Source organism: Bufo gargarizans, chromosome 9 (genome assembly GCF_014858855.1).
Source record: "Bufo gargarizans isolate SCDJY-AF-19 chromosome 9, ASM1485885v1, whole genome shotgun sequence".
Classification (NCBI taxonomy): domain Eukaryota; kingdom Metazoa; phylum Chordata; class Amphibia; order Anura; family Bufonidae; genus Bufo; species Bufo gargarizans.
Window position 1 is genome coordinate 118,613,707 of NC_058088.1, and position 72,089 is coordinate 118,685,795.

The following is a 72,089-nucleotide window of genomic DNA, read 5'->3' on the forward strand; positions in this document are numbered from 1 at the left end:
GTCCCTGAAAACTCCTCTGCCTGTACAGACAGCTGTCAGTCACTGATAACACCTCTGCCTGTACAGACAGCTGTCAGTCACTGATAACACCTCCGCCTGTAGAGATAGCTGTCAGTCACTGATAACACCTCCGCCTGTACAGATAGCTGTCAGTCCCTGATAACACCTTCACCTGTACAGATAGCTGTCAGTCACTGATAACACCTCCGCCTGTACAGATAGCTGTCAGTCACTGATAACACCTCCGCCTGTACAGATAGCTGTCAGTCACTGATAACTCCTCTGTACAGATAGCTGTCAGTCACTGATAACACCTCCGCCTGTACAGATAGCTGTCAGTCCCTGATAACACCTCGGCCTGTACAGACAGCTGTCAGTCACTGATAACACCTCCGCCTGTACAGATAGCTGTCAGTCTCTGATAACACCTCTGCCTGTACAGATAGCTGTCAGTCACTGATAACACCTCCGCCTGTAGAGATAGCTGTCAGTCACTGATAACACCTCCGCCTGTACAGATAGCTGTCAGTCCCTGATAACACCTTCGCCTGTACAGACAGCTGTCAGTCACTGATAACACCTCCGCCTGTACAGATAGCTGTCAGTCACTGATAACACCTCCGCCTGTACAGATAGCTGTCAGTCACTGATAACACCTCCGCCTGTACAGACAGCTGTCAGTCACTGATAACACCTCCGCCTGTACAGATAGCTGTCAGTCACTAATAACACCTCCGCCTGTACAGATAGCTGTCAGTCACTGATAACACCTCCGCCTGTACAGATAGCTGTCAGTCACTGATAACACCTCCGCCTGTACAGATAGCTGTCAGTCACTGATAACACCTCCGCCTGTACAGATAGCTGTCAGTCCCTGATAACACCTTCGCCTGTACAGATAGCTGTCAGTCACTGATAACTCCTCTGTACAGATAGCTGTCAGTCACTGATAACACCTCCGCCTGTACAGATAGCTGTCAGTCCCTGATAACACCTCCGCCTGTACAGACAGCTGTCAGTCACTGATAACTCCTCTGTACAGATAGCTGTCAGTCACTGATAACACCTCCGCCTGTACAGATAGCTGTCAGTCACTGATAACACATCCGCCTGTACAGACAGCTGTCAGTCACTGATAACTTCTCTGCCTGTACAGATAGCTGTCAGTCACTGATGACACCTCCGCCTGTACAGATAGCTGTCAGTCCCTGATAACACCTTCGCCTGTACAGATAGCTGTCAGTCACTGATAACACCTCCGCCTGTACAGATAGCTGTCAGTCCCTGATAACACCTTCGCCTGTACAGATAGCTGTCAGTCACTGATAACACCTCCGCCTGTACAGATAGCTGTCAGTCACTGATAACACCTCCGCCTGTACAGATAGCTGTCAGTCACTGATAACTCCTCTGTACAGATAGCTGTCAGTCCCTGATAACACCTCCGCCTGTACAGACAGCTGTCAGTCACTGATAACTTCTCTGCCTGTACAGATAGCTGTCAGTCACTGATGACACCTCCGCCTGTACAGACAGCTGTCAGTCACTGATGACACCTCCGTCTGTACAGATAGCTGTCAGTCACTGATGACACCTCTGCCTGTACAGACAGCTGTTCACAGGGCTGCAGATATAAAGGTATAAATTACAGGTATTACTATATATTATCTGCTCAGCTCCTCCTGCTCTATACATGCTGCTGTCAGATTGCACTGCATTTTTTGGTGACAAGTCCTCTTTAAATTATTTTAGATTGCTTCAAAAATTCTGACTGAAAAATAAATGTAAGCCCCAGATGACATTTGTCCACAATCCAGTCAGAGGGTTGGTAAGAGATGGCGGCCGTTATCATCACTGCCCACCTAGTAACAGCACTGAGGATGATAGATCTGCAGCATGTCACTTTATCTTGTGTGTATCTGCAGAGGGTGAATCTGAGGCAGATCTGCTACATTTTCACAAAGAAATCCAGTTTAAGGGCTCATGCACATGAACGTATTTTGTTTCCATTTCCGCTCCATTAACTTCAATGGGTCTGCAAAAAAAAAAAAAGAAATGACTCTGCATGCATTCTGTTTCCGTATGTCCGCATGTCCATTCCACAAAAAAATATAACATGTCCTATTCTTGTCCGTTTTGTACAGGCATTGTTTCAACGGATTTGTAAAAAAAACAAACAAAAAAAAACAAAACGGATGCAATATGGATGTCATCCGTTTTTTGTTTCTTTTGCGGATCTGTGTTTTGCGTACCGCAAAATACATACGGTCGTGTGCATGATTCCTAACCCACATGATTTTACTGCTGAGGATTCGGCCTGGTACACTGCGGATTTGCTGCTGTGTGTGTGGCTGTATCCTAATTGTGTGGAGGCTGACCACTGAGTCTCTGACGTCTGCTGACACTGGATATATTCCTATCGCTAACGATCTGCTGTCGTGCTATAGCGCCATCAAGTGGTCATGTCGATAACTGAGCATGGACAGGTCCATCAGCCCGTTAGCGCGCCCTCTAGCGGCACTGGTGACGCCTCGTTGAGGCCTCGGAATCCTGGAGGCGGAACTTTCAGCAGGTGATTCCGGAAACCGGACAGATGCCGGAGCGCCCGAGGATGAGCCAGTGACAACCGGAAGTAGGAAGAGAGCTGAGCGGCCTGGATTACGGGTGTTATTGCTTTGCCCCAGAACGGGTGAGTACGCCGTCATGTATGTGGTGAAGGGTTCGTGCCGTCATGTGTGTGGTGAAGGGTTCGTGCCGTCATGTGTGTGGTGAAGGGTTCGTGCCGTCATGTGTGTGTCATTGCCGTTCTATTCGTCATTGTGAGAGCTGTCCTTTCCCTTTCAGGGATGGAGGGGCGCACAGCATACGAGGAGTACCCCTACCCTGTAGTCTTCTTGCCCCCCTACGAGAACCCCCCGGCATGGATCCCCCTCCAGGAGGTAATGATCTGCCAGGGCCTGCACTTGGGGTAATGGTCTACCAGGGCCTGCACTTGGGGTAATGGTCTACCAGGGCCAGGAGGTAATGGTCTGCCAGGGCCTGCACTTGGGGTAATGATCTGCCAGGGCCAGGAGGTAATGATCTGCCAGGGCCAGGAGGTAATGATCTGCCAGGGCCAGGAGGTAATGATCTGCCAGGGCCAGGAGGTAATGATCTGCCAGGGCCAGGAGGTAATGGTCTGCCAGGGCCAGGAGGTAATGGTCTGCCAGGGCCAGGAGGTAATGGTCTGCCAGGGCCAGGAGGTAATGGTCTGCCAGGGCCAGGAGGTAATGGTCTGCCAGGGCCAGGAGGTAATGGTCTGCCAGGGCCAGGAGGTAATGGTCTGCCAGGGCCAGGAGGTAATGGTCTGCCAGGGCCAGGAGGTAATGGTCTGCCAGGGCCAGGAGGTAATGGTCTGCCAGGGCCAGGAGGTAATGGTCTGCCAGGGCCAGGAGGTAATGGTCTGCCAGGGCCAGGAGGTAATGGTCTGCCAGGGCCAGGAGGTAATGGTCTGCCAGGGCCAGGAGGTAATGGTCTGCCAGGGCCAGGAGGTAATGGTCTGCCAGGGCCAGGAGGTAATGGTCTGCCAGGGCCTGCACTTGGGGTAATGGTCTGCCAGGGCCTGCACTTGGGGTAATGGTCTGCCAGGGCCTGCACTTGGGGTAATGGTCTGCCAGGGCCTGCACTTGGGGTAATGGTCTGCCAGGGCCTGCACTTGGGGTAATGGTCTGCCAGGGCCTGCACTTGGGGTAATGGTCTGCCAGGGCCTGCACTTGGGGTAATGGTCTGCCAGGGCCTGCACTTGGGGTAATGGTCTGCCAGGGCCTGCACTTGGGGTAATGGTCTGCCAGGGCCTGCACTTGGGGTAATGGTCTGCCAGGGCCTGCACTTGGGGTAATGGTCTGCCAGGGCCTGCACTTGGGGTAATGGTCTGCCAGGGCCTGCACTTGGGGTAATGGTCTGCCAGGGCCTGCACTTGGGGTAATGGTCTGCCAGGGCCTGCACTTGGGGTAATGGTCTGCCAGGGCCTGCACTTGGGGTAATGGTCTGCCAGGGCCTGCACTTGGGGTAATGGTCTGCCAGGGCCTGCACTTGGGGTAATGGTCTGCCAGGGCCTGCACTTGGGGTAATGGTCTGCCAGGGCCTGCACTTGGGGTAATGGTCTGCCAGGGCCTGCACTTGGGGTAATGGTCTGCCAGGGCCTGCACTTGGGGTAATGGTCTGCCAGGGCCTGCACTTGGGGTAATGGTCTGCCAGGGCCTGCACTTGGGGTAATGGTCTGCCAGGGCCTGCACTTGGGGTAATGGTCTGCCAGGGCCTGCACTTGGGGTAATGGTCTGCCAGGGCCTGCACTTGGGGTAATGGTCTGCCAGGGCCTGCACTTGGGGTAATGGTCTGCCAGGGCCTGCACTTGGGGTAATGGTCTGCCAGGGCCTGCACTTGGGGTAATGGGTCTGCCAGGGCCTGCACTTGGGGTAATGGTCTGCCATGGGCCTGCACTTGGGGTAATGGTCTGCCAGGGCCTGCACTTGGGGTAATGGTCTGCCAGGGCCTGCACTTGGGGTAATGGTCTGCCAGGGCCTGCACTTGAGGTAATGGTCTGCCAGGGCTGCTGGTAATGTGGTAATGGGGTAATGGTCTGCCAGGTAATGGTCTGCCAGGGCCTGCACTTGAGGGTAATGGTCTGCCAGGGCCTGCACTTGAGGTAATGGTCTGCCAGGGCCTGCACTTGAGGTAATGGTCTGCCAGGGCCTGCACTTGAGGTAATGGTCTGCCAGGGCCAGGAGGTAATGGTCTGCCAGGGCCTGCACTTGGGGTAATGATCTGCCAGGGCCAGGAGGTAATGATCTGCCAGGGCCTGCACTTGGGGTGTTCTTAGGGGTCCCTGATGACCCCCCAGCACTGCTCCCTGCAGACTTTTCCCCATAGATCTTTGGATCTTGAGTTGTGTCAATAAGTGTCCCCTTGGAAAACAATGAGAAGTGATAGGTCCGGTAGGGGCAGGTGCACCCCCTGGGATCCACTCCTATGCAGAGAACAGGACCTGTGGAGAGGTGACGGCACATGCCCAGCTTTCTCCATTCATTCCATTTAAGCTCAGCCATTTTCACAGCTCCCATAGAAGTGAATGTAGAAAGCCACTCATGCTTGGCACCTCTCCGATGACGGTGAGTCACAGAGGTGGGACCCACAAAAATCGGACCCGTGGATCAGCGTCACATAAACAATGCCGTAGTTGAGTATCAGCTGTATGAAGCAGAAGAAATAGAGAGCTATGGGGCACTGCACATGGTAAGGCTTTAATTATATGTCATTTTATTTAGCCCCAAAATTCCTTGGTCCAGAAGCCAGTGGCTCCTAGGTAGGTCTTCCAGTCCTGGTTCTGTCATTTGATGGAAACGCTGCTTCCACTATTTTCATTGTTCTGCTCTTATAATGAGGCAGAACAACAGAAATAAAAATGCCAATGTGAACCCGACCTTTCACGGATTTCTGAGCTTGCATCAGCGCTAATGGTTTTTGCTGTTCTGTTCCATTAAAGGGGTTGTCTGGGTTCAGAGTAGGGCTGCAACGATTAATCGATAACTGGATTCGTTGACGACGAATCCAGTTATCGAATAATCGTCTGATTCGTTGCTATGCGGGCGGTTTACTTTAAATCACTGCATCTTTATTTTACCTTACAATGACGCTCCAGTAACAGGCAGAGCGGACGGCGGCGTAACGTCACTTACTCATGTGACGCGCCTGCTCTGCCTCCTTCATTCATAAAGTAGGAGGAGCTGGTGCGTCACGTGAGTGAGTGACGTTACGCCGCCGCCCGCTCTGCCTGTTACCCTGAGCTTCATTGTAAGGTAATAAAGATGCGCTGACGCTGAGTAAAAGTTACTGCCGGATTAGTCTGCTGTGAGCAGCGGGGCCGGGGCTGTTATGGGGAGGGGGATCTGTGTATGGCACTGCTATGGGGAGGGGGGATCTGTGTATGGCACTGCTATGGGGAGGGGGGATCTGTGTATGGCACTGCAAAGGGGAGGGGGGAGCTGTGTATGGCACTGCTATGGGGAGGGGGGATCTGTGTATGGCACTGCTATGGGGGGATTGCCTGCTATGGGGGGATCTGTGTATGGCACTGCTATGGGGAGGGGGGATCTGTGTATGGCACTGCTATGGGGAGGGGGGATCTGTGTATGGCACTGCTATGGGGAGGGGGGATCTGTGTATGGCACTGCTATGGGGAGGGGGGATCTGTGTATGGCACTGCTATGGGGAGGGGGGATCTGTGTATGGCACTGCTATGGGGAGGGGGGATCTGTGTATGGCACTGCTATGGGGAGGGGGGATCTGTGTATGGCACTGCTATGGGGAGGGGGGATCTGTGTATGGCACTGCTATGGGGAGGGGGGATCTGTGTATGGCACTGCTATGGGGAGGGGGGATCTGTGTATGGCACTGCTATGGGGAGGGGGGATCTGTGTATGGCACTGCTATGGGGAGGGGGGATCTGTGTATGGCACTGCTATGGGGAGGGGGGATCTGTGTATGGCACTGCTATGGGGAGGGGGGATCTGTGTATGGCACTGCTATGGGGAGGGGGGATCTGTGTATGGCACTGCTATGGGGAGGGGGGATCTGTGTATGGCACTGCTATGGGGAGGGGGGATCTGTGCACTGTTATGCCCATAACAGTGCACATATCCCCCTTCCCCATAACAGTGCACAGATCCCCCCCTCTCCATAACAGTGCACAGATCCCCCCCCCTCCATAACAGTGCCACCCACGGGACCCCTCCATAACAGTGCCACCCACGGGACCCCTCCATAACAGTGCCATCCACAATTTGTTTGAATATGGCCTTTGAACATAATTTTTCAAGTAAAATCATATAAACCTCTTTGTTTTGTAATTTTGGTGTTTTTTCCCGATTAATCGATTAAATTATCAACAACTAATCGATTATTCAAATAATCGTTAGCTGCAGCCGTAGTTCAGAGCTGAACCTGGACATACCCATAATTTCACCCAGGCAGCCCCCCTGAGGCTAGCATCAGAGCAGTTCATGCTCCGATGCTCTCCTTTGCCCTGCACAGGATTTCATAGGGCAAGAGTTCTTTTGTTTACAACTAGCAGAAGGACCCGGCTTCACACGGGTATGTTTACAACTAGCAGAAGGACCCGGCTTCACACGGGTATGTTTACAACTAGCAGAAGGACCCGGCTTCACACAGGTATGTTTACAACTAGCAGAAGGACCCGGCTTCACACGGGTATGTTTACAACTAGCAGAAGGACCCGGCTTCACACGGGTATGTTTACAACTAGCAGAAGGACCCGGCTTCACACGGGTATGTTTCATCTATTTAATGTGTCTGTGTGTCGTCAAAAGTTATACACAGTATCCCCCCCATAACAGTGACCTCTACAGCACCCCGCCCCTTTAACAGTGAACTCCACAGTTCCCCATCACTTAACACTGACCCCCCCACAGTGCCCCGCCACTTTAAAATGGGACCTCCACAGCAGTCCATCCCCTTAACTTTGACCTTCACATCACCCCACTCCATTGTCAGTAACCTCACAGTACCCCGCTGCCTTAACAGTGACCTCCACAGCAGTTTTCCCTTTAGTAGTGGCCTCTAGCCCCTTAACAGTGACCTCCACAGCGCCCTTTATTGGTAGGGCTACACGGCGACATGTGTCGCACGACATTTTGTCTAAACAGTTTTTATAATGATAGCCTTTGGTGTCGCACTGCGACATGTGACATACTGCAACACGACAGTTGCAAAAAAAATCCATCCAAGATGGATTTTTCTGTGACTGTCGTGTTGCAGTATGTCACATGTCGTAGTGCGACACCATAGGCTATCATTACAAAAATTGTTGTGTGACACATGTAGCAGTGTAGTTGTACCCTATGTGTCGTGAGACGCATGTCGTGGTGTAGCCCTAGCCTAAAGCTGACCTACAGCAGTGAAGAAAAATGGCTGGGTTGTTATGGAAACCTGGAGTAAAACTGTGTGTATGTGGAGACTAAGGGCCTGCGAGCTTCTATTGGCTGATAAGGGGCATGTGACTGGCAATTGGGGGCTTGTATTTTTTGGGAATATTTCAGGGATGGTACGTCCTTTCCAGGTAGCAAGGGATGTGTATACCAAGTTTCGTTGAAATTGATGGTTGCGTATTTGAGTGATCACGGAACATACACACATACGTCCTTCTTTATTGGACAGCTCACTGCTGGGCGGAAGCCTCCACTTGGCAGCCCGAAGGAGAGCCCGGTACGTCACCAGAACGCCATAAAATGCCTTTGCCCTGCGCGATTCAGCACAGCTCAAAGGAGAGCATTGGAGCATGAACTGTTCCGATGCTCTTGTCAGGGGGGCTGACGGGTGTGTCCGGGTTTAGCTCTGACCTGGACAACCCCTTTAAAGAGCAGAGAACCAGAAAAGAAGGCTTCCGCCTTTATTGCCATTGATTTCCCTGGTGTAATATTAGTAACGGTGATGCGCAGTTTCCGCCTTCATGTTCCCGTTATTTCTCATAGGAGACGAGCACTGTCTGCACGGCCTTTTTTCCGTACAAAATGACGGAAAGGAGCTTTCTGTTTTATTTATAACACTGAAGTAAATGAGTGAGAGAAATGATGTTCCATTTGTACCCGGGATCCAGTCTGTTCAGGTTTTCTGAAATCGGCCCAGTCCTCGCTCTGTTAGATATTGGGGGTTGAGAAGCGTTCGCCCATTTAATACTTTCTGCACATATTTAGGCCATTTTATTGAAGCCACGACATTTACCAGAGTCCGGGTCACAGGCCGAACACACAAAGATGGGGACCGTTCCCACCTGACACTGGCTCCTTACAGGTGGCGGGGATGGATTTGTCCTGGCCTTGTGGCTATCTGCTTCTCCACAAGAGCTCATTTCCTTACACCTGTTCACACATGAAGCGTTTGCATTATTTTGTCTGCATTTTGAATTAAAACTAGTTGTGTTTTATTTTTTTTATGCCGCAAGAGACTCAAAATATGATCAAATCATTGGCGTGAAGTAGCACTGTTAAGCCACGCCCCTAACCACGCCCCCTTTTATCGGTGTAGACTTGACCAGCGTCATTTTGTTGGGAAAGGTAGCAACCCTGGATATGCCGTAAATGTCCAGCTGGAAATATCCCTTTAACTTCCCATGGGAAAACTCATTGACACAACGCAACGATCTGTCATCTAGTGGGGTGGGGACACGGGACAGAGGTGACATTGACCTTGGGTCTATATAGTTTTCTATGAGTATCTTTATGTTGAAAGAGAATGCCTAAGGATCCTGCTTCCTTCGCAGTGATGGGAAGCAGCACATTGAAAACAATGTATATCTGAGGGCAATGTCTCCCCTGCCATCCTATTCTACCCTCTTTAACCATCTGGTATCTACTAGTTCCTGAGAAGAAGACGATGGCAGTTACCTTCACAGTACTTAATGAGCGCTGTATAGTGATAAGCGGCAGCAGCAATGCCACTGCCTCTATTGGATTGGCGATGAGATGATCCCAGTGCCCCCTCTGCATGGCAGCACCTCTGGCTTCTTAGCAGATATCACCACAAGGGGCTGTTTTCCTGGTTACAGCAGAAAAACATCAAAATAAAAACTAAATTTGACTGTCCCCTAGAGGTCAAATTACTGACCACTTTGGACAAAATCACTCTAGCCATTCAGGGGTTAAATGCCTGCTCATTGTTAATTAGTGTTTTTGTCTGTTGCTGTCACAGCGCATCTACAACTCGGATTACAACAATGAGCTGACGCATTTTCTACCTCGCTCCATCCTGCTGAAGAAGCCACCAGGAGCACAGGTTGGTCTTGTCAGGGGTTCTCCGGGAATTAAGAAAATGACAATACTTAACATGTTATAAATAAACTCTTAAATGGCTTTAGATCTTTATAATGGCTCATTTTGTCTAGGGGACAATCAGTGAATGAGTTAAAATGGCCGCTGTCAGATATATTCGCATGAAATTCGTCCTCCTGGCACTGCAGGACGGTATGTGTGAGATGGCAGAGCCCTATGTAAACTCTGTCCATATTATGTGCAGACGACAGCTGAGAACTGCTCTGCTGTGTCCCTGAACTTCGGAGTTCGCCTCTCTCCTATTCACAAGCGGAGGTGTAGGACTGAGGACCAGAGGCGCTGCTGTCAGCTTGTGAGTAGGAGGTGAGGGGGACGCCTTTCAGTTCTCAGCGGTACCGAGGTACCAGCCGGTACCAAACCCCACTTCGGATTCCAAATTTTAAATGTTTTGCTGAATTAACTACCTCAGCCCCCCTAGCTGAAACGCCCTTAATGACCAGAGCACTTTTTACACTTCGGCACTACACTACTTTCACTGTTTATTGCTCGGTCATGCAACTTACCACCCAAATGAATTTTACCTCCTTTTCTTCTCACTAATAGAGCTTTCATTTGGTGGTATTTCATTGCTGCTGACATTTTTACTTTTTTTTGTTGTTAATCGAAATTTAACAAAATATTTGCATTTTTCACTAAATTTTTCGCTAAATTTATTATTCTACATGTCTTTGATAAAAAAAAAATGTTTGGGTAAAAGTTATAGCGTTTACAAACTATGGTACAAAAATGTGAATTTACGCTTTTTGAAGCAGCTCTGACTTTCTGAGCACCTGTCATGTTTCCTGAGGTTCTACAATGCCCAGACAGTAGAAAAACCCCACAAATAACCCAATTTCGGAAAGTAGACACCCTAAGGTATTCGCTGATGGGCATAGTGAGTTCATAGAACTTTTTATTTTTTGTCACAAGTTAGCGGAAAATTATGATTTTCTTTTTTTTCTTTTTCCTTACAAAGTCTCGTATTTCACTAACTTGTGACAAAAAATTAAAACTTCCATGAACTCACTATGGCCATCACGAAATACCTTGGGGTGTTTTCTTTCCAAAATGGGGTCACTTGTGGGGTAGTTATACTGCCCTGGCATTTTAGGGGCCCTAATGTGTGCGAAGTAGTTTGAAATCAAAATGTGAAAATAATCCCCTGTGAAATCCTAAAGGTGCTCTTTGCCCACCTAGGCTGCAAAAAAGTGTCACACATGTGGTATCGCCATACTCAGGAGAAGTTGGGCAATGTGTTTTGGGGTGTCTTTTTCCATATACCCATGCTGGGTGAGAGAAATATCTCGGTAAAAGACAACTTTTCCCTTTTTTTTTTTTTTTTATACAAAGTTTGCATTTGACCAAGATATTTATCTCACCCAGCATGGGTATATGTAAAATGACACCCCAAAACACATTGCCCAACTTCTCCTGAGTACGGCGATACAACATGTGTGACACTTTTTTGCAGCCTAGATGCGCAAAGGGGCCCACATTCCTTTTAGGAGGGCATTTTTAGATGTATTGTTTGAAGCCAAGGCGCCCGGTAAAATGTATAAGGGACTCATCTACGCAGATGTTTTGCTCAAATTTGTTGTTGAAGTGGTCTATGAGGGGCCGAATTTTGTGGCGCCGTTCAAAAGCTGGGTGGCCTCTGGGACGGGAGGTGGTGTTGTCGCTAAAGTGCAGGAAACGCAGGATGGCCTCAAATCGTGCCCTGGACATGGCAGCAGAGAACATGGGCATGTGATGAATTGGGTTTGTGGACCAAATGACCGCAATTCATGCTTTTTTGGTTAGAGCCATGTTGAGGAGAAGGCCCAGAATTTTTTTTAATTCGGAAACTTGGACGGGTTTCCACCAGAAAGGCTGGGCATAATAGCTTCCCGGGTTGGCGGCTATAAATTGAGTGGCATACCGATTTGTTTCTGCAACGACTAAGTCCAAGAGCTCCGCAGTCAAGAACAGCTCAAAAAATCCCAGGGCCGAACCGATCTGAGCTGTCTCAACCCAAACTCCAGACTGGGCGGTGAAAGGGGGAACTAATGGTGCGGCTGAAGTTGGGGACTGCCAATCAGGGTTTTCCAGCACCTCAGGGACTCTAGGGGGTCTACGGGCCTGTCTGTGCGGTGGCTGCGACGGGGCAACTATTGCATGTGCCACCGTACCAGCTTCAACTGCCCTTCTGGTGCTCGCCACTTCACCATGTTGTAGGGCAGTGCTGGTACTAGGTCCAGGGTGGGCTGCGCTGCTGGTGTATGCCTCACCACGTAATCCGACAGCGCCAGCCCCACTCTGCTGCCCTTGAAGCGGATCCTGCACAACTTGTGTATACGAGGGGCGAGATTCCCGGATTCAACCCCCAGAATGTCCCCCCACTCTGGGTGTTACCGGGAAACTTGTGTGGGACCTTATGTACCCACTGCTGGATAAGGGTTACCACCTGTACGTGGATAACTTTTATACCAGTATCCCCTTGTTCCAGTCCCTTGCCGCCAGATCCATGTCCGCTTGTGGGACCGTGCGGAAAAATCAACGTGGCCTCCCTACCCACCCCCTCCAGGTACCTATCCCCAGGGGTGAGACCCATGCCCTTACCACTGGAAACCTGTTGCCGGTCAGGTATAAGGACAAGAGGGATGTCCTTATGCTGTACACAATTCATGGTAACGGCATCACCCATGTCCCCGTGCGAGGTACCGCGGCTACAGTCCTCAAACCCGATTGTATCGTCTACTACAATCGGTATATGGGAGGAGTTGATATGTCTGATCAAGTCCTCAAGCCATATAACGCCATGCGCGAAACCCGGGCATGATACAAAAAAGTTGCGGTCTACTTGGTACAGGTTGCCTTGTACAACTCTTTTGTGCTGTCCCGGAGCGCTGGCAACACAGGGACATTCCTCCAGTTCTATGAGGCAGTCCTCAAGGACCTGATCTTTTCGGACCGGGAAAGAGCAGGCCGGAGTACCTCGGGAACTGTAGGCGCCCGGATCGTCCCTGGCCAACACTTTCCAGGTGTGGTCCCCCATACTGGAAAGAAGGGACGAACCCCAAAACACCACTACTCAGTGCGACACGTGCCCCGATCATCCGGGCCTCTGCATTGACGGTTGCTTCAAGGAGTATCACACTTCCATGAAGTACAAAATTTATATCCCAATTTAGCACTGACATCGGATAAAAAAAGCTGGTTCTCAGACTTGAGACACCCAAAAAAACTAAAATAATTTATTAAAAGTAGACATATTAGGTATCGCCGTGTCCGTAAGAATGTCCTCTATAAAAAAATTCCATGACCTAACCCCCCAGATTAACACGGTCAAAAATAAAACGGTGCCAAAACCGCAATTTTTGGCACTCCAAAATCAGCCCTCCAAAAACCAAACGGCGCACATTTCCCTCTACGCCCCGCTGTGTGGCTGTACAGTAGTTTACGGCCACATATTGGGTGTTTCTGTAAACGGCAGAGTCAGGACAATAAAGATACAGTCTTGTTTGGCTGTTAACCCTTGCTTTGTTAGTGGAAAAAATGGGTTAAAATGGAAAATTAGGCAAAAAAATTTAATTTTCAAATTTCATCCCCATTTGCCAATAACTCTTGTGCAACACCTAAAGGGTTAACGATGTATCTAAAATCAGTTTTGAATACCTTGAGGGGTGTAGTTTCTTAGATATGGTCATTTTTGGGCAGTTTCTATTATGTAAGCCTCACAAAGTGACTTCAGACCTGAACTGGTCCCTAAAAATTGGGTTTTTGTTTTGCTTCTAAACTTCTAAGCCTTGTAACTTCCCCAAAAAATAAAATATCATTCCCAAAATAATTCAAACATGAAGTAGACATAGAGGGAATGTAAAGTCATCACAATTTTTGGGGCTATTGCTATGTATTACAGAAGAAGAGAAATTGAAACTTGGAAATTTGCAAATTATTCAAAATTTTTGGTAAATTAGGTATTTTTTTTTTTTACTCCATTTTACCAGTGTCATTAAGTACAATATGTGACGAAAATACAATCTCAGAACGGCCTGGATAAGTCAAAGCGTTTTAAAGTTATCACCACATAAAGTGACACTTTTAAGATTTGCAAAAAATGGCCTGGTCCTTAAGGTGAAATAAGGCTATGTCCCTAAGGGGTTAAAAGGTCATTTGTACTGCATAGGAAAGCTGTAAAAATGAAACCCATAAAACAAAGGTGGAATTGTTGTTATTTTTTTTTTCTTTTCCTAAAGCTACTTTCACACTAGTGTTTTCAATTCCGCTGTTGAGATCAGTCATGACAATAAATGGGGACAAAACTGAACTGAACGAAATGGAATGCACTAAAATGCATTCTGTTCCGTTTGGTTGCGCTCTCATCGCGAACAGAATAATGCTGCAAGCAGCGTTTTTCGGACCACGATGTGGTGCGGAGCAAGGTGTTTTCTCTGACACAATAGAAAACGGATCCGTCTCCCATTGACTTTCCGTGGAGTTCATAACGGATCCACCGTGGCTATATAAGACATAATGCAACTGGATCCGTTCATAACGGATGCATGCTATTGTATTATTTTAACAGAAGCGTTTTTGCAGATCCATGACGGATCTGCAAAAAACACTAGTCTAAAAGTAGCCTAATTCAACCCACTTGTACTACATCGTAAGGAATATTTTAATGGTGCCAAAGTACAACTTGTCCCGCAAAAAAAAGTCCTCATAGATTTATGTAAACAGAAAATTATGGCTCCTGGAAGGCAGGTTATGAGAAATCTGTCAGGAAGGGGTTAATGTTTTTTGTGTTGACTCCTGTATTTATGAAATCCACAATAACATTTAGTATACTTTTTTGAATCCATGCCTGAGGGTGCAGTTTTTTGTGCATTGCTTTTCTTTCTTGTTTCGAAAACTAGTTTTCCAACCACATCTTGAATGTTTGTCATATCTATAAATCTAATATGCTCGGCCATCTTAAAGGGGTTGTGCAGCTTTAAATGTCACTCCGAAGCCTTCTGTACTCCCTGGCACACGTCATTGGTCTCCGTCCTGTAACCTCCAGATGGACGGGGTCACATGTGCCAATGCAGCGAATGGCTGGCCTCAGCGCTGATGTGTCCCCAAGTGGCATGTCACTGTTGGTTCGAGTGCTGCTTGTGGATGTGTCATTGAGTCCAGGTGCGCACGTGATCCCATCTGTCCGAACATTTACCGAACAGGGATCGGAATATCAGTGAAGGGAGCCAGAGAACAGGGACAGAGCGGGGAGAGCAGATGAGTGTTCTTTCCTCAAGTACAGCAGGCCGCAGCTGAAAGTCCAGGGAGAGGATGGTAAATAGTTGTAGAGAAGCCAACTATGAAGACTAAGTCTACTTTCACACTCGCGTTTTTCCTTTCCGTTTGTGAGATCCGTTCAGCGCTCTCGCAAGTTGTGAATCAGTTTGCATTCTAATGCCTTCTTAACCACTTGCCGCACACGTAAAGCCGAAAGGCGTCCGGCCGGCGGCAGTCTCAGGCTCAGCAACGCCTATTGGCGTCATCTCATGTGAGCCGAGATTTCGCGTGAACGCATGCGCGCGCGTTCACAGCGACGCGCAGCTGAGAAGTTGAACTACAGGCTGTAGATGCGATTTTTCTTTTTAACATCAGAAAGGTATATCAGACGCTGTTTTGATAACAGCGTCTAATATACCTGCTACCTGGTCCTCTGGTGGTCCCTTTTGCTTGGATCGACCACCAGAGGACACAGGCAGCTCTATAAGTAGCACCAAACACCACTACACTACACCCCTCCCCCCCGTCACTTATTAACCCCTGATCACCACATATAGGCTCCCTGATCACCCCCCTGTAAGGCTCAATTCAGACGTCCGTATGTATTTTGCGGATCCGCAAAACACTGACACCGGCAATGTGCTTTTCGCATTTTGCGGATCCGCACATTGCCTGAACTATATAGAAAATGTATTTTCCTGTCCGCAATTGCGGACAAGAATAGGACATGTTCTATATTTTTGCGCAACGGAAGTGCGGACCCGGAAGTGCGGATCCGCAATTCCAGATCCGAGCGGGACAAAGTCTGTCCCCATAGAAATTAATGGGTCCGCAATTCCGTTCCGCAAAATGCGGAACAGAATTGCGGACGTGTGAATGGGGCCTAAGGGTCCCTTATCACCGCCAGTTAGTTAGCGCCCAGCCCACCGCAGTCACTGATTAGTCGCTGATTAGCGTAATCGCTGTCGCTAATCAGCACTAGTACTATATAGTATCTGTAAGTGATCAAGACTGATTGCAATCAGATCTATATCAGTACATTTGGGTCACCTTAGGCTCTACAAAAAACGCAGTGTTCGCCCGATCAGGCCTGATCTTGTGCGCACACTTGCGTTCAGTCCGCCCCACCGCAGTGACAGAATTTTTTTTTTTCTGATCACTGCAAAAACACAGTAAAATCGCTGCAGCGCTATAAAGATCACTTTTGAGGGGCATGGTGAGTTCATAGATTTATTTTTTTTGTCACAAGTTAGCGGAAATTGATTTTTGTTTTTTCTTACAAAGTCTCATATTCCACTAACCTGTGACAAAAAATAAAATCTTACATCAACTCACCATACCCCTCACGGAATCCAAATGCGTAAAAATGCCCTGTGAAATCCTAAAGGTACTCATTGGAATTTGGGCCCCTTTACGGATCTTGGCTGCAAAAAAGTGTCTCACATGTGGTATCGCTGTACTCAGAAGAAGTAGGGCAATCTGTTTTGGGGTGTATTTTTACATATACCCATACTGGGTAAGAGAAATATCTCTGTAAATTGACAACTTTGTATAAAAAAATGGAAAAAGTTGTCATTTACAGAGATATTTCTCTCACACAGGATGGGTGTGTGTGAAAATACACCCCAAAACACATTGCCCTACTTCTCCTGAGTACGGCGATACCACATGTGACACTTTTTTGCAGCCTAGGTGCGCAAAGGGGCCCAAATTCCAATGAGGACATTTTTAGACATTTGGATTCCAGACTTCTTCTCACGCTTTAGGACCCCTAAAATGCTAGGGCAGTATAAATACCCCACAAGTGACCCCATTTTGGAAAGAACACACCCCAAGGTATTCCATGAGGGGTATAGTGAGTTCATGTAAGATTTTATTTTTTGCCACAAGTTAGTGGAATATGAGACCTTGTAAGAAGAAAAAACAAAAAAATGAAAAGAAAAATCAATTTCCGCTAACTTGTGAAAAAAAATTAAAAAATTCTATGAACTCGCCATACCCCTCACGGAATACCTTGCGGTGTCTTCTTTCCAAAATGGGGTCACGTGTGGGGTATTTATACTGCCCTGGCACTTTAGGGGCCCTAAAGCGTGAAGTAGTTTGGAATCCAAATGCGTAAAGATGCCCTGTGAAATCCTAAAGGTACTCATTGGAATTTGGGCCCCTTTGTGCACCTAGGCTGCAAAAAAGTGTCACATTTGGTATCGCCGTACTCAGGAGAAGTAGGGCAATGTGTTTTGGGGTGTATTTTTACATATACCCATGCTGGGTGAGAGAAATATCTCTGTAAATTGACAACTTTTTATTTTTTTTGCCAGAAGTTAGCAGAAATGGAAACTTTATTATTATTATTTTTTTCTCAGAAAGTGTCATTTTCCGCTAACTTGTGAAAAAAATTTAAATCATACATGAACTCACCATGCCCCTCCGCTAATACTTTGGGGTGTCTTCTTTCTAAAATGGGGTCACTTTTATGGAGTTTCTACTCTAGGGTTGCATCAGGGGGGCTTCAAATGGGACATGGTGTCAAAAAAAAAGAACTGTCTAGCAAAATCTGCCTTTCAAAACCGTATGGCATTCCTTTCCTTCTGCGCCCTGCCGTGTGCCCGTACAGTGGTTTATGACCACATATGGGGTGTTTCTGTAAACTACAGAATCAGAGCCATAAATATTGAGTCTTGTTTGGCTGTTAACCCTTGCTTTGTAACTGGAAAAAAATTATTAAAATGGAAAATATGCCCAAAAATTTAAATTCTGAAATGTCATCTCTATTTGCCAATAACTCTTGTGGAACACCTAAAGGGTTAATGACGTTTGTATACCTTGAGGGGTGTAGTTTCTAGAATGGTGTCATTTTTGGGTGGTTTCTATTATATAAGCCTCGCAAAGTGACTTCAGACCTGAACTGGTCCCTAAAAATTGGGTTTTTGAAAAGTTCAGAACAATTTCAAGATTTGCTTCCAAACTTCTAAGCCTTGTAACATCCCCAAAATATAAAATATTATTCCCCAAATGATGCAAACATGAAGTAGACATATGGGGAATGTAAAGTAATAAATACAGGTCCTTCTAAAAAAATTAGCATATTGTGATAAAGTTCATTATTTTCTGTAATGTACTGATAAACATTAGACTTTCATATATTTTAGATTCATTACAAACCAACTGAAGTAGTTCAAGCCTTTTATTGTTTTAATATTGATGATTTTGGCATACAGCTCATGAAAACCCCAAATTCCTATCTAAAAAAATTAGCATATTTCATCCGACCAATAAAAGAAAAGTGTTTTTAATACAAAAAAAGTCAACCTTCAAATAATTATGTTCAGTTATGCACTCAATACTTGGTCGGGAATCCTTTTGCAGAAATGACTGCTTCAATGCGGCGTGGCATGGAGGCAATCAGCCTGTGGCACTGCTGAGGTGTTATGGAGGCCCAGGATGCTTCGATAGCGGCCTTAAACTCATCCAGAGTGTTGGGTCTTGTGTCTCTCAACTTTCTCTTCCCAATGTCCCACAGATTCTCTATGGGGTTCAGGTCAGGAGAGTTGGCAGGCCAATTGAGCCCAGTAATACCATGGTCAGTAAACCATTTACCAGTGGTTTTGGCACTGTGAGCAGGTGCCAGGTCGTGCTGAAAAATGAAATCTTCATCTCCATAAAGCTTTTCAGCAGATGGAAGCATGAAGTGCTCCAAAATCTCCTGATAGCTAGCTGCATTGACCCTGCCCTTGATAAAACACAGTGGACCAACACCAGCAGCTGACATGGCACCCCAGACCATCACTGACTGTGGGTACTTGACACTGGACTTCAGGCATTTTGGCATTTCCCTCTCCCCAGTCTTCCTCCAGACTCTGGCACCTTGATTTCCGAATGACATGCAACAGTCCAGTGCTGCTTCTCTGTAGCCCAGGTCAGGCGCTTCTGCCGCTGTTTCTGGTTCAAAAGTGGCTTGACCTGGGGAATGCGGCACCTGTAGCCCATTTCCTGCACACACCTGTACACGGTGGCTCTAGATGTTTCTACTCCAGACTCAGTCCACTGCTTCCGCAGGTCCCCCAAGGTCTGGAATCTGTCCTTCTCCACAATCGTCCTCAGGGTCCGGTCACCTCTTCTAGTTGTGCAGCGTTTTCTGCCACACTTTTTCCTTCCCACAGACTTCCCACTGAGGTGCCTTGATACAGCACTCTGGGAACAGCCGATTCGTTCAGAAATTTCTTTCTGTGTCTTACCCTCTTGCTTGAGGGTGTCAATGATGGCCTTCTGGACAGCAGTCAGGTCGGCAGTCTTACCCATGATTGCGGTTTTGAGTAATGAACCAGGCTGGGAGTTTTTAAAAGCCTCAGGAATCTTTTGCAGGTGTTTAGAGTTAATTAGTTGATTCTGATGATTACGTTAATAGCTCGTTTAGAGAACCTTTTTATGATATGCAATTTTTTTTAGATAGGAATTTTAGGTTTTCATGAGCTGTATGCCAAAATCATCAATATTAAAACAATAAAAGGCTTGAACTACTTCAGTTGTGTGTAATGAATCTAAAATATATGAAAGTCTAATGTTTATCAGTACATTACAGAAAATAATGAACTTTATCACAATATGCTAATTTTTTGAGAAGGACCTGTATGTTTGGAGGTATTACTATGTATTATAGAAGTAGAGAAATTGAAACTTGGAAATTTGCAATTTTTTTAACATTTTGGGGAAATTTGCAATTTTTGTTTATAAATAAAAAATTATTTATTTTACTTCATTTTACCAGTGTCATGAAGTACAATATGTGCCGAAAAAACAATCTCAGAATGGCCTGGATAAGCGTTTTAAAGTTATCACCACATAAAGTGACACTGGTCAGATTTGCAAAAAATGGCCTGGTCCTTAAGGTGTTAATATCAGAAAAACGAAAACTCTCAGCAGCAATCAAATACCGCCAAAAGAAAGTTGTATTTGTGAGAAGAAAAGGAGGTAAAATTAATTTGGGTGCCAACTTGCATGACCGAGCAATAAACCGTTAAAGTTGTGAAGTGCCAATTTGTAAAAAAGGGCCTGTTAAAATACAGTGTAAGTGGTTAGAGGCTGGTTTGTCTCATACAGGGCTCTGAATCCTCTGTCCGGGACCAATCGCCCTTTGCTAGAGAGCACACAAGCCAGTAATGCCGACTCCATTTTGTCTCTACAGCTTGGGTTTAACATCAGAGGTGGAAAAGCATCCCAGCTTGGTATCTTCATTTCAAAGGTATAGCTCTATTACATCATGATAGACATCATATTGTGCTCCCAAAATCCTGTAAAAAGCATTTTCAAGTAATTTTGAATCCCATAAAAATGAATAGGAAATGCATACTTAAAGGGACACTAAAGCCTGAAAAAAAAAAAATAACCTGCAAATTTTTTTGGGGGGGATAATTGATTAAAACTGGTGTTTTAGACGCCAGTCTTAATACCCATGTGCTGGCTCTTCATGTGCCTAGGTTATATAGAGGCGCCGGCCTCTACATAACGTAGGCGCATCCACTGCCAGTGCCTTAACTATAGCTCCCTTGCTGGCATAGATTTAGATAATTTTCTATGCCAAAAACTGGCCTGGCCTATTTTTTGGGGAGATGTCCTCCTGCAGTCAGACAGGTCCCTCATTCCTCTCTGCCTCTCCATCTTCGGCTGGAGACAGGCTGTTATCAGTGTATGTGCACTAACATGACCTCACAGTCACACAGGAAGTTCAGGAAAGGGGTGGGGCTTAACTTCAATGGGTAGTCAGCGTGAAAGCTTCTTACAAAATCTCCTATGCGGGTGCAGGTACTAGACGCTACCAGTGCACTGACACTAAAGTGCTGCCCAGGTGCCTGAATGTCAAGTTTGTCTTTATAGGCAGGAAGGATTTCTCTGTTTAGGCAAATCGACATTCATCAGTGTGGGAAAGCTGGATTACAAGTTTTGTGGATCTCTATCTCTACACACTCTACAGATGATGTTACCCTTACATTATGCAAGTAGCCCAGTTTTCCCAGGACCCTATAGCACTATTTAGGAGTAAGGCAGGGGATTTGTATTGGTAGATTTAGTAATCTGCAGTCTGTTAGTTCCATATTGTGGTAACTCAGCATTTACAGGATCCTGAAAAGCAAATCTGCCAAGCTATGGCACTATTTAGGAGTGAGGTGGATTTGTCTTCGTAGATTTAGTATTTTGTGGTCTATTACGGTTCCATATAGTGGTAACCCAACATTCCCAGGATCCTGAAAGGCAAATCTACCAAGCTATGGCACTGTTTGAGTAAAGGATGATTTGTCTTGGTAGATTTAGTATTCTGTATTCTCTCTTACAGTTCCAGATAGTGGTAAACTTGCTTTCCCAGGACCCTGAAAAAGCAATCGTGCCTATTGTATGGCACTATTTAGGAATGGGAGGTGGATTTATCTTGGTAGATTTGTAGTCTATAGTTCCAAAATTATGCAGTGAAAGGCAGAATTATCACCTCAAAACCAGACAGTTTAGCTAATCAGCTGTATGTTTTATGGCTGGTACTATGTATACTATAGCTGGGGCTGTTACCAAATCTATTTTGCACTATTAGTAACTAGTAGATTTCTTAAAACAAAATGGCCACGCTCACTGTGTAGACAAATATTATCTGGCCTAAACCCAGCTCTCCCCTCCTAAACTTCCTGGCTCATGTGCACTAGCATGACATTCCCAGGAAGCCCTTGCTGTGTGTGGGCGAGCATTATCCTGTTGTAAAATGCCAGTTGGAAGCCTTGCCATGAGATGCTACACGTGGTCGCAGGATCCTCCTGCACATACTTCTGAGGTGTTAGTGTCCTTCATATCACTAAGAGTGATTGACTGTAGTATGCGATGGCTCCCCACATCATCACACCAGAAGATGGAGCAGCGTGTCTCTTCATACCAAAGGCAGGATTGAAGCGCTCACCACCAGGCCTCTATAGTCAAACCTGTCTGTCGTCAGATCCCAAACAGAACCTGCATTTGTCACTAAAGATAATACGGTTCCAGTCCGTAGAACACGAGGTTTCTTGTTCACAATGCCACTGCAAATTAATGCAACGGTTGCAGGCTGTGAATGGCAGGACACATAATCGCATTGTGAGACCAAATCTTATTCTGCTAAGTGCCTGGAAATGGTCCAGGCAGTGACAGTGGTGTGTAATAAGGGTGTAGTACAGATAAGAGGAAAAACTGGAGTGTGTCAATCAGACAGATTACCCCTTCTGGAAATTCTCCTATAAGGGGATCACGAGTGAAGGGCACAGAAGGGCGCCAGAGGTCGGACTGAGACTGGAGAAAAAATATTTTGTTTTCATACTATGAGAGGTGAAACGGAAGGATTTAGGAAAGAGGAATATAGCAGGCTGCCGGTGTTGGTTGGTGTGAAGTATAGACACTATCACAATAAATGGTAGGATTAAAAGCAAGAAAAAAAATACGTACAACTATAACCACCGAAAAAGGTGTCCGGCGCCACGCGCCCCTATATATATAGCAGTAGCTGAAAAGGCTATTGTATTCTATATGGAACTCACTGATAGTGGATATAATAGGAAACGACCATGCAGATGTAGATAGAGAAGTGCATAGACAAAGGTACAGGATACGCACGAACACCCTAAGTGGAGGGCCTTATAATGATTCCTCCGTGGAATTGCTTCAGGTGGCAATAAAATCAGCAATATAGTAATTTTAAGTGGCGGAACTTACTTCACCAGGGAGGAATCCAATAGGATAAAGCTCAAGACACCCATTGGATTTATCCCCCTCGCCTGGATCACACGTAGAATGAAGCAGCAGGTCCACACTGGGGTCTTCTTGAAACTTTCTTTATTCAAAATACAGGCAATAGGTGAGCTCAACGCGTTTCGGGGTCTTTTAAACACCCTTTCCTCAGGAGCAGTAATATATACAGTGTTACAGTTGCTATCCATATATAGCAGGCATGTCCAAACTGCGGCCCTCCAGCTGTTGCAAAACTACAACTCTCAGCATGCCCTAATAGCTGTAAGCTATCCAGGCATGCTGGGAATTGTAGTTTTGCAACAGCTGGAGGGCCGCAGTTTGGACATGCCTGATATATAGGGAAAGACACAGCAAGCAAACAAATCCACGCTTACAGACAAACATCACTTCCGGTTCCTGTATGGACTGGAAGTGACGATGCGTTCCACAGTGGAACGCACTCGGCAAATGGCTGTATAATGACCAAAATGGGGACCGAACTATACCTAATACAGTTTGCGATTAGGAAGGAATAAGACAGCATCTTTATAGATCGGGAGTTTGGTTTATCTGTAGCAGCTCTCCGTCGCCACTTCCAGTTTCGGACTAAACCAGAAGTGCCCATGCGTTCCACAGTGGAACGCAACCGATAGTAGTATTCAGTACATTATTAAGTTGGGGGCCGGTCAACAGAATCCAAAGGGTCTTTTGGCCATATTATATAAAGAAAAAAACGAGGGGGAGAAGGGGGAGGAGCCTAAAATCTGGTAAGGGGCTAGACATAATTAAGTATTGGGATAATTAAATAATTAGATAAAATAATTAGAAATAATTTGATTTTTAGAATGTTCTAAAGTGACGATGCGTTCCACAGTGGAATGCACTCGGCAAATGGCTGTATAATGACCAAAATCATATACGGGGCTATACATAATTAAGAATTAGGATAATTAAATAATTAGATAAAATGAATAGAAATAATTCGATTTATAGAGTATTCTTGATTTCTAAACAAAAAAAATAAAAATTAATATATATGGATGTAATAAGACTGCTTCCCAACAAAATGGTGGGCCACATAATAAGTTCACCTAAAAGACATATAATATATAAGGTTAGGGAGATGGGCAAAATAATTTACATATGGGGCTTCTCCAGTGGGGACAGAATAATTTGAAATCCATAAAAGGATAAATTCTATATAAAATGTCACTAAAATTAGATGAAAACCACATATACAAAAATGCACACATCTATATAAATACACACACGTGTAAAAATATATATTCATACAGAATTATATAAAACATTATATATATATATATATATATAGTTACTGGCAGCACCACCTTATGAGCAATTGCAGGTGGGTGCAAAGTCCAAGTACGGTAACTGGATCTTACCCACTTCAAAATAGTAAAGAAAATTGGACTGCACTCCAGATGGTTCCTTTAGTAAAACAAGTTTTATTCACACATGTGATAGCAGCAAAAAAGCGACGTTTCGGCTCAGCATGAGCCTTTTTCAAGCTTGAGAAAGACTCATATGTGAGCCGAAACGTCCCTTGTGCCACCTCATGGGTGAATAAATCCTTTTTTCACTGAAGATCTTTTTGGAGTGCAGTCCGATTTTCTTTATTCCGTATCAGTGGGTAAGCACCAGTTACCATACTCGGGCAGTGCACCCTTTTACTTTGTTTTTTGGCTTGGTGGTGCTGCTGGTTATTTTATTTATATATATATATATATATATATATATATATATATAAGTTTCTACAACAAAGGTCTTGCTAATAACTGAGGGTAACCTAGTATATTGGGGGTCTAATCGTGCTTGGGCCTTATCTATGAATAGATTAATAGTTTGTATATTCAAGGGCTTCGTGATCCAGGCGAGGGGGGTAAATCCAATGGGTGTCTTGAGCTTTATCCTATTGGATTCCTCCCTGGTGAAGTAAGTTCTGCCACTTAAAATTACTATATTGCTGATTTTACCCATTTACTGGTGATCTGTCTGGGCTGGCCGGAGCCTGTGCCCTTCTGTAACCACTGCTCCTAACAAGCTAGGTCAGAATAGCCTACATGGCGGCCAGTTTGTTGAAACCATCCTGCTTCTCCCAGTCTAATGATTCGCCCCCTCCCCTCTCAAAGTTTGTCAGTTGGACAAAATGTCTTTCAGTGCATCATAGAGGCATGTCTGGCAGTCATCGATTTCTCTCCAAGAGGTGCACTACCCAAAAGTAGCCTCTGAGAGATATCATGTTCATTATGAATTTGGGCTGCTGGTCTAAGGTATTTGTGGCACTTTATAGCTTTTGTACTCCTTGTTTGTGTAGGTCATCCCGGACTCAGACGCTCATCGCGCTGGCCTACAGGAAGGAGACCAGGTGCTTACTGTCAACAATGTGGACTTCCAGGATATTGAACACAGCAAGGTACTAGAAAAGGCACTGGCGCACACCAGTCACTGTTAGTATTGGGTTTACCTGTATACGGAACAGTTTTTGCTGTGGAAACAATGAATGCCTATTATTAATCTGTATGAGCATGTGGTGTGGCAGGAAGGAGCAGTTTTCACTATTGAGGTCAATAGGGAAGGTCCTCTTACAATGCAATAGCAGTTTTGTGATATTACCTAAAGGGTTATTCCCTTCTGGACAGTTATGGTATTTCCATGCATGGCTGTTTTCTAAACTCCCATAGAAATGAAAGAACAGACCTGTACATACCCCCATTCTTGAGATACTGTTGGTGTGGGACCCGCACCTACTGATATTTATGGCTTATCATCTGGAAAGGTCAAAAATGTCCACATGGGAGTAACCCTTTAAATAGCTGCTTGGAAAGATCAGGCATTCAGTGACAGATCCTTTCATCCATCGATTTGGTGGAAAATTATAAAGGTATAGATATTGGTCCCGGTCTGCTCTATCAACCCATGCAGATTTTTTGTACAGCACAAGAGGTGAGATGCTGCTGCTACAGCGGCCTTTGTACGGTTCTGGTGCTGATCTGAAACGGCCATACTTGCTGTAGGTTCCAGTACGGGTACCATAGGCATAGCTCTACGTTTGACTATCATCTACTACACAAACACTTTAATTATAATGTAACTGACGATTAGTACAAGATCTGCCATACACACACAGGGCTGCATTCAGGAATCTGCTTGGGGGTATCTGGTTCGGAGCCCCCCAAAGTGGTGGCTGGAGGACTCCGGTCTGGCCACCACCAATCGCTCTCCCCATAGAAGTGAATGGAAGCACACCGTGCATGACCGGCTGCTGCTCCCATTTGTGTCTATGGGTCCGATGGAAATAGCAGCCAGTGCTCGGCTAATTCCAATGGCCCCATAGAAAATGAATGGAGGGCGGCTGCGCATGCACAGTGCTCCATTCTCGATATAGGTGCACATCCTAGCGACATATCCCCATTGTCTGAGATGAGACAGCCCCTTTAATAGACTATGGTATCATTCATCTTTGTTTCTTCTTTAGGCAGTGGAAATCTTGAAAAGTGCCAGGGAAATCTATATGCAAGTCCGGTACTTTCCATACAGTGAGTATCCTCCTTGTACGTACAGTGTGAAGCTCTATATAAATGGATCCTATATCAAATACATTGCGTTAGTTACCTGGGGTACAGTCTGTATTACAGTCCAGAGCCTCATTCACACTTACTTGCTTCAGAGGTGAAATCCCTTTCTGTCTCTGTACAGAATGTACTTAGGACATTAACATTCTGAGAAGTGTAGTTTTTACAGCTGGTACTTTACCAAAATGAGACTTAGAAATAAAAACCTTAGTGCTTATAGGAATCACTAAGTGAGAGTATCTGCTGCCAGGCTTGCTGACTGTGCATGCAGGTTCACCTGTAGTACCTGAGAACAAGCACAGTGGACAGAGCTGTGGTGTGTTGGCTCTGTACACTTTACTTCTGCAACCTGCTGCGGAATGGAGAGGTGGTCACGCACGTGTGGGAGTGAGACAGGTCAGCGTTGTGAAGGTAGGCGTGGATCCCAGAAGGGGTTATGCTATGAATGTCTAAATGGGAACAGCAAACACTTGTAATACACTTTTCACAAAAGAAACGGTTGTGGAGCAGGGGAGTCAACTTACCACATCATAATGATGATTTATAGTACCGTGTGTTCCTGCCCAACATCTGAGTCCGGGCAGGGGGACACAGCATTATAAATCGTTAAGCTGTGAGGTCCTGTTACAATGGCAGAGTCCCAAAATAATAACACTAGGGGATCCTGTATTAATGGTGTGATGCTCCCTGCTCAGTATTAGCCAGAGTGGCTACACCAAGCATCTCACCATGTGATGCTTCCCTTGTTGGGATAGAGAACACACTGCCAGGTTACCCCGCAGATTAGTTATTGGATGGGAGGCTTTGGGCTCATGCACACAGCCATTGTCGTTTTCATGGTTTGCAAATTGCAGATCTGCAAAACATGGATACCGGCTGTGTGCAATTCTGCATTTTACGGAACAGCTGGCCCCTAATAGAACAGTCCTATCCTTTATCCGTAATGAGGACAATAATAGGACGTGTTCTAATTTTTGTAGAACGGCCATGCAGACTTGGAATGCAGAGTCATTTCCATTTTTTGTGGCCCCGTAGAAGTGAATGGTTCCGCATATGGGCCAAAAAATAATACGTTTGTGTGCATGAGCCCTTAGGATGAGTTCATAGCACTGCTTGATATTATTTGTTTTGCTCCAGAAGTGCCGGATTCAGCACATAACCATTACGGACTCTATAAACTATAATGGAGGCCATTCGGGAACCAGCTTTAGTTTTTTTTTAACTGATGAAGTCCTGCATACCAGAAATTTTTTATCCAGTCTTTTTGACGGAATCCCTTAATGGAGCCTCCAGCACAGATGTGAACAAGTCCTCAGTAGCAGGATACTCTGATCAGTTTATGATTTGGAGACCCTTCTAACAAAATTGTCTGTGCTAGCCTACAGGAAGATCTCGCTGTAACGCAGCATGCAAAAACGGGTCAATGGGGACCTGCCGTGTTGCAGATGGATAAAACGTCAGTGTACAGGCGTCCATGAACCAAGAAAAAAAAGTGATCTGCATAGTGAAATTATTTGGAGTGCTGAACGAAAATAACTTTATTATTATTATGCATTTGTGTTCTTCCAGATTACCAGAGACAGAAAGAAAGAACTGTTCACTAGCATCTGATCGTCCGCAGGAGTGCTGGGGAGAAGCATTTAACACCAGACCCTTGAACCCCCCCCCCCGGTTGCCACACTAGGCCCATGCTTCTATTCTTTTATCTAATGCTGTTTAACACTATATTTGATTAGATACGACTGAAACGGACACTACAACCTACTAGTAAAGCATGAGGGAGGCCATCTACACTGGCACTTTGTAAATGGTTTGTCTGAAATGCATTTTTCTACCCATCAGTTTGGATTATAAGTACCGTAACCGTTTGCTACAATGTTTTATGTTATTAACGTCCTGCCAAAATAAAGTATTTTACCACCATTCACAACATGCAAACATAAGGCAAGATGGCTGCTTTATGGCAATTTTTAATTCTAACAAATACATATTAAAAGTTCTCTGGCAATAAGTCAAGAATACAAGGTTATTTTATGGCTACCAAAAATGATCATAAACAAATATAAGCATATCTTCATTTTTAGGCACTTCACCTCTGCTTTATACAGATGCTGCTCAATGAGAGGACGTCTCGCGTCTAATTGTTCTCAGAGTAGACATTGCCATGTTCACAAGTAGCAGAAAGCGTCATAGACTCAGGCCTTTATTCATAATTATCTGTTGCCAAAGAGAAACCTGGTAGAATATTTGTATTTAGTTTTAAAGGGGTTCTGTAGTTTTTTTTAAACTGATGATCTATCCTCTGGATAGATCATCGGCGGGGGTCTGACACCCAGGACCCATGCCGATCAGCTGTTTGAGATGGCAGTAGCGCCAGGGCCTTCTCGCTGTTTACCGCAGGCCCAGTGACATCACGACTAGTATCACTGGCCTGGGTGGAGATAAGCTCCATTTAAGTGAACAAAGCTTAGCTGCGCCCAGGCCATTGATACTAGTCGGACCCCCGCCGATCAAATGCTGATCTATCCAGAGGATAGATCATCGGTTTAAAAAAAGTGCAGAACCCCTTTAAGGCAATATTCAGGAATGCAACATTAAGAAAAGGCATAGAGCCAGTGTTTGCTTGCTGCAGGACATAGTGATCCTTCAAGTGGTTGTCTAGCTTTTTGGACATTTTTTAAGAAGCACTCCTACAAAAATGTTTATTCTGACTTGTCAGGGTACTTTCACACTTGCGGCAGAGTGATCCAGCAAGCAGTTCCGTTGCCAAAACTGCCTGCCGGATCCGTCAAAACGTATGCCAACTGATGGCATTTGTAAGACTGATCAGGTCAGAGAATAAAAATGTTCATGGGAGTGCTCAACTTTTGGGGAGCCAGTGTGGAGAGGTGGGAAGCAGGGGAGTATGAGTAGTTTGGTGTATTTGTCAACAGAATGCAAGCTGCCAAGATAAAAAGGACAAAAAGCTGGACAACCCCTTTAATTATTTTGGAAGACTTAACTGTATTAACACGTGGCAAATCAGTTATTCGGTCAGATGGCCACATGAGACGTTATTGTTGTTTTTTTGTAAAAGGGAAGGGACAGCATTTGTCTGTTCCACTCTGATGTAAAGCTTTCCTTTTGGTACATAAAGGCCTGCTTGTGTGCCAAGCAGGAAGAGAGCTGTAAACACTTCATTATGGTGCAGTCTGTGCTCGTTGATCATCTTTTGGCAGTTTTCCTCTCCTCGTCATCGCTGTCTGCTCGGTCGTCTTTATCCTCGCACACCTGACTTTCATCCACATGTTCTAGGGACTCCGCTCTTTGCAGGGACAGCTCATTAAGGGATATTCGAGGTAATGCATTCTGCTCTGGGTTTAGCCACGGCTTAAACTCTGGGTTGTTCTTCTTCTTCCAGGCTGGATATTGCAGACATGCCTTGTGCAGTTTCCGCAGAATCTGGATTAACAGGGGGCAGCAGGAGGGGGAGAGTAAAGCTGAGGATCAGTAGATGTGAAGTAGTATAACAATGATTCAGACCACTTCAGATGACAGGGCTGCACCATTACTGCTCATTGTCAGTGCCTAGATGTTTCTATACAGGCCTGCAGTAATGGTGAGATCGGCTGCTGCTCCTTCACCTCCTCTGAATGAAATGTTATAAGGTCTCATGCACACGACAGGGCCTGTGGACAGCAAATAGATGTCCGCAATGCAGGGCACTGGCTGCCGCATGCGGATACAGACCTATCGACTTGAATGGGGTCTGCGATCCGCACCGTGAAAAAGTAGTGCATGCAGAAGCAGACAGAAACCCCACGAAGTGCTTCCGTTTCGCACCAGCCCTTCCAGATTGTGGACCCATTCAAGTGATTGGGTCTGCATCCATGAGGTGGTGCAAAAACGACCGGGGACCATATATTACAGGCCCGGCCAGCACAGTCTTGTACACGAGTACTTTCAGAGTAGCAGGGGTGAAATCGCAGCAGAAAATATCCAACAAATCCCGTCACCACACAGCATTCTCACCTTTGGTGCCAGGTACTGGGAGGATTTATTTACTACCCATTTTGGTAAGGAACCTAGAGGAGAAAATGAAACAAGCACACAGGGTCGTGACCTTTTAACATTAAGAAAACGTATTACTGATGCAATGTGAGGAGCCTGCACCTTTGTAAATTACACTGGCTAATCTGCTTTACATGATGTACTGGATTAGACCTTCATTCGTTTTAACCCCTTGAAGGGTTTCTGTCACCAGAATTAACCCTATTAAACTAGCCAAACCTAACTAGTCTATTCCTACTTGTATCTATGCCTGGTACTGCAAAAATCTAACTTTATAATATGCTAATTAGCCTCTAGGTGACGGGGAGGGCATAACTGAAACCGGACGGATCCGTTTTGCTGCCCATAGACTTATTATGGCGGAATGAATAACAAATGCGTCTAAAGGCATTCCGTCATAGAATTGCGTTATGGTCCGTGGTAAGGGAATCCAAAACGCAATTCACCCTTTACCAACAAACGAAGTGTTAACAAATGTCATAAGCGGAAATCTGCTCATCTCTACAGAGGACTGGCATAATTGAGTGCAATGGCAATACATAATATTAGGGCAATTACTGATTAGATATTTTACTACATACCATCTACAATAAAACACATACAATATAGATAGTAGGAGAACATATTCAGACACCCGATTCTCATATGTGAGGTGTTAGATGCAGATCTCCTTGGTGCACTCTAGGGCTGGTCTGTTTTTACTGTCAGTACAGCTTAGGTATGATGAAGCTATGCTAGGCTGGATCACATAGCATATGATTTATCGGTATAGATAGGTCACGTCTCTTAAAAGGGTTTTCCAGAGGATAGGTCATCAATATCAGATTGGCAGGGTGCTGGCACCCCCGCCGATCAGTTGTTTGCAAGCACTGCCTTCTCTGCTGTTTACCTGCTTGCTGTCGACATTGCAGTGGTGAGCAGATGTAATTACAAGCCTCCCCATTCACTTCAATGGAATGGCTCCTTTCTAGTCAAGTGTATAATGGTCCAGGTTGTGCTGACAGGTAGTCTGCATTACAATGTAATATTGTTATACTGCGGCTGCACAGCTTAGGCTAGTTTCACAGTAGCGTTCAGCTGTCCGCTCGTGAGCTCCGTTTGAAGGGGCTCACGAGCGGACCGGAACGCTTCCGTCCACCCCTGATGCAGTCTGAATGGATGCAGATCCGCTCAGACTGCATCAGTCTGGGGGCGTTCAGCAGGCAGACACCAGAACGCTGCTTGCAGCGTTTGGGTGTCCACCTGGCCGTGCAGACTTACAATGTAAGTCAATGGGGACGGATCCGTTTGAAGATGCCACAATATGGCTCAATCTTCAAACGGATCCGTCCCCCATTGACTTTCAATGTAAAAGTCTGGACGGATCCGCTCAGGCTAATTTCACACTTAGCTTTTTTTTGCCAATATAATGCAGACGGATCCGTTCTGAACGGAGCCACCGTCTGCATTAATATGATCGGATCCGTTCAGAACGGATCCGATCGAGCGCTAGTGTGAAAGTAGCCTAAGATGGTTGATCACTGAGCTTTCCTTTCAGCTCAGTCAATGCCTGGGTGATATATAGTTATCTCAAACTCCTCAGTCCTGTCAGAATACTGGTAACCAATCACATACATAAATGGGGTATTCCAGGATAGGGGATAACTATTAGATCAGTGGGGGTCCCATACCCCCTACAGCTCGGTTGGTTGCACATGCTCAAGGCTGCTCCATTTATTTCTATGGGAGCTCTGGATATAGTGAGTACAGCGCTCACCTATCTCCAAATCCTGTGGATAAGGGGATACATTAACAACCAGAATACCCTTTTAGGTGTTAGCTATCAAAATAAAATAGATAACATAGGATTTAAAAAAAAAAAGTGTCACATTAAAGGGGTTAACTGCTTTTTACTATCTGAAGACAAAGCAGCGCTTGTATGATAAACAGCTGATTGGCGGGGTTGAATGAAATCTATATAAATCATATGATTTCATGCGACTTGTGTTTATCCTTGTTAATGTAATATATATGCGCACACATTACCCATCATGTGAAATGCTTTTCTTCTTCAGGCAAGCTGAAATGAGGAGAAAGAACATAGCTGGTGGTCATAACGTGACTCCACTGTATAACATCCAGAGTAACCTGGAGAGTCATGTTATTTATGCCACAAAGTGAATGTTGCAGAATTTACCACGTAAAAAGGCAATGGCGGTATTGCAGTTTCTTTTTACCATTCCTCCCCATGAAAAAAGTTAATGATTATGTGTACCCAAAATGGTGCTATTAAAAAGCAAAACTTGCTCAGCAGAAAACAAGCCCTCATACCGCTACACCGATAGTAACATAGTACATCAGGCCGAAAAAAAGACATCTGTCCATCCAGTTCGGCCTGTCATCCTGCAAGTTGATCCAGAGGAAGGCACAAAAAAAAAAAAAAAAAAAGCTATAGCTCCTGAAATGTGATGAAAAATGCTTGGTCACTAAAGGGTTAATATATGACAGCACAGAGTGAAAAAAATAAAATAAAAATTATCGACCCACAGATTTCCTGGTCCAGGTTGTAATAGTAGCCCTAGGATCTGTAAATGACAACCTGTAGACCACGGAGGCGGCAGCTTAGGTGGCTCTGTGACGTGTCTGGCAGATTTCAGGCCTTTTGTACCCACATGCTGTATGTGGACATATACCATAGTGCCGCAGGAACCCTGGTGATCTGTGGTTTAGTTTGGGAGGTATCAGCTACTTATCTATATTGTCCGGCCATTGACTGAACGGGACGCTCAGTGATCAACAATATTAGGGCTCGTTCACACGAACGCGTGAAGCCCGTGCTGTGGTCCGCAATGCACGGGCCCCGTCCGTGGGGCAGGTGCATGGGGAAATCGCAGACCCATCACTTGAATGGGTCCACAATCCTTCTGTTCCACAAAAAGATAGAACTTGCTCTATCTTTTTGCGGTGCGGAAGCACGGAACCCCAGAAAGCACTCCGTAGTGTTCCGTATCTCTGGATTGAAATGAATAGGTTCGCATCCATGATGCGGAATGGCCACAGAACGGTGCCCGTGTATTGCGGATCAGCAATACGGCAATGGGCATCACATGTTCGTGTGAACGAGCCCTTAGGCTGGGTTTACATCATCTTTTTATCTTACGCCTCTGACGGATGCCATACAGTGGAATCGGTCACTATAGAGTTCCATGGATGAGAAATTATGGTGTACTAGGCTTTTGTATCCCTTTTCAACCCCCAACATGTACATTTAACTTACGGCAAAAACATGATGTGAACCCAGCCTTAAAGGGTATTCCAATTATAGCAAAGTATCCCCTATCCACAGATCAGTATAACCATTAGCGTCCGATTACTGGGATCTCCATACCTCAAAATGACTGGAGCAGATGAGCGGACACGCGCCATTCCGCTCCACTTAGTCTCTGTGACTACAGCTCTAAGTGTATGAAAATGTTCTCTGCTGAAATTGCACGAGACGTCATTTACCAATCTCCGTATTTGAAAACAGGAATCCGAAGTTAGGTTCGGTACTGGCTGGTACCTCAGTACCAAAGCCCACTTCGGATTCCTGTTTAAAAAGGTTTTTAAATACAGATAGGAATATCGAAGTCCTTTACCGAAGTTTTGCGCAACTTCGGCCGAGAACGTTTTACCACATGCAGCACATACATTTTAAACGCTGTACAGAAAGCATTACAGAAGAAGTTCTTTAACTGATAGATTTCGGATCTATGATCTGAAGCTCAATTTGCTCAACCCCAATTACACTGTATGCTTGACTTTTCGATACATTCATTTTAGGGTACAGGGCCTTTGTTCTTATGATTAGTGGAGGTCCCAGCAGTCAGACCTCCATCAATCTAATAGTTATCCCCTACAATATGGATAGGGGGTAACTAACTTGTTTGAACTGGAATACCCCCTTTAACTGGACAGTCACACAAACAGTATAACAAACTCACAATTTGATCTAGCCTAAGGGTACATTCACACGACCGCAAATGGGTCCGCATCCGTTCCGCAATTTTGCGGAACGGGTGCGGACCTATTCATTTTCTATGGGGACGTGTGCTGTCCACATCTGCATTTGCGGAGCACGGCACCGATCTTCCGGTCCGCAGCTCCACAAAAGATAGAACATGTCCTATTCTTGTCCGCAGCTTGCGGACAAGAATAGGCATTTCTATAGGGGTGCCGGGCGGGTGTGTTGCGGATCCGCGACACACCACGATCATCTGAATGTACCCTTACGGGAGGCTCTGTGTCCTACCAACTCCTGTGTGAAGGTACAGAAAAACTAGACCTAGACCACTATACATCGAGCTCAATCTCTTACCCAGCCCCACAATGGCAGAGATATAGCTGGGCTATGACTATAATAGTGGTGAGCCATATCTGTACTGACTGATCCACTATCTGCTGTAACATCCAGCCTAGCTTAGCTCTGCATACAACACCACACATATGAGAATCAGGTGTCTGGCATAGTGCGAGGGCCCGTGGCCACGTCTGAATAGCCTCCTTAACAAGTTCTCATATCTACAGTATATTACTGGTATTGCTTTTTTGTTCATGGTTTTATTACAGATATTAGATAACCGGTCGGTTTTATTACTGATAGAATGACTGAATTAATAAATTACTAGCAATTTGCAATGAAGGTCCAGTGAATGTTACCACTTTGGGGGGGGGGGGGGGGGCAGGGGGCAGGGTGTCCCTGCTGTCTAATTGCCAGCATGCATTGGTGTCAGACAGCAGGGATGACCCCACTGGTAACACCCATCTGGACCTTCACTGCAAACTGCTAGTAATTCATTCATAGCTTCTAGCGGGAATAAAGGAATATCACATCATAGAGTCATAAGATTAGGTGCTCCAGAATTGTTATTACAAGGGGGATGCCAGTAGTTACTATGACAGAGGTTACGAGTCCTCTTAAATATCCTTAAGACAGGTCCATCAATATTCAAGCCCTGGACAACCCTTAAAGGGTATGTTCATATGTTAGATTTTAGTGCAGAATCTGTCAAAACCCAGAAGCAATCTGCATCCTGTTCCAGCATGTGTATGAACTTTTCACAGTTCCGTCAGCCTGCATCCAAAAATGTGTTTGCATTTACAGAAAACATTAGCTGGGGAAATAGCATGTCAATTATTTTGGATGGAAACACAGAGGATTAGCCCCCATTAAATGTAACTGTCATTTTTTTTATTTGCTAGTTTATTAGAGCTAGGCATGTATACCTGGGTTAGTCAGTCAAGGATTGTCAAAAGATCTGTAATTACCTTATAACAACAGCTATTATTAATTTGAAAAACTGACATATTGGGTATTGCCGCGTCCGTAACGACCGCCTCTATAAAAATATCACATGATCCACCCCCTTACCTGAACTCCGTAGAAAAAATAAAATCTGTGCTAAAACAAACATTTTTTTTTGTCACCTTGCATCACAAAAAGTGCAGAACCAAGCGTTCAAAAAGGCGTATGCCCCCCAAAATAGTACCAAACTGTCACCTCCCAAAAAACATTTTTTTTTTTATTACCTTACATCACAAAAAGAGTAATACCAAGCGATCAAAAAGTCATATGCACCCCAAAATAATACCAATCAAGCAGTCATCTCATCCGACAAAAAATTAGACCCTACCTAAGACAATCACCCAAAATAAAAACTATGGCTCTCAGAATATGTACACACTAAAACATGATTTTTTAGTTATTTCAAAAATGCATTTATTGTGTAAAAGTTAAATTAAAAAAGTATACATATTATTAGGTACTGCCACGTCCGTAACAACCTGCTGTATAAAAATATCACATAACCTGACCGCCTCAGATGAACATCGTAAAAAAAAATAAAAAAACTGACAAAAAAGCCATTTTTTGTCACCTTATATCACAAAAAGTATAATACCAAGCAATCAAAATGCACCCTAAAATAGTACCAAACGGTCATCTCATACCGAAATAAATAAGCCCCTACACAAGACAATCTCCCAAAAAGTAAAAAAATAAAAAAATTTTCAAAAATGCTTTAGTATGTGAAACTGAAACAAAACCAGAAGATTTGGTATCGTCGTGTCCGTAACAACCTGCTCTATAAAAATACCACAAGATCTCACCTGTCAGATGAACATTGTAAACAAAAAATAAAAACAGTGCCAAAACAGCTATTTTTTTTGTTACCTTGCCTCACAAAAAGTGTAATATGGAGCAATCAAAAATCATATGTACCCTGAAATAGTACCAACAAAACTGCCAGCTTATCCCATAGTTTCCAAAATGGGATAACTTTTTTGGAGTTTCTACTCTAGGGGGGTCTTCAAATGTGACATGGCAACTTAAAATTATCCATGTGAAATCTGCCCTTCAAAAACCATATGGCTTTTCTTTCCTTCTGCACCCTGCCGTGCGCCCGTACAGCAGTTTTTTACGACCATATATCGGTTGTTTCTTCACAGTTTCTACTGTGCATCCTTACAGTAGAAACGGCCAAAAAGTGACCCTCATTTAGGAAACTAGGGGATAAGGTTGCTGTTTTGCCACTTTTTTACAACATTCATCTGACAGTAGATCATGTGCTATTTTTATAAAGCAGGTTATTACGGACACAATAATATCAAGTAGGTATACTTTACTTTGTTTCAGTTTTACATAATAAAGCATTTTTTATTATGTTTTTGTGTCTCCATTTTCTGAACGCCTTAGTTTTATTATTTTTCTGATGATAGTCTTGTGCAGAGGCTCCTTTTTTGCCAGTACCATTTTTTGTGTACATATGATTTTTTGATCATTCATTATTACACTTTATGGGGCAAGGTGACCAAAAATATTGGATTACACCGCTGGAGAGACAGTCTCCTCCCCCGGACAGGAACCAGAACCGCCTTTTAAAAAAGGGATCATCCCCTTTTACCTCCAGTTTTGTTTCCTGTCCTAAGAGCCAGTAGAAAATTGGAACCGCCGTATGCAGTTCTAGAGCTGCGGGGGCCCCGGAAATTGATGCGGTGAAGAGGGTTACCCCAGACGGAGCCACTGCTAAAGTCTGGTCTCCAGTCTCTGTCCCTCACCTTCCGCTCCCCTTCCCAAAGGGTAGGGAATTTTGACCTCTCTGGGATTCCTGCAAACCTCTGCGACAGTGTTCGCACGTTCAGCCGCCGGGCCCGCGTGTGCATCTACTTCCGGGTTCAAGTGGTTGGAGGAAGCAATTGCTGTCGACCGGAAGGGGAGGGAGCCGGCAGCACGCACCGAGGAGAAAAAGCCCAGCCAGCTCACTGCCATGCCGACTGAAAAGCTGGCAGTTTCTGGCTGATTGTGCTGTGTGAAAGAATGGAGCAGGTTCAGCACGCTGAGACCACCATTCCCCGGCAGATTTTATTTTTAATATTGCTCATGGGGTCATGTTTGTCTGTGCCTAGGTGTCTAAGGAGTCTTCCAGGAAGACCTCCAGAGCTAAAGAAAGACATCTGACGATTCTACTGAGGAGGCGGCCGCAGGAAGAGTTGACTTTATTGGTACCATTTTTGGGTACATATATTTTGATCATTCATCTGACAGAGTAGATCATGTGCTATTTTTATAAAGCAGGTTATTACGGATGCAATAATATCAAGTAGGTCTACTTTACTTTGTTTCAGTTTTACATAAAGCATTTTTAAATTACATTTTTTATTATGTTTTTGTGTCTCCATTTTCTGAACGCCTTAGTTTTATTATTTTTCTGATGATAGTCTTGTGCAGGAAAGACTTTCATTAGAAGGTAGCTGTAGTCTAGTCTATAGTGCCTAAAAAAAGTATGAGGAGAACTCCAGGTAGCTGCCCTACAAATAGCCGAAGCTCTCTCTCCCCATTATGTGGAGACTGAACTTGTAGAGCGAGCCCCAAACCCGGAGGGCGGAACTACTCCCTTAGGCCGTGTTCAACGTGTGACCCGTGCTGCGGGCCGCAATGCACAATCGCTGGCCGTGGGTGAGCCGCATCGGATCGCGGACTCATTCACTTTAATGGGTTCGCGATCCGCCCATTCCGCAAAAACATAGGACCTGTTCTATCTTTTTGCGGAACGGAAGTACAGGATGCAACCCCAAGGAAGCACTCCGTAGTGCTTCCGAGGGGTCCCGTTCCGTGCGGCCGTTCCGCAATTCCGGATCCATTGAAGTGAATGGGTCCGCATCAGTGATGCGGAATGCACACGGAACTGTGGCCGCGTATTGCGTCCCGCAATACGGCCACGGATCACACATGTTCCTGTGAACTAGGCCTTAGAAGAGTAAGCTAAGGCAATGGCCTGTCTGATCTACCTAGCAATAGTCTGAGAAGAGGCAGCAGAACCCTTCCTAGCTCCCCGAAATAAAAGCAGCAGACAAGAGGAGGCCCTCCAAAGCTGAGTAACCTTCAGATATTGTAAAATACACCTCCCAACATCTAGGCAATGGAACTCAGATTCTCTCATATTCTTGGGGGAGGCACAGAGAGAAGGTAATACTATCTCCTGAGAACGGTGAAAATGAGAAGAGACTCTTGGTAAAAAAAAAAAGGATCAGGAGAAATCACTACCCGATTCTGCAAGATGACCAAATTGGGAGGGGTTCAGCAGAGAGCGCAATGATCTCACTAACCCTTCTAGCCGAGGTGATGGCAAGCAGGAAAGCAAGCTTTAGGGAGAGCATCTTATCGGCTCAAAGGGGGTAAAAAGAGAGAGAGAGAGCAGAGAGGACCAAGTTTAAATCCCAAGGAGGGGTTTTAACTTTTGAGACGGGGGCTAACTTGGACACACCTATAACAAACCTCTTGGCCCGGGGATGTTCTGCTAGTCTAAACTCAAATAAGGCACTTAAAGCAGATATCTGGAGCTTTAAAGTACTAGGCCTGAGTTTTTTCTGTAGATTTCTTACTTCTGGGTGAAAGATTAGACCCCGAGACAAAAGCTCTTGAGACTCCGGAAGCTCCCATGGGGTTGCTATTGACATCCTGGAGCCACGAGAACCAAACTCTTCTCGGCCAGAAGGGGGCTATAACTATTACAGTGGCTTCCTTCTCTCTGATCTTTTTGAGAACCCTCGGTAAAAAAAAGAAATTTGGGGGGGGGGGGGGGGGCATAGAGAAGGCCCTGCGTCCAAGATTAAGCCAATGCGTCCACTGCTCTCGGATATTCCCCCGGAGATAGGGAATAGAAAACCTCTACCTTTCTGTTCGATCTGGTGCAAAGAGATCTATCTCCAGAATCCCCCATAATGCTGTGACCTGGTTGAAAACCTTTTGATCTAGGGACCACTCTCCCTGGCTTAGATGATGACGACTGAGGAAGTCCGCTTTCACATTGTCCGAGCTCTTTATCATCTCTTTCTGCAGTGCATCTAGAGAAGCTTCTGCCAGACTGAATATCTGATGGGTGAGAGACATATGGCCCTGAGCCCTTGTACCTCCCTGCCGACTGATATAGACTACAGCTGTTGTGTTGTCCGAGTAGATCTTTACATGTCCGACCCTGATAATGGGAAGACTCTGTACCAAGACTAACCTGATTGCATTTAACTCCCTGAAATTGTGAGACTGGAATAAAGCTCTGCTGTCCCATCTTCTCTGCAACAGAGGGGACTCCACATGGGCTCCCCAATCGGATGGACTCACATTTGTTGTTAAAGGAAGAACAGCTTCTCTGATCCATGGGACTCCCTGAAGAGGTAGAACTTCCTTCCCTAATTGGACTGCTACCCTCAAACATCTGATGGCTGGGATGGATAGGGACATGGTAATATGCATCCACTGTGGCCATAAAGCAGTCCGGGGAAAGATTGCTTACTGCTGACTTAATGGACTCCATACGAAACCTCTCGTACACCAGATACTGGTTTAAGCATTGTAAGTTTATTATGGTCTGAAACAAGCCATTTGGTTTCTTCACAAGAAACAGGGGAGAGTAAAACCCTTTTGTCACCTCCTGCCCTGGGACCTTTATCAACACTCTTCTCTATTAGGGAAAAAGACTTCTGCAATGATAGCTGACTGCTTTGTGGGATCTGACTGGTAATCTGTGACCACAAATCTCCCCTCTGGAAAGCTTTGAAAGTTTAACCTGGGGCCTTCCCTTATTACCAAGGTTTATCCATGTGCTGTCGGAGATCTCCTGCTACCGATGGGCAAAAAGAGACTACCTCCGACAGGGGGCCTGGTGTCATTGGGACTATTTCTTTGAGGCATGTGGCCTGGAAAAAATAAACTCCTTATTTTAGTGACACCAGCAAACTACTTTGCTCTCTCCTTTCCCTTAAATCCATTGTTATTAAATCTAGGACGGAAAGACCTCCTGAGTGGTTGACTAGTGAAGGGAAAGCCTTTTTTCTTGTCAAAGGCCTTTTCTAGAAGGTCGTCAAGGACGGGGCCAAACAAAAACTCACCCTGACACGGAATAGCGCAAAGCTTTGCTTAGAGGAAGCACCCCATTCCAGCCCTTTAACCTAAATAGCCCTACAGGCAGAGTTAGATAAGGCTGAAGCCCTAGCGATGAACCTTAAGGAGCCCGCAAAGGCATCAGCCAAGAAATCTAGGGCATTGTTCATAATGGGGAAGGAGGTAAGCAACTGTTCCCTAGGGGTACCTCCTTTAATATGGGCCTCTAACTCCACCATCCACCCCTTTAAGGACCTAGCAACAGACGTAGCAACAATAGCGGGTTTAGAAGCTGCTGCAGAGGTATCCTAATTTATCTTTAAATAAACCTCTGCCCTTCTGTCCATTGGGTCCTTAAGGGAACCCATATCTTCAATGGGGAGTGCATTTTTCCTGGACTTCTTAGTCACAGGAGCATCTATTTTTGGGGCCCTATCCTAGGAGGCGGAGATTTCTTCATCAAACTGATATTTCTGTTTAACAGAGGAAGGAACGAAAAACGTCCTATCAGGTCTTTTCCATTCTCTGGCGAGTACCACTCGAATGTTCTTATGTATATCAAACACTTTCCTCTTCCTAGGACCTAGGCCCTCAAACAGAGTCTTGCACTGATTGCTGAGGTCTTTGAGTATCCAACCCCATAGTAGCTCTAACCACCTTGACTAGGGAGTTAGTGTTCGCAGGGAAACCGCTGTTTCATGCTGAGGCCTCCTCCACAGAAGAATCGTCAGATAAACACTCTCCTCCAAACCAGAAAGGATATCGCTGTCACTGGAGGGGGGAGGATCTTTAGATGCAGCAGCAAAAGTACCGGGGCGGCATTCAATCAATCCGCTAACCGACTCTCTGACCTCATCCTGGATCATCTGCTTAATGCTGCTCAACAAAGATGGAGCTTTCTCCTCCATTAACTTGCTGACACATCCTTGAGGGGTTTAGCCCACGCAGAGGGTAGTTTCTTTTTACAGACAGCACACGCCCTTTCTTTAGCTCTGGAGGTCTTCCTGGAAGACTCCTTAGACACCTAGGCACAAACATGACCCCATGAGCAATACCAAAAATGAAATCTGCCGGGGAATGACCCCTCTTACCACACCCTGGTACTGATGTATCATTGGTGGTCTCAGCACGCTAAACCTGCTCCATTCTTTCACACAGCACAATGAACCAGAATGGGGAACTACCAGCTCTTCAGTCGGCATGGCAGTGAGCTGGCTGGGCTTTTTATCCTCGGAGCACGCTGCCGGCCCCGTCCCCTTCCGGCTGACAGCGACGGCTTCCTCCCACTGCTTGAACCCGGAAGTAGATGCACACGCGGGCCGGCGGCCGAACATGCGAACACGGCCGCAGAGGTTTGCAGGAATTCCAGAGGTCAGAATTCCCCAGGCTCTGAGAAGGGAAGCGGAAGGTGAGGGACAGAGACTAGAGACCAGACTTTAGCAGTGGCTCCGTCCGGGGTAACCCTCCTCACCGCATCAATTGCCGGGGCCCCCGCAGCTCTAGAACAACTGCATGAGGCAGTTCCAATTTTCTACTGCCTCCTAGGACAGGAAACAAAACTGGAGGTAAAAGGGGAGGATCCCTCTTTTAAAAGGCGGTCCTGGTTCCTGTTTCCTATACGGAGGCGATCTCTCCAGGGGTGCTGTCAATGAGAAAGATTTTTTTTTTTTTGGGCACAGTTTTTATTTATTTATTCAGAGTTCACCTAAGGCGTTAGGTCATGTGACATTTTTATAGAGCAGATCATTACGAATGTGGCAATACCTAATTATGTATACTTTTTATTTATTTAATTTTTGCACAATAATAGCATTTTTTTAAACCAAAAAAATAATGTTTAAGTGTCTCCATAGTCTGAGAGCCATAGCCATTTTATTTTTTGACCGATTGTCTTAGGTAGGGTCTAATTTTTTGCGGGATAAGGTGACGGTTTGATTGGTACTATTTTGGGGGACATATTCTTTTTTTGATCGCTTGGTGTTGCACTTTTTGTGATGTAAGGTGACAAAATGGCTTTTGACAGTTTTTAGTTTTTTATGGTGTTTATCGGATGGGGTGGATCATGTGATATATTTATAGAGCCAGTTGTTACAGAAGCGGTGATACGTAATGTGTGTTTTTTCCTCTTTTTTTTAATTATAAAATCAGGGAAAAACGGGTGTTTTCTTATTATTTTTTATTTGAAACTTTATTTTATTTCTGTCCCACTGTGGGACTTCAACTTTTGGGGGTCCCATCCCCTCTGCAATGCATTACAATACATCTGTATTGTAATGCATTGCCTGTTAGTGTATGACTCTGTGTAATACACTAACAGGTTGCCTAGGAGATGCAGCCTGAGGCTGGATCTCCCCGGCACCCGTAGAAGGCAGGTCCCGATACCGTGCAAGACATTGGGCAGCCTGTGCATGGCATCGGGCTGCCTTGCCACAGTAGCGCAGGGACCCGATGGGCTCCCTCACCCGCCGCATGCACCTTCTCTGCAGCAGTCAGTGCTGACAGCGGCATTGAAGGGGTTAATACACCGGCATCTGCTTTTACAGCGATGCCAGCAGATACAACAGTGGCCGCCCGATCACAATGACGTAATAGTACGTCACTTGCCGCCATGACGTACAATTACATATGTCGGGAAGGGATTAAGAGTGGGTAAAACCTCAGACTGCTATTGCAAAAATACCCACAGGATTTGAATCCGCTAAGCATCTCCATAGAGTACAAGTTATGGCTTAGGCTGCCCGTTTACTGCTAGATGGCACGTTGTGTGTCTGGTGTTGGGACTTATCGCTTATATACTCAATAAGCGATAGCAGCATTGTTGTTCCTGGGGTATCTGTTATGCTCAATTGTAGCCTGAGTGGGGGGCGAGTATGAGAATGCACTGTGGAATAGTGTTTACCCGTTCTATTCCCACCCACGTCATAGTGGTGGAGAGCTGCCTCCCATGACAAGTATCATACCATAGTACTGAAGCATTTTTCTGAGGTAAAGTAAATGCAATGTACATACAATACATCTTCACATTTTAGCAGTATTCACACAATAATCATCATTAATAATGTTCTTTTCCAGGCAGATCACAGCAACTGTTGCTATTTGGCCTTTCATGATTAAAGGGCTTGTGACCAAGCTTAAACGGGTTTTCAGAGATTTTAGATAGGTCATCAGTATCCGATTGGTGGAGGTCCGAAAACCAGGATCCCTGCTGATCAGGTGTTTGAGTAGGCACTAATGCTCCTGTGAGCACCGCTGTCTTTTCACAGTGCCGTACACAGTATAGCGGCTGTGCTCGGTATCAATTCGATGGAGATGTGCTGCTCCTGAGCTACATGAAGGATGAACATGTCATCACTGGTCTAAGGAAAGCCAAGAGAAGGCTGCGGCACTTACAGGAGCACTGGTGCCTTCTCAGACAGCTGATCAGTGGGGGTACTGCCTGCGATGAGGCAAAGTCAGATATTCGCGATGTTGCGCAAGACTTCGTCTAATAACTTTGGCAATTATTACACAGTGAAAAACCTTAGAACCCAACTCTAGTTCGGATCCAAGGTACCACTTGAAACAAAACCAGAGCTCGGTTCCATGTTTTGAAGTGGTTTTTCATTGTAATAATGAATTACTGAAGTTATTCAAGAAAGCTTTGAGTGACTTTGTGAATAACGGACTTCGCCTCATCGGAGGCAGTACATTCTATTGCTTTATGGAGAAGGATCTCTTTACAGCATTTTAACACATTTTTTAGCGAGGTGGCTTCGGATGTAGGATCTAAAGCTCGCTTCGCTCATCTCTACTTAAAATCTCAGAAACACCCTTTAAGTTATCTAGCTGATCACTGGGGATCCAACCACTGGGATCCCCACCGATCACGAGAACAGGGGTCCCATTCCCTCGTTCTGGTGGAGAGGCAGGTCATGCACGAGCACTGCTGCTCCAGTCAGTCAGTCAGTCAGTCAGTCAGTCAGTCATTCTCTATGGATGCCCCGGACAATGAATGGAGCGTTCTCGTGGAGGTCCCAGCAGTCGGACCTCCAGCAATCAGCTAGCTATAACTTCACTATAACTTTCATGGTCTGTATGATGGTAGTTTCTGAAGATTAGATTCTGTTGTACCCAATGTTTTTGGTGAACCTGTGAGTCTAGTGACAAGCTGGGATTTAGTCTTACCTCGGGGATCTACCTGTGCCAGATAGGTAAGTGTACAGCTCGTAGGACTGTTGATTTTAATAAGGTATCCCGCAATAAATGACACCGCTCGGACCAAGTCTCGTCGGGGAGGATACATCTGCAAAAGAAATTCTGGGGTTAATTGTGAAGTTTATACATTAAAAATTTACCAGTACTGTTACATTTAGTTTCATAGTAACCAAACTTGCCAAAACACCAATAAACAACAATATGTAATAGCAATTTCAAGCACATCTCGAAAATCCCGTCAGTTTGTAGCACAAGTCCTGTGGTAATCTACCCAATAAGGATTTTGCAGCGATCACAGGTTGTCAGACTTACGCTGTGCTTAACAGAGAAATTGATGATCATATAACAATCCGGCAACACAAGCCATGAGCGCAGCGTGACCACGTCTCGATTCTTCACAGGATTAGGACACTTCCCTGGGGAGAAAAACAATGCTTGCTGTAAGAGGACCTGGAGCATCTTTTCCCATAACTCTGCATTGTGCTGATCCTTTGTTATTCCTCCTACATTGACAACTGGCCATTATCATTGCCCTCGTCAGCGAGGAGAACAAGCCCATGACTGGTCCAGACAAGGTTATTCAGACATTTTTATGATTAATAACAGAGGAACAGGACAATGTGGAGTTCTAAGAAAGCCATGCTACTATGAAGAAATATTGTGTCAGCAGAGCCTTCAGTCATAAAAGGTCACCAGCTGTGATGACTATGGTGACAGTGAAGGCCCTTTGTGGCGGATTATATGAATCCATTTCTTGTTGATCTGAACTCACAGGAGTAGTATCCCACATCTGCGTTCACAGAGAGCTGAGCGATATCCCGGGTTTCGATCATGGTTAGGTCCCACTTCTTACGATAGTCTGCATCGTGTAAAACATCATATACGGTTTCAGCCGGGACATCTGGGAAGGTCATGCATCCCTGAAGAAAGACAGACCATTAAATACAGACTGGATCCGAAACAGCCTTAGGTCTGTACATCTGTATGGAAGGCCTGAGGGAACCCAAAGGAGGGCTCCACCCTGTGACAGTGCTGCTGCTGCGTTCTCCGGTTCCTATGACGGATGCGAGCCGCGTTCAGCTCAGCACTTCTGCCCCTGGACACCTCCTCATTACAACTGAGTCTTCTGATATGACAGCTACACTTTATAGGGAATGTGTCATCAGAAATTGGCCTAGAGGTTTTTTTTTTTTTAACATTTTGCCTTGATTTAATAAAAATGTATACAATCTTGCAATTTTGACACTGGCCACTAGGCCTAATGGATCATGATTTCCTCTCCTGTTTGGGTAACTTTACTAGTAGCCATCATTACCACAATGACAAGTAACACCTCTATATAGATAAGACAGGAACCAAGATTCACAATAGGTGATATCACAGCTTATCTGCTCCCTCCTGACCTCTGCACAGGTCAGATCCTGACCACCGTCTACGGGCCTGTGGTGCTAAACGTCAACTTACTATGGGGATGTTTTTTCCACCTGGCCGTACTGTAAACCATACTGTGGACGTGCCGCCCACAAATCCACAGCGTCTCAGTCTGATGTGGACCTACACTAAGGGGACGTACACACTGCAGCTTTTTAGGCATCTCAATGGGAGGCAGCACTGAGGATCGTGGTGCGGCGGCTTAAAGCCGTGGTGTGAAGGGACATGTCCTTTCTCTGGGCGGCTTCATGATCTTCAGCGCTGCCTCCCATTGAGGACTCGGCAATCGGCAGGTTTTCAGGGAAATTTCGAAGCAGCTGTACGCACCTCAATTCAGCTTAAAATGCTGCTGTGTGAACGCCCCTTGAGGGTAGATTGCTAACCTGCAGATACTGGACTTCTGCAAGTGAAAATCAGTTCTGCTGGTCAGGAATGTCTACGACTAATGACTTCAGGGTAACACGCTGGCGCTTCACGGTACAGACAGGACGGCCGCTCTGCCCATTTCTTCTTTACGTGGCCTTAATCAGCAGAACTTCCTCAATCTGCCTGCAAAGTTTCCTGTGTAAAACAAGTACAAGTCTCAAATACATCACATTTCTTGTCAGGCGGGTTGTGTTTTGGGGTCAGTGGCTTTTTTGGAGCATTTTCCTGTGGACTTCCCTTTGAGATTTAAAAAAAAAAAAAAAAAAAAAACAACAACCTGTAGTAAGAAGAGATGAGGAAAGTGCAGGCCGACTTCCTGATAATGACTTATGTGTATATGACCCTCGCAGGGGTGTGGAGGGTGTGCCCCCTGAGCCTGGCAGGTGTGAAGAGGGGTCATCACTGTAAGGCTTCAAAGGGGTTCTCCAGACTATTTACAAAATCTGTGCTCAGCTGCGTAATACTAAATGAGGGTGATGAAGAAGAGTCGGGAACACGGGCAGCCTGGGCAAATACGGCGGCATCAGCAGTGCGAGGGATGGGAAAGTATTACCTAAACTATCTTTCTTCCTCAGGACACAGCTTTGTAAAAAGCCTGGAGAACCCCTTTAACTAAGTGTCAGCAGGCCCGGGCACACCAAGCTGGTAAACACATCACTATACAGGGATCTGTACATTGTACCTTGTGGGGGAGGGGCACCAAGGCGGCTTCAGACTTCTCTGTTTTTACACCACAATAGTGACTATAATTTGTGACATTTTTAGGAAGTGATGCAGAAAGGGGTGAGGGTCAGCACAGGGCGCAGCCCAACCAGAAACTGCTCCAAGAAGCCTCTTCACAGATTTGGCGAGGGGGGATTTAGTAAGTACAGGAAGCTGAGACTGGGAGTGCTGTTTGCGGGGTCCTGCTGCACAAGTAGGTTCACACGGGGGAGTATTTTTCAGTGTATTTTCCAGAGCAGAACGTTTGCAATTCATTGACCCACGTGAGGATGAGCCCCCTGCCAGTCAATGTGGCTCACCCTGGTTTCTGACACCACTTATTTCCGTATGGCATTTTTCTCATGGCCAAGTTCCCCTGCAGAAAAGTCCCGCTTGCACAGGAGGCTGCGGGATCGCCATGCGCAGGATGAAGAGTGATCGTAGATTTCGGCAAGTTAACCTTCGGCCCTGAATGAAGGGATTCCTGTACTCAGCGAACGTCCGGGCCCTTCAGCTCTGATCTCCACTGATGTAAGTGTGGCACCAGAGGTCCTGGCTTCAGGGAAATCAATGGGCTTCAGAGTCCGGGGCCGACCAGGGCTGGAGCGGTCTGGCCATATACTGGGATGCGTCTGTGCAGTCCAACAGTTAAAGGGGGATTCTGGTTTTGCAGTTCTGAGCAACCATTGACAGGAAACACTAATAGTGATTGTTTACCTGTAATGCCCAATTTTCCTGCACTTGTCACATTCCACCATGTTGGTCCCCTCTCCCCATGCGGAGTGTCAAAGCTTGTCAGGCTCTGCCCTGTAGACACAGCATCATCAATGACCTGGTTCTGCTCATTCTCCCGGGCCCTGCCCTGTAGACGTGATGATGTCAGTAACGATGCCGTGTTGCAGGGCTTCAAGCAGGCTTGGATCTGTGAGGCTGGAGCTGGGAGTCGGAGATCTAATGCCCAGGAAGGATAGGGCTCCCCTGGTAGAAAAGCTGGACTTCAGCTTCCACTGATATTAATGGGCTTCTGGGCCTGACCACTCTCAGCCGCAGACTAGGCCCAAGATTTAGACTGTTCATAGGCCCATCTGTCGCTCCAATCTATGAGGCTGTCTGTGATTGGCTACTTCTCATAGTCCCATGGGACAGCGATGCACGTGTTCAACTGCCATTCCATTCACACAGGTCCCTGGTTCTCGTGATGGACCCCACACCACAGACTCAGTCTAGGGTCACCCCTTAAAGGCTACTTTCACACTCACGTTCTTCTTTTCCAGCATTGGGTTCCGTCCTAGGGGCTCAATACCGGAAAAGAACTGATCAGTGTTATCCTAATGCATTCTGAATGGAGAAAATTCCGTTCAGGATGCATCAGTTCAGTCCCTCGAGTTTTTTGGCCGGAGAAAATACTGCAGCATGCTGCAGTTTTATCTCTGGCCAAAAAACCCTAACACTTGCCGGAATGCCAGATCCGGCATTAATTTACATTGAAGTGTATTAGTAACAGATCCGGCATTAAGTGTTCCAGCAAAACGGATCCGGCTTTCCCGTCTGCGCAGACCTTTAAAAATGCAAAAGATAATAATAATAATAATAATAATAATAATAGATCAGTTTTTCCAGATGACACCGGATAGACGGATCCAGTATTGCAATGCATTTGTCAGACGGATCTGCATCTGGATCCGTCTGACAAATGCCATCTGTTTGCGTCCGTCTGCCGCAGGTGTGAAAGTACCCTAAGCTGGCCACACACATTTAATATCAGCCAGACCCACAGATTTTGGAAGGACCAGCCATCTAATGTGCGAGGGCCTCTCATGTGTCACCGTGCCCAGTCCTTCCATCCTCAGGGGACATAGACTGCCCCCAGTGCATGTGTGGTGGGGGCAGCTGTCAGGACCCATGTCTCTGCTCCCATCACCGGGGGGCGCTGTGCCAGTCACGTAGAGAGGCCTGACACACACTCGGCTCACCTTCACGGTGTGCACCGGGCACGTCTTCCCGCTCGGGGGCTTCATCCACACCCCTATGCCCGGCTTGTTGTAGTAACAGGTCCAGCCCTCATTGGACTCGCACTGCGCCTGGAAAGACAGGAACGCCGAGTCGTCGGGGACCTCGGGCACCTCCCCGGCCATGGGGCTGCTGACTGGTACTGAGGGGAAAGTTCGTCCTTGGAGAACGGCGCTTCCAGTACGTGACCCACAGGAGAAGCGTCCACTGCAGCCGCCCGGGAGAGGTCTTCACCGGAACCGCATGAAGGAGCCTCCGCTCGGTCTCCTGACGCCCGGGGTCAGCGCTCGGTGCACCGGCTGTCCGCGCGGCTCAGTCTCGGGAGGAGGACAGGTAACAGGTGTCCGGCCACCACGACGTCACTGCCCTAGCAGCAGGTGGCCACGCCCAGTACAGGCGACCTGGATCCTGATTGGTCGCTCGCTAACCGGCTTCCCCTCCCTTGTCTCTGAAGTGATGAAGTTTTCATTGTGCGAAATGGCGCCCGGCCCAGTGACTCCAGACGTGCTCCGTGTGCACAGCACTGCGTCTCCTGCTGCGGATGCTGGAGGCGTCCAAGCAATGGCTGATGAAACCCTGTTCACTTGAATGATACAGTCGCGGAAATTTCTGCAACAAGGCTGCTCGTTGTGAACATGGCCTAAGGCTGACTATATATACCCAGTCCCCCCCCTCAGGAAAACAGAAATATGTTACAGGCTGATATTGTTATGACTTCCCCACAGAATTGACTCTGTACGTTATCGGAACAAAGCCTCAGTCCCCTACATTGTACTGTAAATTACCAAACGTAATAGGAATCGCAGAGATTACAATATAATGGCCCCTTTGCACAGGCTGACGTGGGCGGACTGAACTTGGAGTGGCCTCATGTTGTAGGTGGGTCACAATTGACAGAAGGTGGCACAACAGATGTAGGCAGGGCCATCAATGTCATAGTGCAGAACAATATCCCGCCCCAGCAGAACCAAATGTCGTCGGGAGGCCCCCCCAAAGATCACCCCACCGGGAAATTTCCCTGTAGGGTCTATGACCGGTCCGCCCCTGCAAGCCGACTAAGCAGTCAATTAGGATGAGAGAACTGTTCATTCCCGATAAAAGAGTTGCCATCTGTCCTGAGTCTGTCGGGACTGTCCCTGATTTTCGAGGATGTGCGAGGATGACACAAACCCCACCCATAAGTGGGTGTTCCCAGGGGCAGGCCTTACATGCCCCCATTTTACCAACTAAAATGTTGGTAAGTATGTTTTAACTGTCTGCAATGCTGGATTACAATAGGGGCGTTCAGGTTGGCAGTCCCGGGCCCAGCACCGACCCGAACGCCCACATACTGCAGTGGGGCACAGGAGCGCATAGTTCCCTGCCCCACCACCACTCACCGCCATAGGCTTCAGGCCTAGTAGGTAGTGAGATCTCGGCACTAGCGGGCGTGATGTCATTGCACGCCTGTGCTGGGACGCAGCACTGTGACGTGTGCGTGCCTAGACATAGGTGAGTATTTCACTTTTAGTTCGTTTTTGTTTTTTTATGTGCCAACTATATGGGGGGGGGGGGAGGGGAATTGACGGATTACAATAGGGGCGTTCAGGTTGGCAGTCCCGGGCCCAATACCGACCCGAACACCCACATACTGCAGCGGTGCACAGAAGCGCATAGTTCCCTGCCCCGCCACCACTCACCGCAATAGGCTTTAGGCCTAGTAGGCCTGAGTCCTATGCGGTAGTGAGATCTCGGCACTAGCGGGCGTGATGACGTCATTGCATGCCTGTGGCGGGACGCAGCACCGTGACGTGTGCGTGCCTAGACATAGGTGAGTATTTCGTTTTTAGTTTTATTTTTTTATGTGCCAACTATATGAGGGGGGGGGGATTGACACACAGGGCTAGTGTGGTGAAAATTAATATATGGGGGCAGTGTGGGAGGCGTTGCTATTGGGGAGGCACTGTAGGGGCAATTATAACTGCTGTAGACACTATAGGGACATTTAGACTACTTTATCAAAGTGATGTAAAGTAGAGCTGGCTTAGTTGCCCATAGCAGCCAATCAGATTCCACCTTTCATTTTTGACAGCTCTTTTGGAAATCCAGTTCAATGGGTGGAAATTACTATGTGGGGGAAATTACCGTGTTGGGGGAAACTACTGTGCTAGGGCAGTGTGGGGGGCAGTGTGCGGGAAGTAACTGTGTGGGGGCAAATTACTATATGGGGCAGCGTGGGGGGCATTGCTATTGTGGAGGCACTGTAGGGGCAATTCTCTTATTTTTGGGGGCACTATACAGGGATTATTAGCTGGAGCACAATATAGGGTGTTATTATTACTGGGGGCACTCTAGGGGACATTATAACTGCTGCGGACACTATAGGGACATTTGGGGTAATTTATCAAAGTGGTGTAGCCCATAGCAGCCAATCAGATTCCACCTTTAATTTTTGACAGCTCTTTTGAAAATCCAGTTCAATGGGTGGAAATTACTATGTGGAAGAAATTACAGTGTGGGGGAAATTACTGTATGGGGGGATTACTGTGTGGGGGAAATTACTATATGGGGCAGCTTGGTGGGTGTTTCTATTGGGGAGGCACTGTAGGGGCCATTCTATTATTTTTGGGGACACTATACAGGGATTATTACCTGGAGCATAATATAGGGTGTTATTATTACTGGGGGCACTCTAGGGGACATTATAACTGCTGTAGACACTATAGGGACATTTGGGGTAATTTATCAAACTGGTGTAAAGTAGAACTGGGTTACTTGCCGATAGCAGCCAATCAAATTCCACCTTTCATATTTGACAGCTCTTGTGGAAATCCGGTTCAACTTTACACCAGTTTAACCGCTTGCCGCCACGCTAACGCCGAAAGGCGTCATCGCGGCGGCTCTCCCAGGTCACACTAACGCCAATAGGCGTCATCTCGCGTGAGCCGAGATTTCCTGTAAACGCGCGCACGCAGGCGCGCGCGTTCACAGGAACGGAAGGTAAGCGAGTGGATCTCCAGCCTGCCAGCGGCGATCGTTCGCTGGCAGGCTGGAGATGTGATTTTTTTAACCCCTAACAGGTATATTAGACGCTGTTTTGATAACAGCGTCTAATATACCTGCTACCTGGTCCTCTGGTGGTCCCTTTTGTTAGGATCGACCACCAGAGGACTCGGGTAGCTCACTAAAGTAGCACCAAACACCACTACACTACACCCCCCCCTGTCACTTATTAACCCTTTATAAACCACTGATCAGCCCATATAGACTCCCTAATCACCCCCCCTGTCATTGATCACCCCCCTGTCAGGCTCCATTCAGAGGTCCGTATGATTTTTACGGATCCACGGATACATGGATCGGATCCGCAAAACGCATACGGACGTCTGAATGGAGCCTTACAGGGGGGTGATCAATGACAAGGGGGTGATCACGCATATAGACTTCCTGATCACTTCCCTGTCATTGATCACCCCCCTGTAATGCTCCATTCAGACGTCCGTATGATTTTTACGGATCCACTGATACATGGATCGGATCCGCAAAACACATGCGGACGTCTGAATGGAGCCTTACAGGGGGGTGATGAATGACAGAGGGGTGATCACCCATATAGACTCCCTGATCACCTCCGTCATTGATCACCCCCCTGTAAGGCTCCATTCAGACGTCCGTATGATTTTTACGGATCCACGGATACATGGATCGGATCCGCAAAACACATGCGGACGTCTGAATGGAGCCTTACAGGGGGGTGATCAATGACAGAGGGGTGATCACCCATATAGACTTCCTGATCACCCCCTGTCATTGATCACCCCCCTGTAAGGCTCCATTCAGACGTCCGTATGATTTTTACGGATCCACGGATACATGGATCGGATCCGCAAAACACATACGGACGTCTGAATGGAGCCTTACAGGGGGGTGATCAGTGACAGGGGGGGTGATCACCCCATATACACTCCCTGATCACCCCCTGTCATTGATCACCCCCCTGTCATTGATCACCCCCCTGTAAGGCTCCATTCAGACGTCCGTATGATTTTTTACGGATCCACGGATACATGGATCGGATCCGCAAAAGACATGCGGACGTCTGAATGTAGCCTCACAGGGGGGTGATCAATGACAGAGGGGTGATCACCCATATAGACTCCCTGATCACCTCCGTCATTGATCACCCCCCTGTAAGGCTCCATTCAGACGTCCGCATGTGTTTTGCGGATCCGATCCATGTATCCGTGGATCCGTAAAAAATCATACGGACGTCTGAATGGAGCCTTACAGGGGGGTGATCAATGACGGAGGTGATCAGGGAGTCTATATGGGTGATCACCCCTCTGTCATTGATCACCCCCCTGGAAGGCTCCATTCAGACGTCCGCATGTGTTTTGCGGATCCGATCCATGTATCCGTGGATCCGTAAAAAATCATACGGACGTCTGAATGGAGCCTTACAGGGGGGTGATCAGGGAGTCTATTTGGGTGATCACCCCTCTGTCATTGATCACCCCCTTGTAAGGCTCCATTCAGACGTCCGCATGTGTTTTGCGGATCCGATCCATGTATCAGTGGATCCGTAAAAATCATACGGACGTCTGAATGGAGCCTTACAGGGGGGTGATCACCCCATATAGATTCCCTGATCACCCCCCTGTCATTGATCACCCCATGTAAGGCTCCATTTAGACATTTTTTTGGGCACAAGTTAGCGGAAATTTTTTGCTTGTTTTGGTTTTTTCTTACAAAGTCTCATATTCCACTAACTTGTGTCAAAAAATAAAATCTCACATGAACTCACCATACCCCTCACGGAATCCAAATGCGTAAATTTTTTTAGACATTTATATTCCAGACTTCTTCTGACGCTGTAGGGCCCCTAAAATGCCAGGGCAGTATAAGTACCCCACATATGACCCCATTCCGGAACGAAGACACCCCAAGGTATTCCATGAGGGGCATATTTAGTCCATGAAAGATTGAAATTTTTGTCCAAAGTTAGCGGAAAGGGAGACTTTGTGACAAAATACAAAAAAAATAAATTTCCGCTAACTTGTGCCAAAAAAATAAAAATTGTAGGAACTCGCCATGCCCCTCACGGAATACCTTAGGGTGTCTTCTTTCCAAAATGGGGTCACATGTGGGGTATTTATACTGCCCTGGCATGTTAGGGGCCCGAAAGCGTGAGAAGAAGTCTGGGATCCAAATGTCTAAAAATGCCCTCCTAAAAGGAATTTGGGCCGCTTTGTGCATCTAGGCTGCAAAAAAGTGTCACACATGTGGTATCGCCGTACTCAGGAGAAGTTGGGTAATGTGTTTTGGGGTGTCATTTTACATATACCCATGCTGGGTGAGAAAAATATCTTGGTCAGATGCCAACTTTGTATAAAAAAATGGGAAAAGTTGTCTTTTGCCGAGATATTTCTCTCACCCAGCATGGGTATATGTAAAATGACACCCCAAAACACATTCCCCAACTTCTCATGAGTACGGCGATACCACATGTGTGACACTTTTTTGCAGCCTAGGTGGGCAAAGGGGCCCAAATTCCAAAGAGCACCTTTCAGATTTCACAGGTCCTTTTTTACACATTTTGATTTCAAACAAATTACCACACATTAGGGCCCCTAGAATGCCAGGGCAGTATAACTACCCCACAAGTGACCCCATTTTGGAAAGAAGACACCCCAAGGTATTCCGTGAGGGGCATGGCGAGTTCCTAGAATTTTTTATTTTTTGTCACAAGTTAGCGGAAAATGATGATTTTTTTTTTTTTCCTTACAAAGTCTCATATTCCACTAACTTGTGACAAAAAATAAAAAATTCCAGGAACTCGCCATGCCCCTCACGGAATACCTTGGGGTGTCTTCTTTCCAAAATGGGGTCACTTGTGGGGTAGTTATACTGCCCTGGCAATTTAGGGGCCCTAATGTGTGCGAAGTAGTTTGAAATCAAAATCTGTAAAAAATGGCCGGTGAAATCCTAAAGGTGCTCTTTGGAATGTGGGCCCCTTTGCCCACCTAGGCTGCAAAAAAGTGTCACACATCTGGTATCGCCGTACTCAGGAGAAGTTGGGCAATGTGTTTTGGGGTGTCATTTTACATATACCCATGCTGGGTGATATAAATATCTTGGTCAAATGCCAACTGTGTATAAAAAAATGGGAAAAGTTGTCTTTTGCCAAGATATTTCTCTCACCCAGCATGGGTATATGTAAAATGACACCCCAAAACACATTCCCCAACTTCTCCTGAGTACGGCGATACCAGATGTGTGTCACTTTTTTGCCGCCTAGGTGGGCAAAGGGGCACATATTCCAAAGTGCACCTTTCGGATTTCACAGGCCATTTTTTACACATTTTGATTTCAAACTACTAACCACACATTAGGGCCCCTAGAATGCCAGGGCAGTATAACTACCCCACAAGTGACCCCATTTTGGAAAGAAGACACCCCAAGGTATTTTGTGATGGGCATAGTGAGTTCATGGAAGTTTTTATTTTTTGTCACAAGTTAGTGGAATATGAGACTTTGTAAGAAAAAAAATAAAATAAAAAATAAATCATCATTTTCCGCTAACTTGTGACAAAAAATTAAAAGTTCTATGAACTCACTATGCCCATCAGCGAATACCTTAGGGTGTCTACTTTCCGAAATGGGGTCATTTGTGGGGTTTTTCTACTGTCTGGGCATTGTAGAACCTCAGGAAACATGACAGGTGCTCAGAAAGTCAGAGCTGCTTCAAAAAGCGGAAATTCACATTTTTGTACCATAGTTTGTAAACGCTATAACTTTTACCCAAACCATTTTTTTTTACCCAAACATTTTTTTTAAATCAAAGACATGTAGAACAATAAATTTAGCGAAAAATTTATATATGGATGTCGTTTTTTTTGCAAAATTTTACAACTGAAAGTGAAAAATGTCATTTTTTTGCAAAAAAATCGTTAAATTTCGATTAATAACCAAAAAAGTAAAAATGTCAGCAGCAATGAAATACCACCAACTGAAAGCTCTATTAGTGAGAAGAAAAGGAGGTAAAATTCATTTGGGTGGTAAGTTGCATGACCGAGCAATAAACCGCTAAAGTTGTGGAGTGCCGATTTGTAAAAAAGGGCCTGGTCACTAGGGGGGTATAAACCTGTGGTCCTTAAGTGGTTAATAAATGACCAAAATAATGTCTATTGGGGTCACTATTTTTTCAGCAGAGCACAACGGGCACAGGTATCGGGGGTGGCAGCAGAATGACACTGGGGACACCAGGATGGGGAGGTTGATGGAAAAATTGAGAAATCTAATATGTCTATGTAACAAACTGTAGAGACGAGAAGCGGCTGAAAGAATATGTCATGGCGGTCTGGAGAAGAGGAAAGAGAAGGTCTACACGACAGGAGATGTCCCTGGATGTAAGTGGTTTGTGGTCAAGTATTCTCCTCCAAGTCTTTTTTATTATAATTATATGTATTTTAAATTTGGCAACCAAATTTTTCAGTTTAGTAGCCAATTTGTAGTATTATTTTTAGTCTGGAGATGTCATATGGCCTAGGAAGAGACTGTGGCGCTCAAGAAGCACCGCAGCCTCTTCATACAGAAGAAAACCTAAAACTATTGGGTAGCCAGCCCCGGGCCTATCGCGCACTTAATCCGCCCCTGACTGTCTGCTCCTCAGAGGCGGTGACAGGTGCATTTACACACAGCAGTCTCCATCTCTGTACAGGGGCGTGCAATCAAACTCATATGGATTAATTGCTTTTGGGCAGCAGCAGGGAGATTTATCACACTGGTGTAAAGTACAACTGGCTTAGGTGCCCGGAGCAACCAATCAGATTCCACCTTTCAATTTTCCAAAGGAGCTGTGAAACTGGCAACTAAGCCAGTTCTACTTTACACCAGCTTTAATTCATTTCTACCAAGGTTTCTACCCTGCTCAATGCAAACTGAATATGGGCTGAATGATCATTACTACGGTCTTCCATCCCCACACAGTTTAGCCTCATGCACACAACCGTTTTTCGGGTCCGCATCCGAGTCGCAGTTTTTGCGGCTCGGGTGTGGACCCATTCACTTCAATGGGGCCGCAAAAGATGCGGACAGCACTCCGTTTGCTGTCCGCATCCGTTTCTACGTTCCGAGGCCCCACAAAAAAAATAGCATGTCCTATTCTTCTCTGTTTTACAGACAAGAATAGGCATGTCTACAATGGGCCGCCCTTTCCGTTCCGCAAATTGCGGAAAGCAAACGAGCGGCTTCCGTTTTTTGCGGTCCCGCAAAAAACAGCACGGTCGTGTGCATGAGGCCTTTATCTGTGAAAATGTGCTGCCAATAATCAATAGGAGCCCTGAGCACTTTTTGTAGATGTGGGATGCTGTGGATATCGGGGTGCCTGAAGTCTTCTTCAACAGTTGTAATCACGCAGGGGCGGATTAAGTGCACGTTAGGCTCTGGGCTGTCTACCCAACTCGGGCCCCTCCCTCCATTTTAGTTTAAGTTTTCGGGTTTTTTCTGTATGAAGAGGCTGCGGTTCTTTGTGAGCGCCACAGTCTCTTCCTAGGCCATATGACATCACATTAATCGTCCACATGGCCTAGCTGCAGCTCTGTCCCATCTGGGTGATTGGGGCTGAGCTGCAATACCAAGCACAGTGCTATCAAATGTACAGCGCTGTGCTTGGTAAGGAGCAGTCTCCTCAAACAGCTGATTGTCCCCATATAGTAATTTCCCCCACACTGTCCCCATATAGTAATTTCCCCCACACTGCCCCCATGAAGTAATTTGCCCCCACACTGCCCCCCCCATGAAATTTGCCCCCACACTGCCCCCCCATGAAATTTGCCCCTATACTGCCCTCTATGAAGTAATTTACATGTAATAGTCTGCCCCCAATGAAGTGATTTGCCCCATGTAATAATCTTCCCCCCCCCCCCCATGTCCTCCTCTGCCCCCCAAAAAGTTAGCACACACAGAAAAATTAAAAATAAATTAATAAAAGCTAATACTTACCTGTGTCTGGGATGGTGAGGCAGGCATCAGGCACTCTTCATGGTCCTGCGTCCAGGCGCGCGATAATGTCATCACGCACTCCTACACCGGGATTATACTACCACATAGGCCTACTAGGCCTGAAGCCTATGGTGGTGATTGGCAGCAGGGCAGGAAATTATGCGCTCCCGTGCCCCGCTGCAGTATGTGGACGTTCGGGTCAGCGTTGGGCCCCCCCAGTGATGCCATGCCCGAACGCCCCTATGTTAATCCGTCACTGATTCCACGCACACTATGGAGTTAAAAAGATTTGTTTATACATTGAAAACACAAATTGGGTCATTAATTAAATTGGTGTACAATAGAACTGGCTTAGTTGCCCATAGAAACCAATCAGATCCCACCTGTTATTTTCCAAAGGAGCTGTCAAAAATGAAAGGTGGAATCTGATTGGTTGCTATGGGTAACTAAGCCAGTTCTACTTTACACCAGTTTGATAAATGACCCAAAAAGTGCATAAAGACCACATATTTAACCCCTTCTACCCCGGACCAGTTTTCACCCTTCTGCCCAAGTCATTTTTTGCAAATCTGACATGTGTCACTTTATGTGGTAATAGCTTTGGACCACTTTTATTTATCTAAGCCATTCTGAGAATGTTTTCTCGTGACACGTTGTACTTCATGACAGTCATACATTTGAGTCAATATATTTAACCACTTCAGCCCCGCTAGGTGAAACCCCCTTCATGACCAGGCCACTTTTTACACTTCGGCACTACACTACTTTCACCGTTTATCGCTCGGTCATGCAACTTACCACCCAAATGAATTTTACCTCCTTTTCTTCTCACTAATGGAGCTTTCATTTGGTGGTATTTTATTGCTGCTGACATTTTTACTTTTTTTGTTATTAATCAAAATGTAACGATTTTTTTGCAAAAAAATGACATTTTTCACTTTCAGCTGTGAAATTTTGCAAAAAAAACGACATCCATATATAAATTTTTCGCTAAATTTATAGTTCTACATGTCTTTGATAAAAAAAAAATGTTTGGGCAAAAAAAAAATGGTTTGGGTAAAAGTTATAGCATTTACAAACTATGGTACAAAAATGTGAATTTCCGCTTTTTGAAACGGCTCTGATTTTCTGAGCACCTGTCATGTTTCCTGAGGTTCTACAATGCCCAAACAGTAGAAAAACCCCACAAATGACCCCATTTCGGAAAGTAGACACCCTAAGGTATTCGCTGATGGGCATAGTGAGTTCATAGAACTTTTTATTTTTTGTCACAAGTTAGCGGAAAATGATGATGATTTTTTTATTTATTTTTTTTTCTTACAAAGTCTCATATTCCACTAACTTGCGACAAAAAATAAAAAATTCTAGGAACTCACCATGCCCCTCACAGAATACCTTGGGGTGTCTTCTTTCCAAAATGGGGTCACTTGTGGGGTAGTTATACTGCCCTGGCAATTTAGGGGCCCAAATGTGTGAGAAGAACTTTGCAATCAAAATGTGTAAGAAATGACCGGTGAAATCCGAAAGGTGCACTTTGGAATATGTGCCCCTTTGCCCACCTTGGCAGCAAAAAAGTGTCACACATGTGGTATCGCCGTACTCAGGAGAAGTTGGGGAATGTGTTTTGGGGTGTCATTTTACATATACCCATGCTGGGTGAGAGAAATATCTTGGCAAAAGACAACTTTTCCCATTTTTTTATACAAAGTTGGCATTTGACCAAGATATTTTTCTCACCCAGCATGGGTATATGTAAAATGACACCCCAAAACACATTCCCCAACTTCTCCTGAGTACGGCGATACCAGATGTGTCACACTTTTTTGCTGCCAAGGTGGGCAAAGGGGCACATATTCCAAAGTGCACCTTTCGGATTTTGCAGGGCATTTTTTACACATTTTGATTGCAAAGTTCTTCTCACACATTTGGGCCCCTAAATTGCCAGGGCAGTATAACTACGCCACAAGTGACCCCATTTTGGAAAGAAGACACCCCAAGGTATTCCGTGAGGGGCACTGCGAGTTCCTAGAATTTTTTATTTTTTGTCACAAGTTAGCGGAAAATGATGATTTTTTTTTTTTTCTCTTTTTTCCTTACAAAGTCTCATATTCCACTAACTTGCGACAAAAAATAAAAAATTCTAGGAACTCGCCATGCCCCTCACGGAATACCTTGGGGTGTCTTCTTTCCAAAATGGGGTCACTTGTGGCGTAGTTATACTGCCCTGGCAATTTAGGGGCCCAAATGTGTGAGAAGTACTTTGCAATCAAAATCTGTAAAAAATGACCGGTGAAATCCGAAAGGTGCACTTTGGAATATGTGCCCCTTTGCCCACCTTGGCAGCAAAAAAGTGTCACACACGTGGTATCGCCGTACTCAGGAGAAGTTGGGGAATGTGTTTTGGGGTGTCATTTTACATATACCCATGCTGGGTGAGAGAAATATCTTGGCAAAAGACAACTTTTCCCATTTTTTTATACAAAGTTGGCATTTGACCAAGATATTTTTCTCACCCAGCATGGGTATATGTAAAATGACACCCCAAAACACATTGCCCAACTTCTCCTGAGTACGGCGATACCAGATGTGTCACACTTTTTTGCTGCCAAGGTGGGCAAAGGGGCACATATTCCAAAGTGCACCTTTCGGATTTTGCAGGGCATTTTTTACACATTTTGATTGCAAAGTTCTTCTCACACATTTGGGCCCCTAAATTGCCAGGGCAGTATAACTACGCCACAAGTGACCCCATTTTGGAAAGAAGACACCCTAAGGTATTCCGTGAGGGGCACTGCGAGTTCCTAGAATTTTTTATTTTTTGTCACAAGTTAGCGGAAAATGATGATTTTTTTTTTTCTCTTTTTTCCTTACAAAGTCTCATATTCCACTAACTTGCGACAAAAAATAAAAAATTCTAGGAACTCGCCATGCCCCTCACGGAATACCTTGGGGTGTCTTCTTTCCAAAATGGGGTCACTTGTGGCGTAGTTATACTGCCCTGGCAATTTAGGGGCCCAAATGTGTGAGAAGTACTTTGCAATCAAAATCTGTAAAAAATGACCGGTGAAATCCGAAAGGTGCACTTTGGAATATGTGCCCCTTTGCCCACCTTGGCAGCAAAAAAGTGTCACACATCTGGTATCGCCGTACTCAGGAGAAGTTGGGGAATGTGTTTTGGGCTGTCATTTTACATATACCCATGCTGGGTGAGAGAAATATCTTGGCAAAAGACAACTTTTCCAATTTTTTTATACAAAGTTGGCATTTGACCAAGATATTTTTCTCACCCAGCATGGGTATATGTAAAATGACACCCCAAAACACATTGCCCAACTTCTCCTGAGTACGGCGATACCAGATGTGTCACACTTTTTTGCTGCCAAGGTGGGCAAATGGGCACATATTCCAAAGTGCACCTTTCGGATTTTGCAGGGCATTTTTTACACATTTTGATTGCAAAGTTCTTCTCACACATTTGGGCCCCTAAATTGCCAGGGCAGTATAACTACCCCACAAGTGACCCCATTTTGGAAAGAAGACACCCCAAGGTATTCCGTGAGGGGCATGGCGAGTTCCTAGAATTTTTTATTTTTTGTCGCAAGTTAGTGGAATATGAGACTTTGTAAGGAAAAAAGAAAAAAAAAGAAAAATCATCATTTTCCGCTAAATTGTGACAGAAAATAAAAAATTCTAGGAACTCGCCGTGCCCCCCACGGAATACCTTGGGGTGTCTTCTTTCCAAAATGGGGTCACTTGTGGCGTAGTTATACTGCCCTGGCAATTTAGGGGCCCAAATGTGTAAGAAGTACCTTGAAATCAAAATGTGTAAAAAATGGCCTGCGAAATCCGAAAGGTGCCCCTTTGCCCACCTTGGCAGCAAAAAAGTGTGACACATCTGGTATCGCCGTACTCAGGAGAAGTTGGGCAATGTGTTTTGGGGGGTCATTTTACATATACCCATGCTGGGTGAGAGAAATATCTTGGCAAAAGACAACTTTTCCCATTTTTTTATACAAAGTTGGCATTTGACCAAGATATTTTTCTCACCCAGCATGGGTATATGTAAAATGACACCCCAAAACACATTCCCCAACTTCTCCTGAGTACGGCGATACCACATGTGTGACACTTTTTTGCAGCCTAGATGCGCAAAGGGGCCCAAATTCCTTTTAGGAGGGCATTTTTAGACATTTGGATCCCAGACTTCTTCTCACACTTTCGGGCCCCTAAAAAGCCAGGGCAGTATAAATACCCCACATGTGACCCCACTTTGGAAAGAAGACACCCCGAGGTATTCAATGAGGGGCATGGCGAGTTCCTAGAATTTTTTTTTTTTTTGCATAAGTTAGCGGATATAGATTTTTTTAGTTTTTTTTCTCACAAAGTCTCACTTTCCGCTAACTTAGGACAAAAATTTCAATCTTTCATGGACTCAATATGCCCCTCACGGAATACCTTGGGGTGTCTTCTTTCCGAAATGGGGTCACATGTGGGGTATTTATACTGCCCTGGCTTTTTAGGGGCCCTAAAGCGAGAGAAGTCTGGAATATAAATGTCTAAAAATGTTTACGCATTTGGATTCCGTGAGGGGTATGGTGCGTCCATGTGAGATTTTATTTTTTGACACAAGTTAGTGGAATATGAGACTTTGTAAGAAAAAACAAAAACAAACAAAAAATGTCCGCTAACTTGTGCCAAAAAAAATGGCTGAATGGAGCCTTACCAGGGGGGGAGTGATCAATGACAGGGGGGTGATCAATGACAGGGGGGTGATCACCCATATAGACTCCCTGATCACCCCCCTATCATTGATCACCCCCCCTGTAAGGCTCCATTCAGACGTCCGCATGATTTTTACGGATCCATGGATACATGGATCGGATCCACAAAACGCATGCGGACGTCTGAATGGAGCCTTACAGGGGGGTTATCAATGACAGGGGGTGATCAGGGTAATCAGGGTGATCACCCCCCTGTCACTGATCACCCCCCCTGTAAGGCTCCATTCAGACGTCCGCATGATTTTTACGGATCCATGGATACATGGATCGGATCCACAGAACGCATGCGGACGTCTGAATGGAGCCTTACAGGGGGGTTATCAATGACAGGGGGTGATCAGGGTAATCAGGGTGATCACCCCCCTGTCACTGATCACCCCCCCTGTAAGGCTCCATTCAGACATCCGCATGATTTTTTACGGATCCATGGATACATGGATCGGATCCACAAAACGCATGCGGACGTCTGAATGGAGCCTTACAGGGGGGTTATCAATGACAGGGGGTGATCAGGGTAATCAGGGTGATCACCCCCTGTCACTGATCACCCCCCCTGTAAGGCTCCATTCAGACGTCCGCATGATTTTTACGGATCCATGGATACATGGATCGGATCCACAGAACGCATGCGGACGTCTGAATGGAGCCTTACAGGGGGGTTATCAATGACAGGGGGTGATCAGGGTAATCAGGGTGATCACCCCCCTGTCACTGATCACCCCCCCTGTAAGGCTCCATTCAGACATCCGCATGATTTTTTACGGATCCATGGATACATGGATCGGATCCACAAAACGCATGCGGACGTCTGAATGGAGCCTTACAGGGGGGTTATCAATGACAGGGGGTGATCAGGGTAATCAGGGTGATCACCCCCCTGTCACTGATCACCCCCCCTGTAAGGCTCCATTCAGACATCCGCATGATTTTTTACGGATCCATGGATACATGGATCGGATCCACAAAACGCATGCGGACGTCTAAATGGAGCCTTACAGGGGGGTTATCAATGACAGGGGGTGATCAGGGTAATCAGGGTGATCACCCCCCTGTCACTGATCACCCCCCCTGTAAGGCTCCATTCAGACATCCGCATGATTTTTTACGGATCCATGGATACATGGATCGGATCCACAGAACGCATGCGGACGTCTGAATGGAGCCTTACAGGGGGGTTATCAAGGTAATCAGGGTGATCACCCCCCTGTCACTGATCACCCCCCCTGTAAGGCTCCATTCAGACATCCGCATGATTTTTTACGGATCCATGGATACATGGATCGGATCCACAAAACGCATGCGGACGTCTGAATGGAGCCTTACAGGGGGGTTATCAATGACAGAGGGTGATCAGGGTGATCAGGGTGATCACCCCCCTGTCACTGATCACCCCCCCTGTAAGGCTCCATTCAGACGTCCGCATGATTTTTACGGATCCATGGATACATGGATCGGATCCGTAAAAATCATGCGGATGTCTGAATGGAGCCTGACAGGGGGGTGATCAATGACAGGGGGGTGATCAATGACAGGGGGTGATCAGGGAGTGTATATGGGTGATCACCCGCCTGTCATTGATCACCCCCCTGTAAGGCTCCATTCAGACGTCCGCATGATTTTTACGGATCCATGGATACATGGATCGGATCCGTAAAAATCATGCGGACGTCTGAATGGAGCCTGACAGGGCGGTGATCAATGACAGGGGGTGATCAGGGAGTGTATATGGGTGATCACCCGCCTGTCATTGATCACCCCCCTGTAAGGCTCCATTCAGACGTCCGCATGATTTTTACGGATCCATGGATACATGGATCGGATCCGTAAAAATCATGCGGACGTCTGAATGGAGCCTGACAGGGCGGTGATCAATGACAGGGGGTGATCAGGGAGTGTATATGGGTGATCACCCGCCTGTCATTGATCACCCCCCTGTAAGGCTCCATTCAGACGTCCGCATGATTTTTACGGATCCATGGATACATGGATCGGATCCGTAAAAATCATGCGGACGTCTGAATGGAGCCTGACAGGGCGGTGATCAATGACAGGGGGTGATCAGGGAGTGTATATGGGTGATCACCCGCCTGTCATTGATCACCCCCCTGTAAGGCTCCATTCAGACGTCCGCATGATTTTTACGGATCCATGGATACATGGATCGGATCCGTAAAAATCATGCGGACGTCTGAACGGAGCCTGACAGGGCGGTGATCAATGACAGGGCGGTGATCAATGACAGGGGGGTGATCAGGGAGTTTATATGGGGTGATCAGGGGTTTATAAGGGGTTAATAAGTGACGGGGGGGGGTGTAGTGTAGTGTAGTGTGGTGTTTGGTGGGACTGTACTGACCTACCTGAGTCCTCTGGTGGTCGATCCTAACAAAAGGGACCACCAGAGGACCAGGTAGGAGGTATATTAGACGCTGTTATGAAAACAGCATCTAATATACCTGTTAGGGGTTAAAAAATTCGGATCTCCAGCCTGCCAGCGAACGATCGCCGCTGGCAGGCTGGAGATCCACTCGCTTACCTTCTGTTCCTGTGAGCGTGCGCGCGCGTTCACAGGAAATCTCGCGTCTCGCGAGAAGACGCGTATATGCGTCCAGGAGGAATAAAGCAACCACCTCCCGGACGCATATACGCGTACGGCGGTCGGGAGGTGGTTAATGAGGTGATGGTTTTATTGGTACTATTTTGTGGGACATACGCCTTATGATCGCCTGGTGTTGCTCTTTTTGTGATTTAAGGTGACAAAAATGGCTTTTTTTTTTTTTTTTTTTTTTTTTTATGGTGTTTATGACGGGGTGGATCATGTGATATATTTATAAAGCCGGTCGTTATGGACGCAGCGATACCTAATATGTGTTTTTTTTCCCCCTTTTTTTATTATTAAATCTGGTCTAAAGGGGTCTGGTGTTGCTCTTTTTGTGATGTAAGTTGACAAAAGTAGCTTTTTTTTTTACACAGTTTTTATATTTATTTTCTTATGGTGTTCACCTTGAGTAGTTGGGTCATGTGATATTTTTATAGAGATGGTTGTTACTGATGTGGAGATACCTAATATGTACACTTTTTTTTATTTTACTTTAACACAATAATAGCATATTTGAAAGAGAAAAATGATGTTTTAGTGTCTCCATGTTCTGAGAGCTATAGTTTTTTTTATTTTATGAGAGATTTTCTTATGTAGTGTCTCATTTTTTGCGGGATGAGGTGACGGTTTTATTAGTACCATTTTGTTCGACATAAACCTTTTTGATCGCTTGGTGTTGCACTTATTGTGATGTAAGGTGACAAAAATGGCTTTTATTAACACCGTTTTAATTTTATTTTTTTAATGGTGTTTATCGGACGGGGTGGATCATGTGATATATTTATAGAGCCGGTCGTTATGGACGCAGCGATACCCAATATGTGGTTTTTTTTCCCTTTTTTTTATTATGAAATCTGGGGAAAGGGGTGTTTTTTTATTTTTTATTTTTTTTGGACTTTTTATTTATTTATTAAAACAGTTTTTTTTTTTTAAACTTTATTTCTGTCCCACTCTGGGACTTCAACTTTTGATTGTCTGAGCCCCTCTGCAATTCATTAAAATACATCTGTATTGTAATGCATTGCCTGTTAGCATATGACACTGAGTCATGCACTAACAGGTTGCCTAGGAGACCCAGCCTGGGGCAGGTCCCAGTGCCGTGTAAGGCCTCTTTCACACTAGCGCGTGCGGCCCGTTGCGGTATTGCAGCCTGCAAAATGTGGGCCCAATACACGAGCACAGTCAGTGGGGTAGCTGCAGCGGATCGCAAAAAGATAAGACATGTTCTATCATTATGCGGAACGGAAGTACGGGACGAAACCCCACGGAAGCACTCCGTAGTGCTTCCGTAGGGTTCCGTTCCACACCATTCCGCATCTCCGGATTTGCGGACCCATTTAAGTGAATGGGTCCGCATCCGTGATGCGGAATGCCCACGGAACGGCACCCGTGTATTGCAGATCTGCAAATGCGCTCCGCAATATGGCAACTGGGCCGCACACGCTAGTGTGAAAGAGGCCTAAGGCATTGGGCAGCCTTCTCACCTCTCGAGTCTCTGCCACAGCAGCACGGAGACTCGATAGGCTCCCTCACCCGCAGAAAACCCCTTCTATGTCACCGTCAGCGATGACCGCGGCATAGAGGGGGTTAATCTGCCGGCATTGCTGTAAACAACAATGCCAGCGGATATAGCAGGGGCCCGGCTATCAGGGACTGCCAGAGCCCTGCAGTGATTGGGCGCGCACCGCTCCGGTGTCCGCCCCATCACCATGACGTACTATTACGTCAAAATGCGGGAAGTCACTGACTTCCATGATGTAATAGTACGTCACATGTCGGGAAGAGGTAAAAAGTGCAGTCGTGGTCAGTTAGAATATGGAAATTATTGTGAGGCGACACAACAAACTTGACACTTAATTGTGATAATTGTATGTTGGCATGAAAAAAATCTGACAAATGAGTATTCCCTTTGGCCAATTATCAGCTCAAGTAAAAGGCCCCTAAATAAAGTGGGATGCGATTAGAAGGAATGATGAGGGACATTTTTTTGTCGCAGCCAGGCGCACAGTACGACAGATAACCCCCTGGCATACTATCAATAAAAAAGGCACAGCCACATTGCACGTGCACCCTACAGGGAAATTTCCTGGTGAGATGATTCCCACGGGCCGCCCAAGACCTCCTCATGGCCACTTGTCGGATACATAGCAATCTGATGGTCGCAGCATTAATTAATGCTAGGAGTATCTGGTACGTATGCACCAGGCTGGCAGATATAATAAATTCTGAGGATGGCAACACATTATTCAACTGTACTGCCCTCCTCAGGCCAGTGATACAGTTGAATACTGCGGTGGGGCCGGCGGTATTTTGTGCTGCACTGTGTATTTGGTTCTGCTGGGGCAATATATTCTGCTGCACTATAGTATTGCTGGCGCCACCTACTTTTGTTGTCCTTGCCCTCTGTCAGTTTGGACCCATCTACAACATGGGTCACCTTTTAGTTTTTAGTTTTTTTTTCCAGGGCACTTTAAGTGCGCCCCTGCTTGTATTTAACCACAAAAATGTTCTTATTGAGGAGAGCTCTGTTATCGCCCTCTGCGAGTGGTTGCTCGAGCAGGGATCTAGGTCGGCCTCTCTCATTTTTGCATTCTATGCCACAAGCCTCTGGAACTTAGGGAGTTAAAAAGGGTTACGATAGTGTAGTAGTTATCCATATAGAGGCGATAACCCTGATCTGGTAGTGGGTGCGCTAAGCCTCACAATATTTTCCCACCAACTCCAAGGATGGGGAGGGGGGCATTTTGGGGGTTCAATCCGGGTGTCCCTCCCTTTGTAAACCCAGAACCTATGGTTGTACCCAGAGATACTCTCGCACAGCTTATACATTTTAATACCATACCTTGGTCCTTGCAGAATTTTAACCTCCCTTTAGGCTGCTTTCAGACGAGCGTATTGAAATCCGTCAGTATTCTGGCTCAGGATCCTGATTATATACTATCAGTATTGCTTCAGGATTTTAAATCTGCACAAAATTCGGACATGCTGCAGATTTCAAATACTGACGGAAATGTTATGCCCATGTGAATAGCTCAATTCATTAACATTAGCAGCGGATTCTGGTACATTAGATCTGGACTATATATGCATTGCAAATATGCTTGTCTGAAAGCGGCTTTAGGGTGTATTCACAGGGCCGTGTCATCCGCAAACAGTGAACAGTGGAAACAAAAAACACGGACACTGGCCGTGTGCACCCCGCATCGTGGTGCGGACCCATTGGTGATTGAAGTATAGCATAGAAGCCAATCACTGCGCTAACAGAGGACGCCAAGCATTGTTGTCTCCTGTCTAACCTTGTAGGTGATTGGTGGTGTCCATTTTAGCACCAATCGCCCCATCAGAGCCCACCTGTAGCTCCCTCACTGCTGATTCAGGGCAAGGTAAAACCTCCCTGGGTAAGATGGCTGGCGATCAGGGACAGCCACCTTTTTAGCCAGGTCACCGTGCGCTCAGGCTCTGTTTTCTGTTGTGCTGTACGGTGGAGGAGGGCTTGTTTTGCAGCCTGGCCATCGTTCAGTTATTCAGACTCCTCTGTATACCAAAGTATTCTAGAGTCAAATGTGAGGCCATCTATCCAACAGCTAATGCTGGTCCAAAAGTGGCTCATGTGACAGGACAATGATCCCAAGCACACCAGCAAACCTACAACAGCATGGCTGAAAAAGACTAAGGCCTCTTTCACACGAGCGTGTCCAGAGAAGGTACGGATGAGTTGCGGCAAACCCGCGCGAGTAGGTACCCGATTGCAGTCAGTTTTGATTCGCGATTCCGTTACGTTCAGTTTCTACCGCGCGAGTGCAATGTGTTTTGCACACGTGTGATAAAAAACTGACTCTGGTACCCAGACCCAAACTTCTTTACAGAAGTTCAGGTTTCGGTTCAAGGTTGTGTAGATTGCTATTATTTTCCCTTATAACCATGTTATATAGGGCTGGAGGGGTTAAAAAAATAAAATAAATAATTTAACTCTCCTTAATCCACTTGTTCGCGCAGCCGGCATCTCTTCTGTCTTCATCTGTGAGGAAAAGGACTTTTGATGATGTCTCTGCGTTCATCACATGGTCCATCACCATGGTGATGGTCATGTGAAGGACCATGTGATGAACGGATCCGTCTGTATGAAAGTAACCTACGGCCACGGATCACGGACACGGATGCCAATCTTGTGTGCATCCATGTTCTTTCACGGACCCATTGACTTGAATGGGTCCGTGAACCGTTGTCCGTCAGAAAAATAGGACAGGTCATATTTTTTTGACGGACAGGATACACGGATCACGGTCTCGGCTGCAAAACGGTGCATTTTCCGATTTTTCCACGGACCCATTGATAGTCAATGGGTCCGCGAAAAAAAACGGAAAACGGCACAACGGCCACGGATGCACACAACGGTCGTGTGCATGAGGCCTAAGGCTGGGTTCAGACATGAGAGTTTTACAGCTCGTTCCTACGCGCTGTAAAACGCCCAACACCCTAAGAAGTACAGGAGCTTTTTTGGGGCGTCTTGTCGCGCGTTCCCGTACATATACTTCAGCGGGAATGCGCGACAATGGGCGTTCGATTGTCTCTGTATGCGCAATTGCAAACGCCCGTACAATCGCGCATACAGAGCGTACGTTCAAGTTAGGGCTGCAGTAAACGAATATTTTTGTAATCGAGTATTCTATCGATTATATTTCTCGATTCATCGAGTAATCTAATAAGAAAAAGCTACTTAAAATAACGTACGTAATTAGGTATGTATAAAGTTATTGGTTTGAAGGGGTTAATAACTTTATACATGCCTAATGCCAAGGTGCTTCCATTAACCCCTCCAAACCAATAACTTTATACATGCCCATTGGGTTTGGAGGGGTTAATGGAAGCACCTTGGCATTAGGCATGTATAAAGTTATTGGTCTGAAGAGGTTAATGAAAGCACCTTGGAGGTGCCTTCATTAACCCCTCTCTAAACCAATAACTTTATACATGCCAAGGTGGTGCTTGCAGCCTCCATTAACCACTCTCTCTCCATCTGCCTCCCCCCAGCCTCTGATCTACTTGCCCCCAGCCTCTGATCTGGCCTCCCCCCCCAGCCTCTGATCTGGCCTCCCCCCCCCCCAGCCTCTGATCTGGCCTCCCCCCCCCCCAGCCTCTGATCTGGCCTCCCCCCCCAGCCTCTGATCTGGCCTCCCCCCCAGCCTCTGATCTGCCTCCCCCCTCCCCCCAGCCTCTGATCTCCCTCCCCCCAGCCTCTGATCTGCATCTCCTCCTCCCCCCAGCTTCTGATCTGCCTCCCCTCCCTCCCCCCAGCCTCTGATCTGCCTCCCCTCCCTCCCCCCCAGCCTCTGATCTACCTCCCCTCCCTCCCTCCCCCCAGCCTCTGATCTGCCTCCCCTCCCTCCCCCCAGCCTCTGATATGCCCCCTCTGGTAACGCAACCCCCCCCCTCCCTCCCAGTATTAATCATTGGTGGCAGTGGCCACAGGGTCCCCCTCCTCCCCCCCCCCATCATTGGTGGCAGTGTCAGTTCCGATCGGAGCCCCAGCAGTGTAATGTAATACCATGGTATGTTAGTAGTGAGCAGAGAGCAGCGCATTATACTCACGTGCGCTGTGGCCGCCGGTCGCTCCTTCTTCTGTCTGTGCGGCGGATTGCTAATGCTTAATGCTTACGTGCGCTGTGGCCGCCGGTCGCTCCTTCTTCTGTCTGTGCGGCGGATTGCTAATGCTTAATGCTTACGTGCGCTGTGGCCGCCGGTCGCTCCTTCTTCTGTCTGTGCGGCGGATTGCTAATGCTTACAGCATTAGCAATGCGCCGCACAGACCTATGAGAAGGAGCGACCGGCGGCCACAGCGCACGTGAGTATAATGCGCTGCTCTCTGCTCACTACTAACATACCATGGCAGCCAGGACTTAAGCAGCGTCCTGGCTCCCATGGTAACCGATCGGAGCCCCAGCATTACACTGCTGGGGCTCCGATCGGAACAGACACTGCCACCAATGATGAGGGGGAGGAGGGGGACCCTGTGGGATATGGCCGGCACATTCATTGGTGGTGCAGTGGCCACAGTCCCTCCCCTCCCCTCCCCTCCTCTCTTCC

At 46.1% G+C, this 72,089-nt stretch overlaps 2 protein-coding genes across 2 annotated transcripts; one reads left to right on the forward strand and one right to left on the reverse strand.

Moving 5' to 3' along the window:
* Positions 1–2,527: 2,527 nt before the first annotated feature.
* On the forward strand, positions 2,528–28,806 carry PDZD11 (PDZ domain containing 11). Its single transcript, XM_044268721.1, has 7 exons — positions 2,528–2,689; positions 2,845–2,939; positions 9,742–9,825; positions 20,296–20,352; positions 25,183–25,281; positions 26,344–26,404; positions 28,010–28,806. The coding sequence occupies exons 2-7, from the start codon at positions 2,847–2,849 to the stop codon at positions 28,042–28,044; spliced, it is 429 nt and encodes a 142-aa protein (XP_044124656.1). The 5' UTR covers positions 2,528–2,689; positions 2,845–2,846; the 3' UTR covers positions 28,045–28,806.
* A 90-nt stretch (positions 28,807–28,896) lies between these two features.
* Positions 28,897–50,078, reverse strand: LOC122919492 (START domain-containing protein 10-like). Its single transcript, XM_044268553.1, has 6 exons — positions 49,610–50,078; positions 45,850–45,997; positions 45,390–45,493; positions 45,048–45,165; positions 30,452–30,504; positions 28,897–29,881 (listed from the first exon to the last, which is right to left on the reverse strand). Exons 1-6 carry the CDS (start codon positions 49,769–49,771, stop codon positions 29,645–29,647), a joined length of 822 nt encoding a protein of 273 aa, XP_044124488.1. The 5' UTR covers positions 49,772–50,078; the 3' UTR covers positions 28,897–29,644.
* Between the last annotated feature and the right edge of the window lie 22,011 nt (positions 50,079–72,089).

Coding starts and splice junctions, on each gene's coding strand:
- PDZD11 (XM_044268721.1), top strand. CDS start 2,847: ATGGAGGGGCGCACAGCATACGAGGAGTACCCCTACCCTGTAGTCTTC. Junction 9,826..20,295: donor AGAAGCCACCAGGAGCACAG/GTTGGTCTTGTC, acceptor TTGTCTCTACAG/CTTGGGTTTAACATCAGAGG. Junction 26,405..28,009: donor AGTCCGGTACTTTCCATACA/GTGAGTATCCTC, acceptor GTGTTCTTCCAG/ATTACCAGAGACAGAAAGAA.
- LOC122919492 (XM_044268553.1), bottom strand. CDS start 49,771: ATGGCCGGGGAGGTGCCCGAGGTCCCCGACGACTCGGCGTTCCTGTCT. Junction 45,166..45,389: donor ATTTCTCTGTTAAGCACAGC/GTAAGTCTGACA, acceptor TTTCTTTTGCAG/ATGTATCCTCCCCGACGAGA. Junction 30,505..45,047: donor GGCACAGGTAGATCCCCGAG/GTAAGACTAAAT, acceptor TTTCTCCTCTAG/GTTCCTTACCAAAATGGGTA.